This window comes from Rhinichthys klamathensis, unplaced genomic scaffold, assembly GCF_029890125.1.
Source record: "Rhinichthys klamathensis goyatoka isolate OS25496 unplaced genomic scaffold, OSU_Roscu_1.1 h1tg000868l_1, whole genome shotgun sequence".
NCBI classification, from domain to species: Eukaryota; Metazoa; Chordata; class Actinopteri; order Cypriniformes; family Leuciscidae; genus Rhinichthys; species Rhinichthys klamathensis.
Window position 1 is genome coordinate 41,621 of NW_026607234.1, and position 72,089 is coordinate 113,709.

Here is a 72,089-nt window from a genome sequence, read left to right on the forward strand (position 1 = left end):
GAACAGATGCTATTGATTCAAACTCCTCCTAAACCTCTTGGCTGCAGCGAGATCTAGAAGCCAAACATCGCATGTTACTTAATTGGACTAATTATAGAGTTTTGTTCTTGTTCATTTTGAGCTAGATAAACTCTTTATGGATGGATGGATGGATATATTTAATTATGCATTTATTTTTGCACTTATTTTTTGCATCGATGCATTTAAGTTTGCACTTGTTTATGCATTTATTTTGCACGTATGCATTAATTTTTCCACTAATTTTTGCACTTATGCATTTATTTTTGCTCAAATTTTTTATATTTATTTATTTATTTATTTATTTACTTATAACACTTATGCATTTTTTTACACTTATTTTTTTAGGCATTCATTTTTTACACTTTTTACATTTATTTTGCATACTTTTCTTGCAATTATGCATTTATTGCTTACATTTATGCATGTTTTTGCTCTTATTTATGCATTAATTTTTGCAATCATTTTTTGCACTTACACATTTATTTTCGTACTTACGCATTTATATATGCATTTATACATGTATGTATTTATTTTCTGCATTTTTGCATTTATTTAAACATATAAATGCTTATGTATGCATGTATGTATTTTCTTCTTAAAATTATCAGATCATAGTCGCATAAAAATTCTCCAGGACAAAATGTTGTCCATTAATTTTCACTATACTTTTCCTGTAGGTCAATTATTGATTATTTAGTGTATTTTTAAATTATAACTCCTTAAGGAGAAGCATCAGAGACAAAGCTAGTACTTCAATAATTCATGAAAGATTAATAGTTTCCTCTTAGACCAGCTTTCATACTCTCTGGTCATTGTTTTTCACAGAGAAAGGCCATTTTAAACATGCTCTCATCAAACTGTGATGTTCTGGATAATAATGCATGCCTATTTTATTTTTAAAGGTTTGTCAGAATAGAGATCCCACACTAAATAAAGCTGACCTAAATAAAGCATACAGTGTGTTCCCATAATGCATCTGTCTCATTGAATATCTCCAAGCACGAATGTCCACTAACAAAACCTTCCATAAAAAAAGTCCTTGCAACGGTCAAGCTGTGATAAAAATAGACATTCCAACTGATCATTATGGGAATGTTACTTTTTGAATGTTTTCTGAACATTCTTAAGCAAAAAATAAAAACATAAGATGAAATTCCAAGCGTGCCGCACAAGCCCTCAAAAGTGAAGCCAAAACGTCTCGATCGCCCCCCGGTGACCGGTCCTAGTATAGCTCATAAGCCCCGCCTCCCCATGTTATTCAACGGGACGTGAGACCAACTAAATAATTAAATTACACTTCACATATCTTTTTTCTAAAGATAGTTTCTGTCATTTACTGTAGTTTCTATCACGTTGATGTAATTTCAAGTGTTTGTTTTTAAAATAAGTTAGTTTTTAGTTAGTTATTTGATGCTATAAAAACGGTGCTGTGACATCATGATTGACAGCTGTGATTGACAGGTTCTCCGTGTGAAGTAGTCACTGAAGCACCAACGGACTTTTTTTCATAATGTTGACTATGTGGTTAGTAGTTGTATTTACCTTATTTTAACGAGGTTCTGCAATCAGCAGACATCATTGGAGAGGAACGGAGCAGACAAGGCCAATTAAGAAAAGTGCAGGGCGTGTGCTTGCGATTGATTCAACGAGCGTGAGGGCGGGGCCTTGATTTCGCGGCTTTACTTCCTGCTCACGACTGCGCATGACTGGTCCCGAAAACGCTACTGCGTTCCAAGACTCAAGTTCCAATATGTCAGCGCCATATCGGGACTCTGGCGGCTTCAGTTCTCTCCAATGGAAAAGAGCGAAGGGGCGTCGTCCATCTTTTTTTACAGTCTATGTGAAATTCCAACTAAAATGTTTCAGGAAAAAGTTCCATGAACAATGTATCCACCTTATTCCTGACGACCTTACTGCGTTTTGAATTATGGGTGGCACTTCCGGTTTGGGGAACTTCCATTCAAATGGCTAAAACGAATCATTTCAAATCATAAGGTTGCCCTACAAATAAAGCTGGGGTGCGTTTCCCGAAAGCATCGTTAGCCAACTATGGTCGCAAGTTGGTCGCAAATCCCATTGAACTCTATTGGTAACGACGGAACTTGCGACCATAGTTGGCTAACGATGCTTTCGGGAAACGCACCCCTGATCCGTCAGTTTGACTGAATGAGCCATCAATTTCCTTCATGATTTATTTTCAGACATCATGAGAATAACGTTATACTTGGTATTTTAACGTGACATGTTTTAACAAGAATATCTATGGCAAGAGCTCTTTTCAGTCGTTGCTTTCTTTTCCTCATGATGATTTTTATTTTTTCCTTTGCAATCCGCTGTAAAAGTATGAAAAAGGACAACATATACGGCACATTTGTGGTCTGTTCTCCCGAATTTAATTTATGATATTCCATTAATAATTCACTGGAATGCACGAAGAATCTCTCGTCATTCTCCTCAAATCCTCGCGTCTCTTTCCAGGTTTGTTTTCACAGGTAAATGCCATTTATAATCTGTCAAAATGACGGAAATCACTTTGATATAGTGTCACGTAATGCCGAAGTTAATGAACATTTTTTATTAAGGCTTGTTATACAATACAGATATATATTTGCCTACTACAGTGATATTTAACCAAAGTCTCGCGCTTTTGGGGCTATTTTTGGTTTGTCGAAAGTACCTTGTTGAGTTTTTAAACTTTTAAATTTCATTTTAATGTTCGATGGTTGAAGGGTGAGTCGATTAATGTCATCTCACTGTGACACTTTAACGTATTGCGTTCATAGAGCGAGCCTTTCACTGAATGTTTACAGCTTAACGGAAGTTACACCCATAATTCGCGCAAAGCGTCATGGGGCGTAGGAATAAGGTGGATAAATAACATTTTTGTTTTCAGAACATTATTAAAGACCAGATAACTTTGAACGCACATTCTTTTAAAGTTACAGGAAGACCGTTTGTTCATAACTTTGAGAGAAGCTTGCCATAACGTTCCTGTTAGTGTTTTCCTCATTGACTTTCCAAGGCAGCTTTGAAAGGAACCGGGGCCGAGGATGTCATGGTCAGGACTTGTGCTCTTCTGGAGACAGAGTGTCTCATGCTAACAGCCCAACGGCACAGCCATGGCATCGTGTTGTCCTTCAGAGAGCAAGTCTTGAGTTTGCCTCAGCACTTCTGCTTGCCTAGTGACACGGATCATGTTTTCACCATGTCAGGTTGTGTTTAATGCTTCCCACAGTTAACAATATCAGAAAGAAAAACAAGGTCATTCTAAAGCGTACAGTTAATCTGTGCATGGGCAAGTAAATCCTGAACAGCAAAATGTTTGACGTGTCCTAAACAGCAAAATGTGTTATTTTTATAAAATTTTACAGCTTTGGGGTTGGTAGGATGTTTTAACATTTTTTTAAGTCTCTAATGCTCACCGAGGATGCATTTGTTTGACCAGAAATATAGTAAAAACAGTCAAATTTAAAATAACTGTTTACTTGTGAATATATTGTAAAATGTAATTTATTCCTGTGATCAAAGCTGAATTTTCAGCATCATTACTCCAGTCTTCAGTGTCACACGATCCTTCAGAAATCGTTCTGATATGATGATTTGCTGCTCAAGATTTTACTATAAAATGTACGTATGTGAATGTATAAGGAAAATAAGCTGCCGCTCCACTGTCCCGGCTATCAAAAATGTGTTCTAAGTTTTGCTAACGTTGCTATTAAGTTATGAAAATTGTATTTCTGAGAATATACAAAATGTAATTGTGTTTTTTAAGGGAATGTTTTATCATTATGCAAGTATTATGGGAACATTACTTTGAATGTTCTCTGCACCATCTGAAAGAAGCAGAAAGTAGTAACGTTTAAAAAACATACGACTATATCCAACTAAAATGTTTCGGAAAAACGTTCAATGAATGATCCCATACACAAAAGAAATATATTTGAAATATTCAGAATATATTTTTGGTATATATGCAAATATTTGAAATTGGCCCAATAAATATGTTTTAGTTAAATATGTGAATATATTTGTATGTCAATATATTTACTAACAACATATATGTTCATATGTTTTAACTTTTGCAAATGGTTTCATTTGAAATATATTTTCAGAATTGAATACAGTTATTTAATAGTGTGTGTACAGTGTTAGACACTGAGGTCTATCTATTGTTTAAGTGTACTTCACTGTTGGAGTGTCACTGTTATACTTGCATCATAAATATTGTGCATATTTTCAATATTTAAATGACTTCAGGAAAGATGTCAATAAAACAACAATAAATCTAATAATTGCACGTGTTAGGTACGTGCCACCTAATATGGCCTAATAGTCCTAGGAAAGCAACTATCTGTCATTTTACATTGCAGTCATTTAAATGTAAGTACAGTATTTGTTATAGCTGTGTGTCATAATACAGTAGTGAAATTTGGTAGCCTACTGTTGTGTATAGGGGAAAAGGTAGGAATTACTATGATCAAAATATATTTTCGACCCTTCTTTAACAAGCTATACATTTTATGACCATATATTTTGTCATATATTTTACATTACGTTATAAATGTAAATATATTGCACACTTAACATCATATATTTTTGATTTGAGAATATATTTCAAAATGATAAATATAAGTGAACAACAATGCAAATAAATTTCAATGTATTTCTTTTGTGTATGGGATGTATCATGCTAATGTTTGATAACGCTATTAAAGACCAGATAACTTTGAACGAACGTTCTATTAACGTTACTGGAAGAACGTCTCTGGTTACTTGCGTAACCTATGTTCTCTGAATAGGGAACGAGACGCTGCGGAAAGCGCAGTGGGATATTCTCTGAATGTGCCGATTGTCTGAAGCCTTATGGAATCACGCCAATTCATTGGCTGATGGCGTCCGCGCGATATGGCTCCGCCCCGACGCTCTTACGTCGCATCATTACATATTCGCGCGCGCGCCATCTGCTCCTCAGATTTCTCTGCCGAAAAGAAACTGTCAGCAGCGCGAGGAGCTTGGCCGCTAACGCAGCGTCTCGTTCCCTATTCAGAGAACATAGGTTACGCAAGTAACCAGAGACGTTCTCTTTCATAGGTTCACTCAACGCTGCGGAAAGCGCAGTGGGAACGGACTACCAAACTCGCCAAGCTAGAGCGCTTTTATAACTGGTAGATAAAAGAGACAACGACCGAAATGAGTTCAAACAGAAAGAACCTGGGAACCCGGGGTCATGTCAAGATCCAAGCTATAGAACCTTACAAAAGTGTGCGGAGAGGACCAGCCTCCCGCAGCACAAATATCCTCCAAAAGTGCTCCTCTGAAAAGAGCTTAAGAAGATGCTACACTTCTGGTGGAATGTGCTCTAATGCTAAGAGGTGAAGGCAAGCCACGCACCCCGTAAGCCAACGAGATATCCTCTGTGACCCAGCGAGAAATCCTCTGCTTTGATGCAGCAAGCCCACGGCGGCTAGCACCGAAGCAAACCAGAAGCTGGTTAGATTTCCTCCAACCGCCTGAGCGGTCTACATATATCTTAAGAGAACCAACTGGGCAGAGCAAGTGAAGCTTCCTATCTTCCTCAGACGAAAATGGAGGAGGGTGGAAAGCGTTAAGGTTAACTACCTGTGAGCGGAAAGTTGAGGAAAGAACCTTGGGGACATACCCTGGTCTCGGCCTCAAGGAAACTTTGCCCAGGCCAGGGGCAAAGTCCAAGCAAGACTCGCTAACAGAAAGAGCTTGTAAGTCTCCCACCCGCTTTAATGAGGACAAAGCTAACAAAAGAGAAACCTTGAGAGTCAGAATCCTCTCCAGAGCTGACTCCAAGGGCTCAAAGGGGGCTTTCGTCAAACCCTCTAAGACAACAGAAAGATCCCATGGGGGAACTCTAGGGGAGCGAGCCAGTTTCAGGCGCTTCACCCCACGCATGAAGGCAGAAACTAACCTTAATTTGCCCAGGGGAATCTCATCCGATTCCCTATGCGCTGCAATAGCCGCGACATAAACTCTGAGATAGAGGCCTGCATTTCAGCCCGAGCCCGACGGGCCCCGACTTATTTATGCTCCTAGGGCCGGGCTTCGGGCCAATTTTCACGTCATAGTTCACACGCGGGCCGGGCCTCGGGCCTGTTTTAGGCTTATCTTTTTTATAGCCTATTTTAGACATTAATTAAAATAAAACATGAGAAGATGACGATTGAAAAGCAAACATAGAAAGACGTTTTATAACCTATCACACTGACATATGACTGACACATGACAGTTTGCTCATGCTCACGCTCACGCACACACACACACACACACACAGGTTTCCCGGCAGCGCGATCTGAGATTCGCGCGACCGGCTCGTTCTAGTGTCCCGCTATGGTAGCGAGCGTGACTTCAGCGCAGCTGGAAAAAGTACGACTGGATTAAAACCTTCCACTGTGGATGCTGTGCTTTTTCTTCACGATGCTCTGAGACTGTTCTTAGCCATGTTAGGAGGAGGTTGTTTTTTGTTTGATTGGACTTTATTTTCATGAGTCTGTTGGAAACTATTGGAAATGGCCATGTTCTGTAGTGAAGACTTGATTTTTGAGGTAAGATAACCTGCATGTTTGTTTTAATGTAATTTATTTGATTTGTTTAGATTGCATTCTCTGTATTGTAGCCTATATTATAAATTCATTTAGTTTGCGAGCGCTGTTGCGACTGAGCAGCAGAGCAGTTTGCCTCAGCTTTTCAAAAATGACAATAAACGTTTAAACTAACGTTAACTGTCTGTGTGATATGCTTAAGTTGTTTTATATCTATGGATTTTATTGTAGCCAAGTAAAGTGTTGATTTGAGAGGCTATAAATCAATCAATGGATCAAACATGTTTAACTCGCTGTCGGCTGCTTGGTCGTCATAATTTTTTTTGTTGTTTTTTCTTAATTAACTTTATAAAGAAATGAAAATAAACTTGCCGGTAAATACTTTGCTATTGAAAACAAAATATATCTGGTTTACTGACTGCAACATAGGTCAGGCTGTTTATCTTTCTTTTTTTTTCTTTTTTTTTTTACGGGCTCGGGTCGGACTCGGGCTGATCATTCTGATGAGCTGTCGGACACGGGCCGGGCTAGGGCCTGAGCGTCTCGGGGCAGGGCCGGGCTAGGGCCTAGATTTGAGGCCCGTGCAGGGCTCTACTCTGAGAGTGGTAGTGGCTGCTCCAGCCGCAAACTTCTCCTGCAGGAATTCCAGTACTGAACCAGCAGGGCAGTTAACTGGGCTCCTATCATGTGCTAAGCACCAAGTCTCAAAAACCCTCCATTTGGAAGAATATAATCTCCTTGTAGAAGGGGCTCTAGCACTCGCAATGGTCTCCTGAACGTCGGTTGGGAGACCAGAGCTTAATGCTAACGGCCTCTGATTGGCCAAACATACAGCTTCCACATGTCTGGGCGAGGATGCCATATCCTGCCCTGTAGCTGGGACAGCAGATCTTCCCTGACCGGGATCCTCCAGGGGGAAGATTCCAGTAGAGGAATTAGCTCCGAAAACCATGGCTGAGATGGCCAGAACGGAGCTACCAGGAGGAGGCGGACTCCGCTCTCTCTCACTCTGGCCAAGACCGCCTGGATCAGTTTGATGGGCGGGAAGGCATAGGGTTTTGCGTTGGCCAAGGGTGAGCGAACGCATCTATCCCCAATGGGGCCGGGGGACTCAGGGAGAACCAAAGCGGGCATTGGGACGACTCTTGAAATGCAAAGAGGTCCACCTCCGCCTCTCCAAAAACCTCCCAGATCAGGGCCATCGTCTGGCGGTTCAACATCCATTCCCCCGATCTGAGTTTCTGTCTCGACAGAAAATCTGCTGCGAGGTTCAGAACCCCTGGGACATGAACCGCTCTTAGAGATAGGAATCTGCTCTGAGACCACAGGAGAAGGTGACGCGGATGCCTGTCTAGGGTGCGCGACCGAGAACCACCCTGCCGGTTCACATGAGACACCACTGCCATGTTGTCTGTTCTGACAATGACATGGTGACCCTCCAGAAGAGGGAGGAAATGATGCAGAGCCAGAAAAATGGCTCTTAACTCCAGGCAGTTTATGTGCCAAGAGAGAGCCTCTCCGGTCCAGACCACACGCTGGTCTGCCCTCGAAAACCGCTCCCCAGCCGGTGAGAGAGGCATCCGTCTTAATCATCTGGCGACGAGATACCGCACCCATGCTGACCCCTTTCCGAAGAAAAAGAGCTCGAAAGCAACTGCGCGATACCTTCAGTAGGCGAAGGGTTGACCCGGAGGGTCGAACCCCTGAGAGTTTCACCCACCACATGAAGTGTCTCATGTGGAGTAGGCCCAGCGGTAACACGGAGGAGGCCGCGGCCATAAGGCCTTGCATCCTGCGGCAGGTGCCCACAGACACATGATGGCCTAGCAAAAAACGAGCCAAGCATGTCATCAAGCTGGAAGTCCGTGCAGGGGCCAAGCGGGCCTGCATGAGAACGGAATCCATGTTCACCCCCAAGAAAACGGTGCTTTGAGCCGGAGCAAGAACACTCTTCTCCGAGTTCAACCTCAAACCGAGAGACTGGATATGACTCTGAACGATGTCTCTGTGGTGGGCCACTAGCTTCCTGGACTGGGCTAAAATGAGCCAATCGTCCAGGTAATTTAGAACATGGATGCCCTGGAGCCGCAATGGGGCCAGAGCTGCATCCATGCACTTTGTGAATGTCCTCGGGGCCAGAGATAGGCCGAAGGGAAGGAGCCTGTACTGGAACGCCCTTTCTCCAACGGCGAACCTGAGGAACTGCCTGTGTCGCTGTACAACCTGGATGTGAAAATAAGCATCCTTTAGGTCTATCGTCACGAACCAATCCCCTGGCCGAATCTGAGATATGATAGCTTTCAGTGTCAACATCTTGAATTTCCCTTTGTAAAGGGCGAAGTTCAGTCGGCGGAGGTCCAGTATGGGACGCAAACCGCCGCCCTTCTTCAGGACCAGGAAGTAACGGCTGTAAAAGCCCCGCTCGGTTTCTCCTGGAGTAATCTTCTCTATTTGCTCTTTTTAGAAGGAGGGAAGAGATTTCCTGCTGAAGTACAGAAGCCTGAGTGGCGCTGTCTACTACAGTAGGAAACACCCCGTTGAAACAGGGGGGATTGCGGCAAAACTGAAGAGTGTAGCCGAACCGAATTGTGCGAAGAACCCAAGACGATACCCCTGGTAAGCGCTCCCACTCTGGAAGGAAATGTGATAGAGGAGGAGGGATGTTGTAATGCAGACGACATACCTGAGTGAGGGTGCCGTGTTGACGCTCCTGGAGTAAAGAGGTTGACTGTGCAGGAGGGCCATCGGCGTCCTGGCACGTGATGGGAGGCATCGATGCTGGGGTCATGGTGACCAGATCCGCCTGCTCCGGAGGAAAAACGGAAAGTGCCTCCGAGGATGTGGCTGGCAGTTATAGAGACTGTGGGGGGTGAGGGGAGAAAGCAGAAAGCGTCTCCTTCCTCCCGCACTGGACTGAGTAGAGAAGGTGAAATATGGCCTGCACTTCGAGACACTCTGAGTGGCGAAGGTGACAGGGCAAGGAAAGGAGAGCTGGGAGGTGGGCAGAAACGCTTGTGCGGTCTGACCCAACCTTGAGGAAGCAGAGGAGCTCTCCTTTTTCTGACCGGAAGGTCAGGAACGGCTCTGGACCGCCGGAGCAGTCGGTTTGTCGGACCGCTTCAACTGGAGGCGCTTGTGAGGCCGTTGACGGGGAAATGGGCGACCGCGGGCTCCCCAAACCGTGGTAGGTGGGGGATGCCCCGGTTCGCTTCTTCTGGAAGAGAACTCCGGTCTATGAGAGGGACGTTCTCTGGGTTGCACTGGGGGGGGGGAGCAGAAGGTTCCCTAGCCCTCCTGGGCATGAACTGTCTGAACGCGGCCGATTGGGATTTGGAGGAGCGGAATTTCTCAACCACTGTGTTGACCGCCTCACCAAACAACCCCGTTTGAGAAATGGGGGCGTCCAAGAGGAAAACCTTCTCTTTGTCACGGATCTCCGTGAGATTAAGCCACAAGTGGCGCTCCACCGCAACAGAACCAGCCATAGAGCGACCTATAGCGTGTGCGGTATGCTTGGTGGCTCTTAAGGCTAAATCCGTAGCCTTACGAAGCTCCTTGACCGCTTCATGGGTCACACCGTCGCCCTCGTCCATTTCCTTCAGGACGTCCGCCTGGTAGGCCTGAAGAATGGCCATAGTGTGCAGGGTCATGCCTGCCTGCCCAGCCGCCATGTAGGATTTCCCAATGAGAGAGGAAGTAGTCCTACATGCTTTAGAAGGGAGGAGGGGGCGCGACTTCCAGGACGGCGCAGACGACGGAGCAAGATGGTCGGCTAAAGTTTCCTCAATCGCCGGAATGGCGGAATAGCCCTGTTCCACAGAGCCTACCAGGTTGGTGAAACCACCAGTAGCCGCATTAGTGAGGCGCGAAGAGAAAGGCTGCTTCCAGGATCTGGAGATCTCATGATGCAGATCACTGAAAAATGGCAGCTTCCTCCGTTGAGGCCTAGAATTAGGGCCACTGAGAAGCCTTTCGTCGAGTTTCGACGACTGAGACTCACGTGGCTCGTCGGGCCAATCAATAGTGAGCTTTTCCGTAGTGCGCGAAAGCACGTCAACGAGCTCCGCGTAGGCCGCAGTAGGCCGCGCTTCCTGGTCGCTCGGCGGGATAACCTCGTCGGCGAGAGTAGGCCCGAAATCCTCGGAGTCGGAAGCCTCGTTAAAAAGTATATCCTCCAGCCCGAAAGAAACCGCGTCGCGTGCTCCCGGGCTGGGGCGCAAATAATCGTGTGAAAATTCGACTGGCATGCCTCGCGCGTGCCGAGGGGAGGGAGGGAGAGAAAGAGCGGGGCTCGTCAGCTCGAACTCCACATCCTCAAGCTCTACATCCGAACCCCAAGTCGCAGATCCTCGAGAGGCCTCGGGAGCGCGACAGGGGGAGACGAATGATTCCCTCTCAAAGACCGCGAGCCGCGATTTGAGGGTTTTGAGCAACAAATTTTCACAGAATTTGCATTTAGACGATCCTATAACTGCCTCACGTGCATGTGAAAAACCCAAACACTTAACGCACTTACTGTGTGGGTCGTCGTTAGCGATGTAACGAGCACATGGCGGAGTACAGCGTCTGTAATCCATGGCAACTTCACCGTAAGGAGAAACAGAGTTCCGCTTGAACAGTCGCAGAAGCGCCGAGAATAATCCTTAGATATAGCTCAGAAAAATCACGAGCGAAGGGCAACGTGAACGCTTCGTTCTAAAGGTAGAGAAATCTGAGGAGCAGATGGCGCGCGCGCGAATATGTAATGATGCGACGTATGAGCGTCGGGGCGGAGCCATATCGTGCGGACGCCATCAGCCAATGAATTGGCGTGATTCTATAAGGCTTCAGACAATCGGCACATTCAGAGAATATCCCACTGCGCTTTCCGCAGCGTTGAGTGAACATATGAAAGAGAACTATTGTTTGTAACTTTGAGAGAACCTTGCCATGTTTCATGTTTCTCTCAAACTTTCGTTTTCAACATTATCTCACTCAAGTATGAACGTGAAAAAACATTTTTTTGAGTGGTGAAACTAATATGTTTCTTATTCACCATATACAGCGTGTTGTTGAGCATCTGAGAGAAGTTCCACCGTTCATGAAGAACTGTTGTGTAAATCAGTAAAGCTCTCTCCTAACTCAGTCCTTCACATGGAATCACACTCATGCTGTCAGAGTATGAGCCCCGTCCCGCTGAGAGGATCGGACACGTTCGGACGTCTGTTGACAGGCTGTCAGGTCTCTTTCTTAGACCGCTATTTCACTGTTTTTGAAAAGTGTAAAAACCAAAAACTCAGGTCAGACCGAATCATTTCACCAGGTCTCACACACGCAGGGAAGAAAAAACACCAATGAGATCTTTTAAATATAATAATTGTTCTCTGCACTGAAATAAAAGGCTTAGGATTTACTTTGAAACAACGTTCACTCAGAAATTGCAATTGCAACACAAATAATTCCAAAGAATCGCCAAGTATGAAATTAAATGTGCACATTTTAAGTAGGAAGACTAAAATAGTATTTCCGGTAACGCTTTTTTAAAAGCCTTTATGCGTAAAGCTTTTATAATGCATTAATTAGGCCTTGTAATAATGCGTTGTATGATATCATGAATAATTGTAATCACATACCTTATAATACTTAATTGTCACACCTTTAGAAAGTATAATTCATTAAAACACGTGACAAACAATCGATTTCAGATGTTACAAGGAATCTGCAAATATTATAATGCATTTTAAGTTTGGTTACAATTATTTATGAAAAGATGTACATTATGAATACATCCAGGGCCGTCACTAGAGGGGCAAAAGGTGGTGTTGATTCAATTGGCTCCCGGCTTACGTGGGCCCAAATCAGCCAATAATCTTGTTTTATTTATAGCTTCAAAAAATAATAATCATTTTTACAGTGTGAGAAAAAGATTCCAGTAATCTCAAATGTGTCTTATCTGGAGTTTCAGAAGTTGTGCTCAGATTTGCCAAGATACTAAAGTGTGCAGTTAAAATGTTTCTAATCAAATGATCTGAGCTTCTCCACATTCATTTTACAGCTCTATACTCGTACTGTATTCAACTATTGACACATGTGTGCCTCCAAAGGACTTTCAGGAGAAACCTCTGAGACAGCGCTGGTGTTAAAGCAGTCGGAGTGTGTTTAATTCGAGCTGGAGTTTGATTGATTTCCACAGAGGACCTGACTCATTGATCTCTGTGTCTTTGCAGCTGCGTGGCTCTTCTCAGGTTAAGTGACTTTCTCCAAGTCATCAAACACTGAGGCTTCTGCAACACGACACTTCTCCTCTTCCTCCTCATCCTCCCCTTCAGTCCATCTGACTCGCTGGAGTCAAACCTTTGGGGATTTTGTTCAGGAAGAAGGCGATCAATTGTTTTACATCAGATGGAGATGCCATAAGGTTCTCCCAAAAGTGATCCTTCTTACTTTGTTAATTCAGTCAAAATTTTGGAATATTTAAGATTTTTTAATGTTTTTGCTGACGAAGGCCCCAGCAGGAAACATTCTCAGAACGTTCTGCCAAGGTTCTCTCAAAGTTATGAACAAACGCTCTTGCAGTAACGTTAATAGAACGTTTAATAATGGTGCGTTCACGTGCTATGGAAAATATGATGTTTTCCACTTGTGAACTGGTATTTACCAGTGTGTTGCGTTCAAGTGCTTTTGTTGTCGTAATGTGGTAAAAATTCTGGAGATCCAGACCTGTTATTTAGCTAAAACTATTTTAGATTGCTTAAGTCATCTGCTACAGCAAGAAAATGATTTATCAAAACTCAAACGGTAAATAATATGCTGTATATTATCTAGATCATGAATAGTACATATTTTTACCATTCACGACTCTCGCGTTGCTCTCCGCCATTTTGAAAAGGTCAAACGTTATCTCATCTCAGCAACTCGTGCATCGAAATATTCTACGAGCTACCCAGTGGAAAATACCACATGTGGGGGTGTTCATGTGCATTTTCCACGTCGGCTTTTGGTATTTACCATAATAGAGCTGGTAAGTCCCGCCCCTTCCGCTTACCCCGCTGGACCTCTAGGTTGAAAAATCGTCAATGCAAGTGAATGAAAGACAATAATTATTTTCTAATCCCGTTTGAATTTTGCAATGAATGTGAACATATGTTGTCTGTGAATTTTTTATATAATTTTTCGTGTAAAGAATGCTACAATTTAGCGGGTAGAATTTTCCTACGGTTAGACTTGGTGTGAGAGCACTTTGTGGACTACAACTCTTCGCTGCTTTCGACGCGTTTGATATACATCACCAACACTAGCACACGGATCCCGCTAAACATGCCTGTGTTTGAATGGTGACATTTGGGTACAAAACACACGGCATCTCGATCTAATTCCTTAGATTATCGCACCGTGATTTGTGGAGGGAAAATGTGTTATGCGGTGACGTCACATATGCGACGTGTAGTCTTTCTCGTTATGTCTATTCCACAACTGCTAGCCAAAGAATCATACAATATACTGTCAAACTCGTTACATGAGAAATTATATAAAAAATTCACAGACAACATATGTTCACATTCATGGCACAATTCAAACGGGATCAGAAAATAATTATTTTCTCTCATTCACTTGCATTGACGCTTTTTCAACCTAGAGGTCCACTTGGAGTTTTACGGATGGGCGGGACTTACCAGCTCTATTACCATAGCACGTGAACGCACCATAAACTCTCAAAATGTTAGCACAAACACATTTTTTTTATACATCATTCCTGAAATGCATTTTCCTGAAACATTTGAAGCTGGATGTTCATCTAACGTTTTTTAAATGTTACTGCTTGTCTCAGAATATTCAGAGAACATTCAAAAGTAATATTCTCAAGTCATAAGTTTCCTTAACCCTTTATAGGGCACTCATTGAAATACTTGGAAATTCTAAATTTCAACCATAGAGTGTTATTGGAGGATATTATAAGACTTCTAAACATTTGTGAGTTTTTTAAAAAATATATTTTTTTAGGTTGGAAATCAAGGGCAATGAAGTTACCATATATGGTTCCTCGCCAGTCTAGGGTAATTTTTTTTCCCTTAAAAAGTGTATATATAAAAATATAATAAAAACACATAAACTTGTTAAAAACATAAAAATATTTATTTAGTAACATTTTAAATTATTATTAGGAACATTTTAAATTAAATTACACCTCTTGGCAGAGGGGCCTATATCACTCTGGCCTGGAGTGTCTAGGTTGTGGGTGGGTGGGAGGAAGTCAGGGTCTGCCACATCATCATCTTCCTCCTCAGAGCCCTCATCATCACTAATGCTGGGGTGGGCTGGCACAACTGTCTCCCTCTTGCCGTAAAAGATTCGCGTAGATAGCTGCAAAGAACAGAGAGTACATTTTTGAGTCAATATCAAGCCCAGTTTGAGTTATTTGTTGAGTAACAGTGAAGTGCAGATCTACTGAAATATAAATAATAAGAAAAATAAGTGAGTAACATTGGACTGGTCTGTCATAATATATGTAAATATATAATAAGAAGCGCAAAATATCATTATAAGTATTAAAAACTGTTATAAAGGTCATAAAACTGACCAAAACCACACATATTTCAATATCTAATATGGCTTGAAAATGTCTATAAATGTGTTACGTTTCCCACTGGATCACTTTATAATGTTATTCAAACCTGTGATAACATCCAATGCACTAGTAAATACTATTGTCCTACATTATAATCATAGACTGTGGTTATTATGCATTATTTGTAGAAAAATACCCTAGTACGGCTTTTCTATACGCATGGGCGTATGTCCAAATATGGTCTTCCTATCACTTGCGCTAATCTTATGTGAATAGGGCGTATGATCAAATATGGTCTCACCATTTTTCATGCCACAAATGTCACTACTTTCAAGAAATCTATGCAAACAACACCTATCTCAACATGTTGCACAACTATTCAACCATAGAATGTGTGAGTTTCATCAACTTACCATTTTTTGTTTTGAAGTTATTAGCGCTGATGTGGGAGTAGGTATTAGCGCATAACCTCACTTTCCAATATCCGGAACGACACTGAAGTTTGAAATGCTCCGCGCAACTTCTGATTGGTCAGATGCCAAGGTGTGACTATCAGTGACGTAGCCTGATCTTCGCTGATTGGCTAGGAGAAATATATGCACTCATACGATAACGCAAACAGGCAGGGGAGAGTCAGTTTGAATGCGCGATTAAGTTACCAAATATGGTTCCTCGCCCGATAAAGGCATTGTCACGGGTGGTGGCTGGCAGACAGATGAGGAAGACGTCAAGTCAAGTCATCTTCATTTATATAGCGCTTTTAACAATGTAGATTAAGACGTAGGCTATACGATTCAATTCCAAGGTTTATTCTCCAAAGATACAACAGAAAGGCGAACAGAGAGCAACACACACTTAACATAGACAATACCGGGCACTATTGCCCCGTTTACACGAAGGGAAGACGCAGATATTTCCCTGCGGTTTGGCCTCTCATTTATACCGAAAACCCCGTTTTTATCACAGAAAACGATTCTTTCTAAAAACTGGCCAAAGTGGAGATTTCTGATAGCGCTGGTTATGTGTTGCCGTGTCAACCGGGAGAAACGGGGTTTTAGGGTCTCAAACGTCACATTATGCGCCAGAAAATGCTTAACGTCATGTAAGCGCCCAATGTTTACAGTTTGTTTGGCTACTGTTCATGGATGCTGTCATTTTTACTTTTGTGCAAACGCTTTTGGCCTGTTTGCATTTGCAAATACAACTGCTCTACTATATCGAGGAGCAGAGGCGAATATTTGTTGTTTTGAAAGGAACAGGAAGTCGCTCGTGTTATTCGTTGTTGTCGATTCTGAGGATTCTGATTGGCTTGCATGAATCACTCATGAATCTGATTGGCTTTATCCTTCTCCCTACACTGCCGCCCACAGGTTTGGCAGAGTTATGATGGCGCTCAACGGCGTATTTATGCGGGTTGATGTAAATGACAACTTTTTTGAAAACGATGTTGTGTGCATGATGTTATTATTGAAAACGGAGGGGGGGAATATTCGTTTCTCTAAATACCCGGCTATGTGTAAATGTGGCCTGAACTGAATATATACAGGTGTTAATGATGGTGACTGATGAGTGCACAGCAGAATGTAATTAGTGTCCATGACAACACATGAGTGATGATGGCATGTGAATACACAACATAATGAGTCCAAACTAATGTGATTGTGTGACACACATTGGGTGCTGCCTTCAATTTAAGCACAATCAACTTGGCTGTAAGTCATTTCAAATGAAATGATATTAAACTGACTTAAGAATGAGTTGAATCTTGTATAAAACAAATAAAAAAGTTGTTTCGATGAGTTAAAGTAATGTTAAAACACATTATTGATCATATCATTTTATACAGTCAAGACATTTTTTTTATTTTTTTTGTTAAAACTTTTTAAAAAACGGACGGTTTGATTGTTCAGAAAACCTTCAGCAATAACATTTCCAGAACTTGGATAAAAGCATCTATGTTTCTAAAACATATATTTATTTTCAGCATCATTAGCCTCTAGTCGTCAGTGTCACATGATCCTTCAGAGATCAATCTAATGAAAGAATGATGTAGTTATTTGAACAGGAAAACTCTACTTGATTCTGTCAGCGTGCATGTGTGTTTTCACACTTTCACTACTGTGTGCAACATCTTTTGCAGTATTTCGTCTGTGTGCATTAATTTCCTGCATGAAACCTACAACATCAGCATATCGAAGTGCCCAATGCCGGCTAGTGTGAAGAAAAATGGTGCTTTCAAACAATTAGCATACAATGCACCGATCTCCCCGCAGATAAAACACTGCTCTCTCCAGCAGAGTCGCCACTGGCTGTTTTTCTCTTTATCTTCTTCAGGGATACGAGAACGACCCCCGAGTCCTTGTTTCCTGACCAGTGCAGGACTTCCTTTAAAACATCCTAGGGCATTATAACGGTGAGGATTTCTTACAACTAAAAGTTCTTCAAAAAGTGAAAGTTGTGAATTTCCAGGTTGAGATACCAGCAAAAAACATGTTTTGGTGAATTTACACACACACACAAAATATATGTGTAAATATGCACAATTTTTCATTGCCATTATATTAGACCTATATGCAAACTGATTAATTTGTATAATATATTTTACAATATAATATTGTCACCTAAAGGATTATTAGGAACACCTGTTCAATCTAATTAACCAATCACATGGCAGTTGCTTCAATGCATTTAGGGGTGTGGTCCTGGTCAAGACAATTTCCTGAACTCCAAACTGAATGTCAGAATGGGAAAGAAAGGTGATTTAAGCAATTTTGAGCGTGGCATGGTTGTTGGTGCCAGACGGGCCGGTCTGAGTATTTCACAATCTGCTCAGTTACTGGGATTTTCACGCACAACCATTTCTAGGGTTTACAAAGAATGGTGTGAAAAGAGAAAAACATCCAGGATGCGGCAGTTCTGTGGGCGAAAATGCCTTGTTGATGCCAGAGGTCAGAGGAGAATGGGCCGACTGATTCAAGCTGATAGAAGAGCAACTTTGACTGAAATAACCACTCGTTACAACCGAGGTATGCAGCAAAGCATTTGTGAAGCCACAACACGCACAACCTTGAGGCGGATGGGCTACAACAGCAGAAGACCCCACCGGGTACCACTAATCTCCACTACAAATAGGAAAAAGAGGCTACAATTTGCAAGAGCTCACCAAAATTGAACAGTTGAAGACTGGAAAAATGTTGCCTGGTGTGATGAGTCTCGATTTCTGTTCAGACATTCAGATGGTAGAGTCAGAATTTGGCGTAAACAGAATGAGAACATGGATCCATCATGCCTTGGTACCACTGTGCAGGCTGGTGGTGGTGGTGTAATGGTGTGGGGGATGTTTTCTTGGCACACTTTAGGCCCCTTAGTGCCAATTGGGCATCGTTTAAATGCCACGGCCTTCCCTGAGCATTGTTTCTGACCATGTCCATCCCTTTATGGCCACCATGTACCCATCCTCTGATGGCTACTACCAGCAGGATAATGCACCATGTCACAAAGCTTGAATCATTTCAAATTGGTTTCTTGAACATGACAATGAGTTCACTGTACTAAAATGGCCCCCACAGTCACCAGATCTCAACCCAATAGAGCATCTTTGGGATGTGGTGGAACGGGAGCTTCGTGCCCTGGATGTGCATCCCACAAATCTCCATCAACTGCAAGATGCTATCCTATCAATATGGGCCAACATTTCTAAAGAATGCTTTCAGCACCTTGTTGAATCAATGCCATGTAGAATTAAGGCAGTTCTGAAGGCGAAAGGGGGTCAAACACAGTATTAGTACGGTGTTCCTAATAATCTTTTAGGTGGGTGTATATATACTGCATAATACTTTTCATACTTTCATGCTTTTCTACTTTTTCATGATGGCTGTGTGTTGAAGAGTTACATTCTCCCCCCCCCCCCCCCCCCATTTTTCCCAGGACCGTTGCTGCATTAAATGTGAGAACTGTCAATGGCCAACAGGGATTTTCTGTCAGATTCTGCAAATGTAAGAAGTTTTAGCTTATTTTGCTAATGCTGACAAGAAAGTTGAGCCAAACCTGAACTAACCATGCACAGCTCACACAAAGATTAATAGCTGCACTCAATATCTTCATTATAAAAACACTGCTCTCCCAAGCTTGTTTGCATCATTGTTGCACTATACAAATATGCTCAGAATGGTTTTTCCAAACATTCGCATTATCTGGTTTAATCTGTGCATTGTGTCCACATTTTCTGAGTGCATGAAGTGCATTTAAAGGCAATTTTCTCATTTCTTTCTAGCAGCAGAAAGAAGGGAAGCAGACATTTTAAATATATTACTGGAGTAATATATCAAAAGTGTATCTGTACTTTAACTCGAGTACGGGGTTGGTCACTGACATAGCAAATAGCATCACATAATAACAAGGCTCTGACAATTATGGATTACAAGAGGAACACACAACAACACTGAAACTCTAAAGTTAACTGAGCCTGGTTGTTAGCAGCGGCCGTATCATTATAACCGGGTCCCACGCGTTCACAGGCGGTGATCTTCTCACTATGTGCCAATAAACCAGCATGTTGGCAGGACCCCTTCAGATTCAAGCACTCCCCTGTGGACCATTAAACAAGGCTCCAGGGCGATCCGTGACATGGGCACATTTACAGTGTGACAAAACTGACATAGTTATCGCAGGGAAAATGAGCTCTTGTATAATGATGCAAAGAGTCAAAACATCAAGTCGAATAATGTGACGGGGGCTCCGCAAAAGTATTTCGACACTTAAACCACATTAAAATATATATTGGATGTCATTGCACTACTAGATGATAAAACATAAAATCAATGTGACACCTGCAAACAAATTATTGATGATTAATTGAGGGGCTGTTTACATGACACCGTTTTCAACTAAAAACGTACAACTTTTTATGAGTTTTGGCCGTTCATTTACACGACAAGGCTGTTTTGGGTGCCTGAAAACGTACATTTTTGAAAACGGGTTTTTATGGTATGTTTACACGACAACGATATGCTTAAAACGGAGAAGTTTTTCCTTTGATTTTTCCGCGTACAGACGACGCCATTGTCAAAACGATCCACATTCACGCGTAAACGACTAAAAACGCTGTATTCTGCTGCCAGGCCAGTAGATGGCGATGAAACACTATTGATCGGACACGTAATGCGCATGTGAATGACGTCATCGTCTTCAGAGATTCACGATTTTGTTGTTTATATGGAGACCGTTTTCAAAAACGTGCACTTTGAAACACGCTTTCAAACGTTTGCGGTTTCAGGCATCATGTAACAAAGGCCAAAAAGCATAAAAAGTTTTATTTGAAAACGGTGTCGTGTAAACAACACGAATCTTTCGTGGATCCGCGTTCAGTGCCGCTGCTGACGTAAGACGCTGCTGACGTGTGTCTGGTGTGTGTGTGTGTGTGTGTGTGTGTGTGTGTGTGTGTATTCTGGTTCTGTTGTGGATCCGCGTTCAGTGCCGCTGCTGACGTAAGACGCTGCTGACGTGTGTCTGGTGTGTGTGTGTGTGTGTGTGTGTGTGTGTGTGTGTGTATTCTGGTTCTGTTGTGGATCCGTGTTCAGTGCCGCTGCTGACGTAAGACGCTGCTGACGTGTGTCTGGTGTGTGTGTGTGTGTGTGTGTGTGTGTGTGTGTATTCTGGTTCTGTTGTGGATCCGCGTTCAGTGCCGCTGCTGACGTGTGTCTGGTGTGTGTGTGTGTGTGTGTGTGTGTGTGTGTGTGTGTATTCCGGTTCTGTTGTGGATCCGCGTTCAGTGCCGCCGCTGACGTAAGACGCTGCTGACGTGTGTCTGGTGTGTGTGTGTGTGTGTGTATTCTGGTTCTGTTGTGGATCCGCGTTCAGTGCCGCTGCTGACGTGTGTCTGGTGTGTGTGTGTGTGTGTGTGTATTCTGGTTCTGTTGTGGATCCGCGTTCAGTGCCGCTGCTGACGTGTGTCTGGTGTCTTCACAAACATGTCTAAGGATTTCCACACAGAGGAAGACTCGCATTTTTTTGCCCAGCCATATTTATTTGAACCCGAAATACACGGGCGCACCAGACACACGTCAGCAGCGTCTTACGTCAGCGGCGGCACTGAACGCGGATCCACAACAGAACCAGAATACACACACACACACACACACACCAGACACACGTCAGCAGCGTCTTACGTCAGCGGCGGCACTGAACGCGGATCCACAACAGAACCAGAATACACACACACACACACCAGACACACGTCAGCAGCGTCTTACGTCAGCAGCGGCACTGAACGTGGATCCACAACAGAACCAGAATACACACACACACACACACACACCAGACACACGTCAGCAGCGTCTTACGTCAGCGGCGGCACTGAACGCGGATCCACAACAGAACCAGAATACACACACACACACACACACACCAGACACACGTCAGCAGCGGCACTGAACGCGGATCCACAACAGAACCGGAAGACAATACAATGCTGAATAAAGTCCTAGTTTTTGTTATTTTGGAGCAAAATGTATTTTCGATGCTTCAACACACTCTAACTAACCCACTGATGTCACATGGACTACTTTGATGATGACTTTATTTCCTTTCTGGACAAGGACAGTATACCGTACATACATTTACAATGGAGGGACAGAAAGCTCTCGGACTAAATCTAAAATATCTTAAACTGTGTTCTGAAGATGAACGGAGGTCTTACGGGCTTGGAACGACATGAGGGAGAGTCATTAATGACATAATTTTCATTTTTGGGTGAACTAACCCTTTAATGCTTCAGAATACCAAGACTTTGGACAAGGCTATGCTTCTAACTTTGTGGGAACAGTTTGGGGCCATTTTCTATTCCAGCATGAGTGTCCAAATGTCTGGTATGGGTTAAAAATGTCAAGCATCCTAGTAGCCTATGTAGGCAGTAAACAGCAAGGCAGCTCACCTTTTAGGAACAGGGCCGAGATTACAAGTGGACAGGAACATGGTGATTTACATGGAGAAAGAGGAAGAGAAAGGAGGAGGACGAACAGACACAAACAGACTGCGGTGGTTATAAATAGACGGAGGATGTGAGAGCGCGTGTATAAGCAGCTCTTCTGTCCTACTGCAGTGATGCTAATGGAAGTTAATACTGAGACACAGGAGGACAAACGACAGGACAGAACCGCCACGGGAGGGGAAATTACTCGCTCTCGTGAAATATTCTGATCTTCAGCATTTTAAGGGAATTGTCAGTTCTTTTCGAAGATCAATCATGCTGGAATGATCATATTTATGAGATTGCATGTGAACACCACCACAATGCTGTTTCTAACTTTCAGTCCAGCCTTTAAATCAGGTGGCATATCCATTACATAATAATTAGTTGACTGTAAAGTTTACTTTGTACACATTTTGTGTATTTTGAATGAGAAAAATAGTAATTAAACTTTCCAGAAAACTAGTCCGTTAATGAGGCAAGAGGCTTGCATTGCTAAACTACATTTCCCATCATTCATAGCCCACAATACAAGCAATAATGCCTTTATGTTCAGAAGTAAGAAGTATCCAATATCTCACACCTGACTGTGGACTTTAAGGATTAATGTGCATCCTTATTTAGGTGAAGCTGTCTTTTTCAGAAAGTAAAAAAGATATATGAATGAATTTGTCTGGTGAGCTGGTTGATGTTGTAACTACATCATTTTGTGGTTAAAAAGGGGCTAACAAGTGATAAACTGTTGGCCCTCACAGGAATATGCAGCACAAACAATCTTTCAGAAATGTGATATTACAGCAGAACCTGAAGAGCAAACAATACACTCTGCTTTCCTTATTCTTTACACATTGGTCGCAGTTTCTAAAAATATCTCCACCCTTTCCACCCTGCTATTTCTAGATCACCGGTCACAACTGGGTCTGGAAACTGACAATCATTCCAGCACTTTCACAATCCCACAAACCCTGCAGGAGAGGGAGAGAGCACGGACACACTGGTGAAGGTGGAGAAGCGCTGGTTTGATGACTCAGCAGACGGGGGTGTCTTGTTATCCAATTTTAATTTATAGGTTCAAGAACATTATTTAGTTAGTAAAGAAAACCCCCAATTAATAAACACTATTTTCAAAAATGATGGATGCTTAAAAAAAAGCTTTTTTTTTTTTTTTGCTGACTTGGTTTGCTTTGTTGAAATACTGGTGAAGAACGTCAAATGCAAATATAATGTAAATCGGAAAAAAAATATAGGCTACCTAAAATATGACTGCCGAGCACTGTTTGTTTTAGAGCTGCTGTTGTTACGGTAACGCGAACAGAAAGTTGCAGTTTTAGGTTTGGGATGAACCCTTCACACACTGCAGTAGATGAGGACAGGCTTCTACATTTGTGTTGTTATGATGTTATTTTAATGAGCGGATGCTACAGTCTGTTACAGACATTCACAGAGCAACTGTTTGCAGTATTTTGCTTAATTCTCTATGTGAAACCTGGTTATTAATTATTTAGAGAGGCCATTTATTTGGATAAATTAAATTATTTTGTTTCAAGACAGCAATTTTCCCTTCTGGCCAACCAGTGAGTGAGGGATAATGCAAAAATGATCAAACATTTATTGTGAGTGTGGCCTGAGATAACAAAATGCTTGTGGTAATGCACAGTAATGCTCAGCAGATAACTCTATAATGCTTTGCACAATGAGCATAAATCTGCTTTATATGACTGCCTGCCTGGCCAATAAGCAACAATTTCAAAGTAATTTTAAGACATTAATGTCCATTTTGCTTTTTTTGCTTTTCTCTGTAAAGTCCCTAGAAATGTTTTAGGCATCAATTGCGCGTTTGGTAATGTGTGGGAACTTCCACAAATATAATCACAGAGCATCAAAAGGTTACAAAAGTGCCCATAAAGAGCACGCTTATTGTTTTAGTCTCCTATATAAAGCTCTCCAAGAGGACTATATGGATTCGCTCCACTCAAAACCTCTCTAATGAAATGTAATCGAATGTCTTAATATGCTGTGCTGACATGTGCCGTTAGGTGTTCAAATCGGGTGTTTTATGCATTTACCACAATCAGCGCTTTTACGCATACCATTGCGCAACCGTGTGTTTGTGCGCGCGCACGCCAGGACACCTGCTTCGCTGTTTGACAGTGTTGCGCTCTTCGAAACTTCTCCCGCCAGAATCGATTTAGAACGTTAGTAACAATTAGCCTATTCTTCTAACGAATTACGTTACATATGAAATTAAATAGCGATTATAAAACTATTTTAGAAGCGCTCCACTGTAGCACTGTAAAATAATTTCGGGGGTGATTGTGGGCGGAGCATTTACTCTGTCTAAACTGAGGGAAATCACATGGGGCCGGACCAGAAGCATGGTAAACAGAGTGAGGAGGAGGGTAAAGTTAAACTGGTGGCGTTCACGCACCATGGAGAGCGCCTTTGCGCACTGATCTGTTTGGGAGAAATCACTTAAGTTGATGTCATCTGCAGACTTTTCTGGATTTAATGTGTGTTTATCTGTGAAGACATGGAGTGAAGCGTTTTGCGCACCGGCCAGGAAGGATGCCCGAGCGAAGATGTGCAGCAGCCGGAAGATCATCTGGAGTTTGTTGGTTCTGTCGACGCTGGAGATAGGGCTCGGGGTGTCCAGCATCGCCCTGGGCGCGGTGGGCATCATCCGGGCGAAAGCCGAGCACAAGACCCAGCAGGGCGACGCTTCTCCGGTATGGAGCGGAGTGTGTGTACGTCTCACTTTTTTTAGTCTTATTCAGCTTCAATAAATGAGCTGTTCTAGCAAAACTCTCAGCCACTGAATGCTTGTGCAGTATCTGATTAAAAATGATTTGTTGTCAGTCAAAAGGTAACATGTTTTGGGCATCCATAGTACCATGGTATTTTTGTAAGAAGAACCATTTATAGGCAATATCATGTGTATAGTGTACAGTGGTGTAACTGATACCAGTATTGTACCATGGTACAGTATGGTAATCTGACCTATAGAGTAGAATGGAAAAATTTCTAATGTCATAACTTAATGATTCATCAAAAAGTTGTCTTAGGTTGTTGTTTTCTTCACAGATAAATACTGTTTCGGTTTGCTCTAGAAATGTCAGATAAGACTCGTTGTCTGGTGTTTTGTGAGGTTGTGATATATGTGAGATCTTTCCATCATTAACTCCTATAACTTCATTTGTGTCCGGTTCAGTTCTTAGCCTATATACACTGACTCTACTGTCATCTGAATCCAGTAATATCATTTTGTCACAATTCCATTCATGTTATTTCGGACTTTCATTTGGTTCATTTAAGTTGATCAAATATGACCGATCCTGCTTTGTCTCTCATAGTTTCTTATCTGCGGGCTGTGTGGCATGCTGTGTGCACGGAAAAGGACAGGACTGATTGTGAGTACGCACTTTATTCTCCTGCACACATTCAACTGTACTAGATCTCTACTGTACACTAGCCTACTGTTACACACACACACAAGCCAGTTCACATTTTCTAGTCTCCCAGATCATGCTTTTCGAAGATTATTGGAGAATATTTTACATGCAAAATATTTTCATGGTAAATTCAATGTGTTGCTTACCATTTCTGAAAATAGTTTGAAAGTAAATCCTACACCATTCCTTTCCAGCATATACAAGAACACATACACTTTTTTTTATTCTTGAATGTTAAACACATTTATTGCACTGTTGGTTGAGTTTTATGATAGGTTCTTCAGATCAGTGTTTAGGTTTCTGGATTCTTTAAAGCACCAGTATATATTGTTGCTGTAGAGAATAAAAGGTTCTAAATTTAAACTTTAAATGGTTTTGGGTTCTAATTGGAACCATTGTAAGCGTGTAGAACACAAATAAACGGTAGAATTCTACGGTTTAAAGTGCCTCTTATATTCTTTTTTAAAGGTTCCTAATTTTGTTTTGAGGTCTCTTACAATAGGTTTACATGCATCCATGTAAAAAAAAAACATTATTTTCTCATAATATACATCATTATAGCATCAGCTCTTTTCTCACAGTGTCTGAAACAGCTCAATCAGGGATTCAGTCTCTCTAAGCCCCGCCTTTCTGAGAGCCTGCTCTGCTCTGATTGGTCAGATGGCCCAGTCTGCTGTGATTGGTCAACAGCTTACAGTGCATGTCAGAAACCAAACGCCCATTACTATATTTGAATTTCAGCTCTTCCTCAGCACTTTATACACAGAGATACGAACAATGGCGTCGGTTTTTCTTTTCATCGATCTCATCCTTTGGAAGTGGGTTTGCTTTGGCAACAGAAAACAGCGTCTTCTTAAACCAAACTCTTCCCGTCTCAGATACAAGTGTTTGAGGGCGGAGCAAAGTAGACGTTGTTCTCCAGCAGCCAATGAAAACTATAGATGGCCATTATGCAAATTAGCTACAAACCTACATAGGTTTGTGCAAGACGTGAGACTGGAATTACTTATGACCTTTAAAACTTTGCAGACCTTTTACATTCACAAACATGAAAGGTTACAGACCGTGTCTCACCACAAAATCTGTGTGTTCTTAATTTAGAAATGCTAACTAAATCTAGAATAGAAATAGTTTGTTGTGGACGTCAATATAAACATGCACATCAGAGACCAGCTCCAACTCACAGTGAGTGTGTGTGTGTGTGTGTGTGTGTGTGTGTGTGTGTAAATATCCCAGGATACTTCACTGAGAGACGAGATTCAGTTAGCCACCGTGGAGTGGAGTGAGCCGCCCCAGAGGAGAGTGTTAATCACTAATCAATACTGAAGTGAACCCTCAGTCTGAGAGCTTCCATGTATCTCTGATCCTTCTCTCCACGTCTCTTTTCATAGCATTACTTGTTTTCCTCTGACTTCTTGTGTACACGCTTTCAGGTTTGTCCTCAAACACGCTTCTTTCTCCGTTTTCTTTTTTCTTTTTCATTTTATCTCTCTCCTCGTCTGTGGATTGATTTTGTTTCCCTGGGCCCTGACTGTAATGTTACTGTAAGGCTGAACGCAAACCCTCGCCGTCTGCCTGTAATGATTCAGGAGCTACTCAAGAACACTTAAGCATTGTGTCTCTAAATCACATAGTCTTTTAGTCTCATCTCAGCAGGGTTTAGACACTTAAAGGGATAGTTCACTTTGAAATTAATTTTTGGTATGTTTTAGCTTACCTCAAGCGCATCCAAGATGTAGATGTCTTTGTTTCCGCAGTAGTTTCAATTTTGATATTTTTAGGTCAAAGCGTTCTTGTCTGTCAGTCATATAATGCAGGTCTATGGTCAACACCTCAAAGAGCATGCACAGAGAAGTCCAAATTAAACATGATTTAACCCTCTGGGGTTCTTCGGGTCAAAAATGTCCCGAAGCGTTTAAATAAAAAAATGTTAAAAATCGTAGCTTCATCGGAATGGTCCAAAACTTGGTGACTTTTTTGGTACTTGGTATATGAACACCCAAAAAAATTGGGGAAAGGATTTGAAAAGTCTAAGTGGTCTTAAAACAAAATAGTCACATTCAGGACCTTCGGGTCAAAAATGACCCCCATAGGAAATGAATGGGAAATTGGTAAAAATTTTAATTTTTTGTGCATACAATCTACAAAACAGCCAGGATTCAGAAAAAAAGCACACAACAGTGAAGGGGTGAATCTCTTAAAACAATGGGTGACAAAATGCTTTCCATTTGTTCTCTTTATAATGCAGTGTTCAGGTTTGACTGTATTATAAAGTAAAACTGCCACTTCAAATTACCATTTAAACCAACCAAAAAAAAAAAAATGTAAAAAAATGACAAAAATAGTCTTTGAGAATCTGTTATTATATATTCAAATCAACAACCTAAAAAAAATTAAACAATATGTGAAAAAATCACTAGAGTGTTTCTACCATAGGTTTCTACAGAGAGCTGTAAATCCACTAGTGGTAAAAATGTGCTATTGCGTGATAAAAATGCTCAGTGTGTCCACCAGAGGCTCCGATCTCATTTCAAAAATTGCTTTCATGAGGCCTAGACTTGACTCCAAAATGAAATACAGCTTTAATAAAAAAATATTTTTAAATTATATATATATATAAATTTTCTATTATATTCAATGGGAAAAAATGGGTCTTAATTATTGCATAAATATTAATTATAAATCATAAAATTATCTCAAAACACCAAAAAAGAAAAGAAAAAATATTATTGAACAAAAATATATTTCATTGATTTTACTCAAATAAAATGTATCTTAATGCCGCCCTCCGGGTCATTTTTGACCTGAAGGTCCTGAGTGTGAGTCTAAAATGAAGAACTCCAGAGGGTTGACTCGTAAATGTAAGTACACATTGATGGCCTAAGACACGAAACGAGCGGTTTGTGTGAGAAAACGAACAGTATTTATATCGTTTTTACCTCTTGTAAACACAGCCACGTCCAAGTGATCTGAGGGCGCGGGCGCTTCGGTCTTTTCCGGAAAGCGCCGGAAGTGATCTCTCGCGCGTGTACGTCACTCATTGTTTACACAGAGATTTCGGAAGTGTTACCTTTCACTGTGAAGATCTAAACATATTTAAATATAAAGGCCATCAATGTGTACTTACATTTACGAGTCATTAAATCATGTTTAATTTGGACTTCTCTGTGCATGCTCTTTGAGGTGGTGACCATAGACCTGCATTATATGACTGACAGACAAGAACGCTTTGACCTAAAAATATCAAAATTGAAACTACTGCGGAAACAAAGACACCCACATCTTGGATGCCCTTGAGGTAAGCTAAAACATACCAAAAATTAATTTCAAAGTGAACTATCCCTTTAAACAGAACATACTGTGAAAAACAAAATGTTTTGTCTGTTTCTCTTCCGTGTGTAATGTGATATAGGCTGCGCTACAGTATGAATGGAATACTAGTATAGTATGCTGATGAGTATGTTTTGCGTACTAGTTTTGAATAATAATAGAGACGGTTCGCAGAATCAATAATGCAATAATTTAGGGAAATGACAGAATGGCTGCTTTTGAAATCAGATGCTTATTCACTTCTATAATTTAAAATTGTATGCGTGATACAAATGTTTCAAATAGTAGTATGCTACATTTGCTGTCACATGACCTCAAAACATTGCATGTTTAAATCAGTGAGAGTTAGAAATATAGTACAGTGCATTTTTCAATTTAAAAATAAGCCATTGACTTATGAGCAAAGATAGCAGTATGCAGGTTGCAAACTTCCAAGGTGGCATGAATGTGCTGAGCAACCTTTTAAATGAATGGAAATGCTGATAAACAGCTTTTTTTAGACATACTCAGTGCATCTATACTGCATACGTACTACAAAAACAAATAGTTCAGGTATACGCAGTTTAATCATGTTGTCTACCAACAAAACCATCATTTTCAAAGCCTTTTATTGTTAGCAATTTATGATAGGAGTATGCAATACCAATATATAAGAGATTTCTAGAACACTAAAAGGGAGTGTGTTGTCCAACGTGTTCATGTGCTGTAGTCAGAAGTTTCTTATGTAATTTGAGGTCAAATCTGTCCTGAAGTGTTGAGCTGGCAGATAATGTCACTGTCTGAACGTGGTCTGAGCGATTACAAAAACACCGAGCAGCACAATCCATTCTCCCTGTACACAAGGGTTTCGTCTTCACCCTCCGTTTACAGTATTTCTGCTGTGCTGTACTCTTCAGGTTAATGTACTGTCTTTGACCTTTATGAGCTTTGAAATCCCTCTAAACAACACCTTAGCGACTGCATAGCAACACCCCGGAAACCTAGCATTATGGTTGTTACTTTTGCACGGGCAAACACCACAAAAGTACTTAAACAAAAGTATACTTAAATTAAGTACTACAAAAGTAATTAAATGGAATAGATATTTTAATTTGTGTCATTTATAATGATGTATAATTTTTTTTATAATGTATGTATGCAATATGCATTATTATTTTAATGATGTATGCATGTAATATGCAATATTATTTTAATAATGAATTCATGCAATTTATATTATTATTTAAATATTGTATGGATGCAAAATGTGTTATTGTTTATTTTACTATTGAATGCATGCAATATACATTGCTATTTTAATTATGTGTGCATGCAATATGTGATATTATTATATTGTGAGTTTGCAATATTCATTATTATTTTAATATTGTGAGTATGCTATATGTGTTATTATTTTACTAAGCATGCAATATTCATAATGATGTATGCATGCAATATCTGTATTTATTTTCATATTGTGAGCATGCAATATGCGTTATTATTTGAATGATGTATGCATAAAAAATGCCATTTATTTTAATATTTTATGCCTGAAATATGCGTTTTTATTTTAATATTTTATGCATGCAATATGCATTATTATTCTACTATTGTGAGCATGCAATGTGCCTATTATTTTAATATTGTGAGCATGAAATGTGATATGTGTTATTATTTTAATTTATATGAATGCAATATGTGTTATTATTTTACTATTGAATGCATGCAATATGCGTTGTTATTTTAATTATGTGTGCATGCAATATGTGTTATTCTTACATTGTGAGCATGCAATATGCATTATTATTTAAATATTGTGAGCATGCGTTTTAATGATGTATGCATGAAATATGTTTTTATTTTAATATTGTATGCATGCATGCAATATGCGTTACTCTAATAGTGTGAATTATTATTTTAATATTGTGAGCATGAAATATGTTATTATTTGAATAATGTATAGATGCAATATGTGTTATTTGAATGATGCATGAATGCAATAGACACAAACAGCTAACATTATGCATGTTTCTGTTTCTCTCTCAGATGATCCTATTTTCCTCCTGCTGCATTTGCGGGTTAATTGGTGGAATCCTGAACTTCCAGTTTGTCCGCGCACTGGTCAAGCGTCCGGACACCATGCGCTCTCTTCATCTGGCCGTCATGTCTCTAGCGTGTCTGGGCATCAGCAGCTGCACGCTGTCCACGTGGTTGACCTGCAGACTGGCCAGCAGCGAACAGCAGCGCATGTTTCTGGAGAGAGAACATTCACTGCATCACTCGCACGAAATGGCAGAGAAGGTACGACAGGAGCTGGTATGTTTGTGCAGTCTGTGTGTACCGGCTCACAGGCAACATTCAATTCAAATTGCTTTCTAAATACAAGTTCCTGTTCTTATTGCGAATGATTCCAAAGAAATTAAAAATGTCAGTGAAATTTAATCATTTGTTCCACCTATGAAACTATTTTTCTTTTCAGTTGATGTCTTGTAGGCCACATGGACTACTTTTTTATCGTGGTTTTGAGTTCCTATATGACCTTTTATAGACTAAAAGGGCCTTGATGTGTCAAGATGCTTCAGATCAGGTGAAAAGGGTACAAATTGAATTAATAGACATCACCATATGTACCCAGGTTGATTAATCAGAGTACATTACAAGGTTTCTGAAATGTTATGTTTAAAGAAGCAGACAACATATATTTAATCTAATTAAATATGCACTAATTTGCAGAAAATTTCCGGAACAGAAATCTCAACATTGGATAAAATCCGGTACAAAAAGGTCTGTAAAAAACGTACAAAATTACAAAGTACGAAGTCATTCCAGCGGGAGTACTTCTCTATATCAGTGTCAGTGTTTCTGAACTCCCTGAAACGCCTCCATTGTGGTCTTGAGTTTTCTTCCAGGAATGAACACGTCACAATATTCCTCATTTAAATAATTCCCGTCCCAGGCATAAGCAAAATAGCGGGTGCCTGGTTAGTAGTGTGTTGAAACTGGCGGTTATGGAAGGGGCGTTGACCAATGGTTGACCAATCACAACACACTGCTCCAGCCGACCAATCAGAGCACACTGTGCTTTTCAGAAGGAGGGGCTTCATAGAGACAGGAACTAAACAGAGCGATACTGACAGACTGGGAAGAGAGGAGCTGCAACAATGGAGAATATGGGGAAAATAATGTGTTTTTGAAGATTCAAGCATGAAAATATATTCTCGTACAGCCCAAAAACAAAAACAAGACTGCAAAAGGACATAAAATGGCCGCTACAGACAACGTAAAAATAAATAAACAAACAAACTTAAATGTGTATTTTGGGAGTAAGAAAGAAGACATATTATGGAAGCAAAATCTCAAAATTGACCAGTGCTTGAAAAAAACAGCGGTTTGCCTTAAAGCGCCAGTACATAATTTATCATTTATTTATTTTATAGTAGTACTTTATGGAACTTAAAAAGGTTCTTCTATGACAATAGGCTTCTTATTTTTGTGTGAGTTAAAACATTTATTTTAAGTCTTAAATGTGTCAAGTTTGTACTGTCTTATGATTCTCTGTGTCACACTTGCATCAAATTATTATTGCTCGTATTTAGAGTTAGTTATCTGAACAAACCCTAAGCATTAAACTTCAGAGTGTTTCTTGTCCCCAGGCACACAGGACTGGTAAAAACATACAGAAGCTAAAAATGTAAGTTGTCTGTTTGAGTGCGCGTCTCGGACTGAAACCCGGCCGTGTGTTTGTCTGTTCGCAGGAGGTTTTGGATAACACCAGCAATGCCATCTCTCAAATCTCCTCCAACGGGCGGAGCGCTTCTCCATGACGGCTCGCTGCCCACACACTCTCGACTGCACAGTTCTTCACTCTGATTGGCTGAGTCAGGCTGACAGCTCTTCACTCTGATTGGCTGAGTCGATCTGACAGGAGAAGCAGAGACTGTAGACGCAGCGTCAGATGTATTGAACAGACAGACAGCCAATCAGTGTCCAGTTACCTGATGACCTCAGGAGACCTTGACAACCAGCGTACAGAAAAGATATTTGAGTACGAAACAAGCATGCAAACGATCTTCTCTCTCTTTCTGTGACTCTTTCTCTCTTCCTGTATCTAGATAAAGGGAATGTTGAATCTGAAATTGTAATCCTGATATTGTATGGTATACCGAATGCTTTTATCCTGACCGTATCAAATGCACACTGTAAAATGCCTGTAAAGATATTTATTAATTTACAGTATTTTTATATAGGGGCTTCATATGAAAATGAAATAAAGATGTCAAATGTAATTTGTGGTACAATGACTGGTGATTAAACCATTAACACACAAAAACACTTTTACTTTACACACCACAATATCTGTTGTTTTAAAGAAATATTTAATATATACAGTAGTCAACATTTGAAGTGGATCAAAACCTTTCATCAAAGTTATTTTTTTGAACAATACCCGTTCTTGTCTTAGGACAACTTTGATTAACTTTTTTGATCCACTTCAAATGTTGACTACCTACTATATATATATATATATATATATGTGTGTGTGTGTGTGTGTGTGTGTGTATGTGTTTATATACTGCAGACTGAACCTACAGCATTTTTCATAAGTGCTGTAATATTCCTCATTAGTTTTTCATTTGAATCCAGTTTTACATTTTTCTTTTTCAATTTATAAATTAATTTTTAATAATTTAATTTATAATTTAATTCTAATTATATTTTATTTTTACTTTTAAATAGTTACTATTAGCGACAGAAAAAACCCCAGATTTTTTTTAAAGTCACAAGAGTTTATTTATTTATTTTTGTGTGTAGTTCTCCTCCTCTCCGCTGGAGGTCACACGTCACTCGCCGCTAAACAGTAAACACACGAGCGAACGCACCACGTGCTCCTCCACATGTGTTCAGCATGGCGAACTGGACTCAGGAGGACGGTGCTGCGAAACCCGTCACAAACCCCTCGGATGTGTCCACAATAGCGCAGATATCTAGCGGAGATGTCACGGCCAGACCCGGGGGGAATTCTGCGGTGGTTCCGTGTCTCATTCCGTCGTTCGCGGGCGCGGTGAAGCTGCTGAACGCGCATTACTCGTGCCTGGTGCTCGACACGCACCGCAGACACGTCGCGCTGCCGCCCGTATACCTGCGAAAGAAGAGGCTCGGCATTCAGGAGGAGCTCAACGCAGAACTGCTCAAATACTCCTGCAGGTAAAACAAAAGGCTTGAAAGAAAATGTCATAGAAAATGATGGTAATGCCGCAGTATTTTGATACATCATGGCACAGTGACAGCATTATTTATACATTGTAGCGTTAGTGCTTTCACTGCGATGGTTGAGTCAGTAAAACCATAGTATTGTCTAGAAACCTTTAAAAAATACTCTAGTACTGTTTTGTAAGTGTGTCATTGCTGCTGCTTGATGGAGGTCAATCACATTCATATGCTACTCCAATACCGAGTATTGCCACTTTGATAGATTTCATAATAATATGGTATTGTTTTTTTGTTTTGTTGTAAAATTGTCAATTAAAGGTAGGGTAGGCAATTTCTGAGCGGCTAGCAATAGCAAGTTAGCTATACATTTATTTACTTTACATTAAATGTTTTATTTATTTTAATTATTTATTTATTTATTTAGCGTAATCTTAGTAGCACTCCCTTGTCCCCGAACCTTTCGCTTAAATCATGGTAAAAACTCTTGCACCCAGCCAAAATGTCTATATGAACAACATTTATTAATATAGGATCAGACTAAGGAATTTACCAGGCATTATTTTTCTGGTTTTGCAGTTTGAATGGGGTTCCTATGGCGTATGACAACATTAAAATCGTAGGACAGCATGGAGACATTTATGATGATCAAGGATTCATTCACTTCAACATCGAGGCGTCGTTCGTGATCTTCAAACCGCAGATTGGGTCGAAGCTCGTGGTATGTTTAACAAGATCTTCATGAGCTAGAGATCGTGTTCTGTGCATGAATGCATTCTTGTATTTGCTCTGGCTGAAGATGTTTAATGGTGTGTGTTGGATGTCCCTCAGGGTGTGATTAATAAAATGGGAGTGGGTCATGTGGGCTGTCTGGTCCACGGCTGCTTTAACGCATCAGTGATGAAGCCCAATCTGCTGAGCCCGGAGCAGTGGAGGGACTCTGGCCTGAGTGTTGGACAATGCCTGGAGTTCGAGGTCTTCAAGCTGGACGCTGAAGCTGCTGGTGTTCTTCTCATCAGAGGACGGCTGGACAAATCCAGGTACGCTGATCAACACTGTTAAAGGCGGCTGCAGTGATACAATGACTTTAGTGATAGGCTCTTATTTAGAAGGCAGGACTAAGTCTGCCATATTTGCCAGTGGCGTAACACACAGGTGTGTGTGTGTGTTGTGTGTGTGTTAGGGGGGGGAATCGCTAGGCACCTCTCGATTCGATTACGATTCAGAGGGCTGCGATTTGATGCTAAAGCGATTATCGATTATCTGAATCTTTTCTTTTGTGTGGTTGTGTGACTATAAATACTTTGCTTTAAAAGTACCAAGTAATGACCCATAAAGAATTAGTGTACAATATATTTTCGTAACATTGCAAAGAACCAACAGGAAAATAAATGTGTGCCTGAACTAGCAGCATACTTGTAGTAAATTAATAATATAACAACGACCGGTACAGCCGAGTGTTTTTCCTCCTCTGGGTGGAAACATGTCATTTGGCTTCTCATATTTGTCGTGTTTCCGAAATATTTTAGTTTTATTCTACAAAGCTTACAAACTTGTGTGGCTCTTGTCCAGCTCCTTTCCCCCTTCAACTTCATAGAAGCCAAAATATTTCCACACATCAGCTTCTAACACGGAGGGTGTTTGGATTTCGCGCTCCGCCATCGCGTCTCTGTTATGTGCACGCCACAGACGGACCGTCTACACTTCCGCGCTTCAGAGTTCCGTCTTTTGCGTACCGCCAATATTACGTTATTATTTATATATATTAGGGCTGTCAGTTAAACGCGCTATTAACGGCGTTAACGCAAACCTATTTTAACGGCGTTATTTTTTTTATCGCGCGATTAACGGTCTTTTTGGCCTAGCAAACTTTGTAGTTTTTTTTCACATGCTTTTGCAACAGGAGCATGCGCGGCGCTGCGCTATGAAACCCATTCATTTCAATGGCTTGCGCTGCGCGAGGACGTTTTGAAAGCGCAAGCTGATCTAGCTAGACCGCTTGCGCTTTCAAACAAAACAACAGGATGCCGCACGCACTTGTTTGGGCTTGCGAGCCGGATGCGCGAGCGCAAATCTCTGCTCGCGCGCGGAATATAATGTGCTGAGCGCGAATCTCTCTGCTCGCGCGCGGAATATAATGTGCTGAGCACGAATCTCTCTGCTCTCTGCACTTAAAACGTGTTCAGTCAGTGCAATCGCGAATCTCTCCTCTTCCCCAGCTAACAATTTTAGGTTATAAGAACGTTTTCATAACGTTCCCATTAAGTTATAAAAACGTTATTTCTGAATGTTATAGGAACGTTCAAAACGTCCAGTTTTGAGTGGATGGCGAGCGCGAGACGCCGAAATGGATGCCAATAAGATTCTGAATGGAAAGTTTACTTTTAAAAAGTTGCCAAATGGTTCCATTGACGAGACCAAAGCGATCTGTGTGTTTTGTCGTTGTGAACTGAGCTATCATCATCGCAGCACGTCCAGTCTGAAACACCACTTGATGATGGCCAGCACACACACACACACACACACACACACACACAGCTGATGCGAATTCTCCGCCCCCTCGTCAATATCAGGACCTCGTCAGTATTTCTTTCACCCTTTTATTGATGGACAGTGTTACATTGTGTGAGAGATTATTTGCTCCAAGTGAGAATGTTAGTGTGAAATTGAACACAGTATATGCCAATGTTGTTTTCAATAAAAAACATTTGCACAAAGCAAGCCGATCCACTTTTCCATGTTGATAAGAGCATTAAAATGAGAAAAAATAATGGGACAAAAAGAAATCAAGAGACATTTAGAATAGATAAAAATGTGCGATTAAATGCAATTAATCTCGAATTTAACTATGACATTAATGCGATTAATCGCGATTAAATATTTTAATCGTTTGACAGCACTAATATATATATATGTTTTTTTTTTTTTTTTGATTTTTTATATTTGTGAATCGATTCAGAATCGTCCACGTCCGCATCGCGATGCATCTAAGAATCGGCTTTTTCCCCCACCCCTAGTGTGTGTGTGTGTGTGTGTTGCTAATGGCGATAATAAATACATAGATTCGACTTTTTAAAGCGTGTATTCTAATGGTCTAGTGGCAGAACTTTTGCCTAGCGTGTCAGAGGTCCCGGGTCCTAATCCGCACTCGTATAGGGTTTTTTCTTTTCATCAAACCCGATTATGTTTATCAGTTATTGCATATCAGGCAGGGACACGTTTGTGTATATTTTGTTTTGTAATTTCACCGGAACGAATAGAGTCTCCACAATGGATTGAAGCGCGCGTCCGAGTGAAACTGTGCGCGAGCCACAAGAGAACACAGTATCCGCGCCACTGATCGCAACGAGCGCGTTGATCACTTGATAAAAAAACACATTTCAGCGCTAGATCGCCTCTTATTTAACAAATGAACACGCTCTGCTAGTTAACTGGAGATGTTTTATTTCTGTTCCCTTATATTTTTATTTATGTTCCCTTTAAGCTGCGCGCGGCCGCGCACTTCTGATGCCTCGGCCGCGCACTTCTGAAGCGGCGGCGCGCAGAAAAGAATAAAATGCCACGCAGAGGACTGACGCGAAATGTGTGGGGAAATCCATTTGATTGTAGTTTAAGTGAGAAATAATTTTAGTGCTCTGGTCAACCGCTATAGAGTGAAAACTGGTGAATGCAGTTTACAGGTTTCATAGAAAGAGAACGATGTGAGCGCGTGTGATTGGCAGTGAGTCGTGTGTGCGGACCAAATAGCTCAATACGAGAGGCAACGAGAAACGCAAAGACATGTGAAATAAAATCACATCATCATATTTTAAAGAAGAGTGGTTTGATTAAAGTGGTGGAAATAACGGTTGATGAACACAGAACGGTAACACACCCACCCGCGTGCAAACTCAAAATACATCATTAGTTTAAATAGATGTTTTTGTGTGGGGGGAGTTTCAGGGATGGTTAGATTATAAAAAAGTTCACATATTCACTTTTCTTGAAAATATTTAGCTATTAGATCTATTTAAATGCTTCAGTTTGTTTTCATATTATAATAATATAATATGTAAACAAATTGAAGCATTTAAACTGATATATTATATCACTTCAAATACTTCAATTCGTTTTTTTATATTATATTAGGCCTATATTTTATTATATTATAATCCTAAATAAAGAATCTCACAAGGGTATTGTTTAGGGCTCCTTGCCATTAAAAGGTTTGAAACCCCCTGCTAAAGAAAATATTGGAAATTCATAAGCAATAAACAATCATTTAACTTTGATGGTTTAATGCTGCCTGTACAATTAATTGACTGTACAAAAACACTTTATGGTTTTCCCAAACCATCTCAGTGTAACAGCTTAATTTTCTTCCATACTATATTCTATTATTGTAAAGAATTGAACTGTCCTGCAGAAGATTTTGTAAATTATTTTTCATAGGATTTCTTGCTAAAGACTGTAGGCTACAGTTAACAGCACTGTAAAAAAAAAAAAAAAAAAAAAATCAGGTAACCTAAAATGTGCTTCATTTAGTGACTTCTTCATTTGTTAAGAAGCTTGTTTTTCGAAAATATGATTTAATACCAATAAGTTACATCAAGGGTCAAATAACATAGAAATGGCACATTCAAGTTAAAAGTTACAACTGAATGTTGAAACCATTGTGTTTCTACATGCTGTACAGGTCAGGTATAAAGAATATTTTTGCTCAGGTGGCGAAAAATGTCCGCCCAATAGAAAAAAGTTTTGCTCACAAGAAAAAAAATTAGAGGGAACATTGAATATGAGTGCACCGTCTTTTTATATCTAAAGTCTTTGCTAGTTGTAAAGAAGAGAATGATGAGAAATTGGTATTGTCAACACAGCAGTTTAACCTTTGTAGTTTAGACACTGATACAAAGGAAAACTGAAAAAAAAAAAAAATAATTCAGTGTATCACTACATTAAATGTCAGTCAGATGATATTAACCTTTTCAAATGTCCAGTTCTTTCTTGAAATATGTGACATTTTGACCAGACTTTATGCTAATAGATGAATTCTGCTTGTTTCATTTACTAACAACAATTTGTTGTTGACTTTTAGAGTGCAAGAGCTCATGACCCAAACCGAACAAAAGGAATCAACTGTAGAATCCTCTACAGAACCAGAACCCACGGAAGACACGACCGTCAGTCCAAAGCCCAAGAAGAAGAAGAAGAAAGACAAGCATGAGAAGGAGTCTGTGAACGACAGCAGCCTGCAGCAAACGTCAGAAAACAACCGAACCACTGTGGACACAATGGAGGTGGACTCCAATGCAAACGGACATCACAAAGAGAAAAAGAAGAAGAAAAAAGACAAACGACAGGAGTCGGATGAGATCTCGCCCGCTGAGCTCCCGGCGAGCGACTCCAGCGGGTATTTGAGCGATAAAACCAGCAGAAAGAGAGCGGCGGAGAGAGAAGACGCCACTGAAATAATGCCTGCTGCTAAAATGAAGAAGAACAACAAGTGATATCTGTCACAGGGCATTTAATGAACTCAAAAACTTTGTGAGATTTATATTTACAGAATATAATAAAAGATTTTTCCTCTGGAGTATTTGCAGTTTTATATTTCCACCTAAAGAGGGCAGCATCACTCTTGGAGAAAGAAAGGTTCAATTGAAAGAAAGGATCAATTGGGTTCTGTAGAGAACTTTAGGGTTTTTGACTCAATTTTAAAGAACCCTTTATAGGCCATGAGACGGGACCCCAAATTTGGGCTACAGGTACCATTTTGAGGGATTAAATTTATTTTTGATTTTCATGAAGGTACACATCTCTAGTGTTGGAAAATGTGTGATAGCATCCGATCCATGGTAGCTTTCATTAGAAATCAAATCAACACTTATATCATCCTACCTCAAAGTAAGGTGTTCAGTGACTACAAGAGAGAAAAATGTATCCTTTTATAATTTTAAAATTTTATTTTTAATTTTTTTATTATAAAAATTCAATTTTTATAAAATTAAAAATGTATTTAAAGATAAATTCATTTATCCTTTTTCTTGACATATGTTTGAAAATCGTCCTCCGTAACCAAAAACTACCTTGAATCTAATGCTATCACACATTTTTCAAATACAGGGTCATATACCTACACAAAAATCACCATGCGGTTTAATCCCTCAAAATGGTACCAATCAACCCTCTGTCTCACGGCCTATAATGCCAAAAAAGGTTTTATTAGGAGAAATGTCTTAAATTATTGCATAATACTTTCATGTTAAATGGGCTATTTCATTTTTTTCTAGTGATAAAGTATGTGTACGAGCTGCTTAATTCATAACATTTAATTAATATTAAAAATGAATTAACTAAATCCATAAAATGCTTCCATTATGGGAACTCCTATATAAAACCTTTTCTTCTAAAACTGATCTGATTCAAAACTCAGGAACTTATCAAATTTGGTGTCAGAAATAAGACCACCTTTCTGACTTCCGTTTTATTTTTGTTTTAATAAAAGTTTTTTTTTTGTGTGTGTGTCAATGACATGCAAATTTTCTGAATTAAACATGAATTTCACACATGTATTGACATGAATACACCTCTTCCACATGGCTTAAACATTAGAATTCAAATTAATTTTTATATATTTTGAGGATCCTAAAGTCAAAACTTTCTAAAATTGTATAGCACCTGTGATCATAACATACCGGTAATTGAAAGCTTGAAAAGTGGTTTGGCTTCTATGATTCTTAAATTTAGTTTAGAAGTTGCTTCGTTCTGTGACATTTATAAATGATTTGGATTTGATATTAAGCCTTGAGCAACTGGAAAATAGAGTGCCATAAAATACTCTAAATTATTTGCAATAATCAGCTAATAACCCCCTTTGATTAAAAATATATATTTTTTTTTTAAAGTATTTGATAATTGTGTTTTTTCCTTCTTTCAATGTACAGTATTCTGTTTGAAATTATTCTGGGTGTGTTTAATAGTTATATTACCTGTTTAATAAAGTAAAAGAAAAAGAAGAAAAAAAACATGCAGGAAGAAATTTTGCTGTCATGTGACGAATCATGAAACAAAACAAAAACAAAAAAATAATCAGTCAATACATGATCGACCCTTCTTCCAAAACGTGTTTATGTCTTACCCTGATTCACTTTGGTCCATCTATTATAAGTGTTTCTATTTTAGATCTGTCAGGACGGTTTTCGCGGGAAATTGCGTACAGTCACCACTGATCTATAAAATGTCATTCTATATAGATCAGTGACAGTCACTCCTTTCTCGTCATATCCGTCAATAGAAAAACGTCTGTGTAGGAGTGGCAGAGGTTAGTTTCACAACAAGCGAGAAAGGTTGATATGGAGCAGCTAAATCTCCAAACTTCGGGGAATCGCCCGTTTTAAACAAACACCGAACAGAGGAGAGTCTGCTGGCAAAAGAGAACCAGACAGAGCTCGTTATAAAACAAGGATCGACATTGACTTGGCTTTTGGAGATGGTGAGAACTGACGGGATTTGAAATGTTGTAAAAGCGATGCAAAGATGGCGTTTTTTTTGCTCAACAGGTGATTAAGGTGTTTTATTGAACAGATAAATTCTCATTTGTAGCTCTTTAACAGAGTTCATTGCAAAGCATGATTGTGATTGTGAAGGCACATATTCATCCGCACAGTCACGCAGAGCCAAAGCACAACCAAAACAATGTCCTTCCGCAAAATGAATGAGGTTTTGTTTTTTAAACACTAGAGGGCCATAGTTTACAATTAAAAATATCACATACTTTCATATTTTACGAAATGGAAACACTAATTTAGGTTGTCAAATATCAAAACAACTTCATATTTGTCAAAATATAACTGTACAAAGTTTTGCTTTTGAAACTGTATTGAAAATAATGATCAAGATGTGTAAACTGGCTTATTCATGATGCAAAGAAAATAGATGACTGTTTTTCCTGATTACACCACTTGATATTTCCATGACTGAATCAAAACATTTCCTGAAAATGATGCAAAGGTTGTTTTTTCCAAACCATGGCCATTTTTTAGATGTTTTGATGATCTCTCAGACATGCTTATTTGTCACTGACCCTTTGACCTATTTTTTCTCAGGTATTGCTGAATAGTTGATGAATGTCTGGTTCAGACGCCTGATTCCCGCTTGATTCGTGTAATGTTTTGGACTGCTCGATCCTGCAATCCCAATCCGTGAAGGTGTTTGTGGGAAACTTCTCCTCCTCTGTGAGTAAGTGTGTGTCATGGGAAAAACGCATGAGCATCGGTACAGTAAATCAGAGACCTTTGCTGAAGGTTTCTGAGATCTTCAGCCAGAGCGGCCCTTCTTTTATCACGCCAGAGTCCGGCGGCACGTCTGGGTGTGAGGGAAAGATCTGAACCTGGAAACGTTTCAGTTTCAAGTCAGTTGGGATTATGTCCAGACTGATACATTTAGCTTTTCTTTTGCCCCTTTTGTTTGACTAGACAAAGTGAGTCTATTTCACGGCTTCAGGGGAGTTAGGATCCCTCATCCTGAAGGATCCAGGGAGCTCTGTGGGAGGTGTCGGCTCAGATCAGGGCCAGACTGGCTCATAGTTCGAATTGTTCTCACTTAGTTTTTCCATGGCTGGGAGTGCTGTGATTCGGTGTGTGGGGGTGAGAACGTGACATTTTGTCGGTTTTATTAGGCCTTCACTTCTGATAAGTGGCCCTCGCGCTCATGCGGTGAATTATATCTTTTTGAGGTTATATGGGGTGTGAGACAAACCAAAGCTCATTCGGAGTCTTCTATTCAGTGTTTCTGAAAGCAAGAAAAGAACATGCTTCACTCTTTACTCTTGCAAATTATACCGTGTTTGTCCTACCAATGGAAAACAGAGGGTGTCATTATTTGTTCAAATTGAAAAAGTGTCATTATTCAGCTTAAAGTCCCCCTGTAGTCAATTATTTTATCCCTTAAAACTCATCTCTCATCACCCAAATGATATATTTAAGCGTTTTTTCTTTGGAAAAAAAATCTTCATGCCTTAAAATAGCTTAAATGTAACTCGACACCCTTGCCTCATTTAGTATACGCGGTTCTATGAATATGCAAATGAGCCCCGCCTCCACTCACTCGCTCAGCTCAGAGATCCACTCGTTGACGATCACTCGTTGATCTGATTGGTTACAAGGTAGTTTGTGACGTCAGAAACAGAGACTGTCTTTGGTTCGGAAAATACTATGGTGTTGTGCAATGGTAATGCAATGGTGTTGACATGAATTTACACATGGTTTGTCTTAAGGCATATTTAAAACACCACATAGACATATAAACGTAAATGTAAAAATTAAAATATGTTTTAATTCAGTTCAATAACTGTCGGTGTTGCAAAGTTAATCAATTATGATATGAGTTCAATTCAGTGATAAAGCAGCTCTATAGAAAACTATAGTCATTATTCAGCTCAATTAAGTCTGATGGTGCCAATGCAGTTAAACTGATGACATTACTGAATATTAATCGTTTCATGTGCACTTCATGTTGTGCTACTGTATTTGTGTGACGCATACGTTGTTTCCTATGGTGTTCCAGGCAAGTTGAACCCTAATAAGTGACTAACTATAGAAATAAGGCTCTATGTAGACAGGAGACAGCAAGGCAGCTCACTAGGTTTTGGAACCAAACCACACACTCCTTAAAATAAAGGTTCTTTATTTGCATTGATGGTTCCATAAAGAACCTTTAACATAAATGGAACATTCCATTCCACAAAAGGTTCTTTACAGTTGAAAAATGTTCTTCACTCTAATAGTTCTTTTAAGAGTTCTTTGGGGAACCAAAATAGTTCTTCTATGGCGTAACTGTGGAAAACCCCCTTTATTTTTTAAGACTGTATTTTTAAGCTGTGTTTATTTTTACAGCGATTGCATTTGCACCATAAATAAACCCACAGACTCTTTCTGTAGTGCAGCCAAAACGGGCATGATATTCTTCTTTACTTTCTATCGTCTCCAGTTTTTAATTTCCTGGCAGATATCCTCGTTTCCCGCGTCTTCGCTTTCTTAATTAATTGATGCAACAAGGCCGAGCTGTCATAAATCTGTGCGCCCTCGTCACTGATTATGTCCCAGAATAACCCGTCCCGTTCCCGTCTGCCAGATCAGACTCCGTGTTCAGGCTCTCCAGGTCATTCTGTACCTGTCGGGAAGGCTTGACTCATCGCAGGGCGCTCAGACTAAACTAACCCACTGAGTACTCCCAAACGCCTGAGGTTTCAGCATTTAACTAGCCAAATTCCCCATGGATGACACTCATCCCTCTTGTGTCCTCATGGAGACGGCACTGTTTTGGATGGGCTCGTGTTTAATGCCACTTGAGTGTGGTTTTTAATTCAGAGACATGCTAACAAAAACAATCAGTGAATGGCTAGAGTTCTTGGTTTACTCGAGCAGCCTCACGGATGCCGTACGTTCGTCTGATGTTGGTTTATTGAGGCCGTCCTCAGAGAGAGAACAGGAAGTCAGTTACGTTAGAATCCGGTTGATTGTTGATTTGTGGCGCGAGCGGCTGATTGGTTGTTTGTTTCGACTGAAACACATTCATTAGAATCCCTCCCGCACCACCCAGTCTACTATGAGCATGTTTATCTGGTTTACTTTTGACATTTTAAAGTATTACTAACAGTTTGAGCTGTGTGTGAATGAGTCTGAGGGATTTTCCATATTCTAACATAATACACTCTGGTGCCAGATTTGGGTGTTTCAGCCATTTGTTGTCAGCTAGTAGATCTAAACTAAGATCTAAGCAGTGATATTGATTCCATCCATCCATCCATCCATATTCCATCTATCCATCCATATTCCATCTATCCATCCATCATCCATATTCCATCTATCCATCCATATTTCATCTATCCATCCATCCATCCATATTCCATCCATATTCCATCTATCCATCCATATTCCATCCATCCATATTCCATCCATCCATCCATATTCCATCCATCCATATTCCATCTATCCATATTCCATCTATCCATCCATATTCCATCTATCCATCCATATTCCATCTATCCATCCATATTCCATCTATCCATCCATATTCCATCCATCCATATTCCATCTATCCATCCATATTCCATCCATCCATCCATATTCCATCCATCCATATTCCATCCATCCATCCATATTCCATCCATCCATATTCCATCCATCCATATTCCATCCATCCATATTCCATCTATCCATCCATCCATATTCCATCCATCCATATTCCATCCATCCATCCATCCATATTCCATCCATATTCCATCCATCCATATTCCATCTATCCATCCATATTCCATCTATCCATCCATCCGTATTCCATCCATCCAAATTCCATCTATCCATCCATCCGTATTCCATCCATCCATATTCCATCCATCCATCCATCCATCCATCCATATTCCATCTTTCCATATTCCATCTATCCATCCATCCATATTCCATCCATCCATCCTATGGATTATTATCCCATTTTTATTATTATTTAATTGTAAATGATTATTTTAAACATTTATTGCACATTTTATATATCATGTTGTTGGCAAATCAAGCAATAAGGTGCTTGAGAGTGTGTGTTAAAGTGATTTCCCCCCTCTGTGGTTTACCACAGCACCTCTTAAGCAGGGTAAAATCACCGAAACGCTTGGCCTCACGTCATTTATCTGTAGAATTCTCCTCAGCGTTTCTTCAGTTTTATGGCCGGTGGATCTCAGAGACGGACTGCTGCCAACACCAGTGACATAAGACAGTGGCCTGAGATTTATGTGCATCTGCAGAGGACAGAGATGAGCTGAGATGGGTGGAGAGGATTTGTTGGTTTGGACCGCTGTGTTGTTGGCGTCCCGGATGGGTTCTAGAGGAGCGTCCCGCACCCATGCCGCGGGGATGAACGCGCTGATTGGCTCTGGCTCTCCCTGAGGTGCGGGTTCTGAGGTGCGGGTCCACACCCCTCACGGGCCCCCAGGACCCACACCTCATGCCTCCCGCGCTAATTACTGATTTGTAAGCAGTTCTGCTTCGGCTTTCCAAGCTTCCAGCACTGGAAAGTCGTAAAAGTAAAAGACAGAAGAAGAAAAAAAAAACAGTTAAGCGTTCTAACAGCCTGGCCCGCTCGCACAACACGGGCCCGTATCTTGGCTTAAATAGTGGGATTGAATCATATCAAAGGGTCACTGACATCCATGAAATCTTTTTACGGCTTTTTCAAAGGCATTTCTGGGAAATGAATTGGCCTGTTGGCACCTCTGTTTTTTTACTTGCATACTTTGACACTTAGAAATCCCCAGACGAGTCCAAAATGCTTTTGTTTACCAAACATCTGATTTATGTAGGCTATACTTTCAAAACTGCTGTTTGTAAGTGCATGTGATTTGCTGAGGTAACCGTCACTTACACTACCGCTCAAAATAATTACGATTTATAATGTTTTTGAAAGAATGCTCACCAAGGCTACATTTATTTGATCAAAAGTACAGTAACAGTAATATTGTGAAATATACAAATTTTGAATCTTGACTATTGTAAAATGTCATTTATTCCTGTGATCAAAGCTAAATTTTCAGCATCAGTCTTCAGTGTCACATGATCCTTCAGAAATCACTAATATGATGATTTGCTGCTCAAGAAACATTTCTGATTATTATCAGTGTTGAAAACAGCCGTGCTGCTTCATATTTTTGTTGAAACCGTCATGAATAATTTCCTCAATCAGTGTCTTGTTGAGGAGAAGTGTGCCGTTAAACTTGTGTTTTTTCCCTCACTTATTTTATTGAGTAAAGTTTGCTGTCAGCACTTGTAGCTGTAGATGTTCATGTAGTTAACAGTGACATTTAGCTCACTGTAAGTCATGGAGATCTTATCTGGTTCCTCACTGGGGCAGTTTCACTATTTTAACTCTGAAATCATTGCTAAAGGAAATGTGTGTGTGTTGATGGCAGTTCACAAGAGGGCGTAAATGTGCTGTAACACACATATGTGAACGGTCTAAGAGAGAAAGCTGCTCCTCAAACTAGATTCTTGAGTGTCTTTAGCACTTTCAGGTTAAATTTCCAGAGCACAAGATTATTCTATCATCTCTGTCCTAGTTACAAAAGCTTTATTTTAAGAAGCTTTATTTTAAGAAGCAAATTGAAATTTCATAAATATGACTGATTTAGGGGGGAAAGTTTCTGACATGGCTCTTCTCATGTTATTTACATTTCTGCATATTGAAACTGGCATGTCATGTTGTTTTCAAGAACACTTGGAAAATATGGCATGGATCAATCAGACACTTATTAGTGGACCATTTACAATATATATTTGATCTTATTTACACTTATGCATATTGAAACTGGCATGTCATGGTTTCCAAGAAGACTTGGAAAATATACTGCATGAGTCAATTGGAATATATTTTTATTTTATTTTATTTTATTTTATTTTATTCTATTCACACTTCTACATATTGAAACTGGTACTGCATGAATCAGTTGGACTATTTTTATTAGACTAACTATTTATTTATTTGGTTATTTATTTATTTCATACTTCTGCATATTGAAAATGGTGTTACTTTTATTTAATTAAAAAAAAAATTTTTTAGCAGACTTGGAATGTTCCATGCATTAGACTAATAATTTATATTTTATTTCATTTTATTTTTCTTGAGAAAAGAGTAGCATGAAGATTCTTTAAAATCTCTCCTTGTGTGGCCCAGAGCAGAAAGTCATGTGAGTTTGGGACAACATGAGAGTGAGAAAATGGTGAAAGAGTTTGCTGTGCTCATTTTATTTGCTTATCTTTTTTTATCTCGTCTTTTATGCTGCTCTTATATTCTCGCGTTTGCCAAGGTTGTGTTTGGTTTCCATGACACACTGCCCAGCTCTCGCCTCCTGGGGTTTCCGCCGCAGTGATGCGGGACAATACCTGCGTTTGACTCTTCTGCCATCAGCCCACCCCGGTGTGTGTGTCATCGTCTTCTCGCACACGTCCCACTGGTGTGAAAACCACTGTGTGTCATTTCAAAATAATCCTGCATATAACGTTACAGCAATATCATCCTGCGCTGTACCTACCACAGTCACTCTTGAGTGATGACACAAATAAACAGCCGAGAGAGCCGTGACTGGGATATGTTTTGTTTTAAAGTGGCTTTTTTTTTCCGTATTGCATTTGTTGACATTTCCCTCCTTTTCCAATGTAGTTTTAATGCATGTTTTTTTTTTTTTCCACGAAAGAGCCCGACCACAGTTTTAGCGGCCTGTCTCGGTCTCCTGTACCTCTGCCAACTCTACTAGATTAATTGGACCTTCTAATCTGCAGGAATTCAATGGTTTTAAAGACGTCTAGACAAAGCTTAATTGTGTCAAGAGCTCTATATAGCGCTGGTGCACAGTGCGGTAGCTAGATTTTTACATATTTATAAAGAAAATGTGAGTTGTTTGCCCTTGAAAAACTTGTTGTTATGATGCTAGTGTGGTCACCGTGGTGTTGCTATGCAGTTGCTAACGTGATTCCAAGAAATCTTGAGGTGTTTCAGTGTTTCCAAGTCTCTATAATATGGTGCGATGATTCTAGAGTGGTTGCCAGGGTGTTGCTATGCAGCTGCTAAGGTGTTCTGAATGATTGCAATTTAATCTTGAGATGTTCCAGTTGTCCCAGGTGTCTGTGATATGGTAGCTATGATGCAAGGGTGGTTGCCAGGGTGTTGCTATGCAGTTGCTAAGGTGTCCTGAGTGATTCCAAGAAATTGTGAGGTGGTCCAGTGGTGTCAAGTCTCCGTGATATGGTTACTATAATGCTAGAGTAGTCGCCAGGGTGTTGCTATGTGGTTTCTAAGGTGTTTTGAGTGATTCCAAGAAATCTTGATATGTTCTAGTTGTCCCATGTATCTGTGATATGGTAGCTATAATGCAAGGGTGGTTGCCAGGGTGTTGCTATGCAGTTGCTAAGGTGTTCTGAGTGATTCCAAGAAATTGTAAGGTGTTCCAGTGTTTCCAAGTCTCTATAATATGGTTGCTATGATTCTAGAGTAGTCGCCAGGGTGTTGCTATGCAGCTGCTAAGGTGTTCTGAATGATTGCAGTTTAATCTTGAGATGTTCCAGTTGTCCCAGGTGTCTGTGATATGGTAGCTATGATGCAAGGGTGGTTGCCAGGGTGTTGCTATGCAGTTGCTAAGGTGTTCTGAGTGATTCCAAGAAATTGTGAGGTGTTCCAGTGGTGTCAAGTCTCTCTGATATGGTTACCATGATGCTAGAGTAGTCGCCAGGGTGTTGCTATGTGGTTGCTAAGGTGTTTTGAGTGATTCCAAGAAATCTTGATATGTTCTAGTTGTCCCATGTGTCTGTGATATGGTAGCTATAAGGCAAGGGTGGTTGCCAGGGTGTTGCTATGCAGTTGCTAAGGTGTTGTGAGTGATTCCAAGAAATTGTGAGGTGTTCCAGTGGTGCCAAGTCTCCATGATATGGTTACCATGATGATAGAGTGATTGCCAGGGTGTTGCTATGTGGTTGCTAAGGTGTTCTGAGTGATTCCAAGAAATTGTGAGGTGTTCCAGTGGTGCCAAGTCTCCATGATATGGTTGCCAGGGTGTTGCTATGTGAAGCTATTAAGGTGTTCTGAGTGATTCCAGTCAATCTTGAGATGTTCAAGTTGTCTCAGGTGTCTGTGATATGGTAGCTATGATGCAGGGGTGGTTGCCAGGGTGTTGCTATGCAGATATATATATATATATACATATTATTTATTTAATTATTTATTTATTTATTTATTTTTTGCAACTAACCAACCACTTATCAAACAAACAGTATAAAAGTGATGCTTGCCTTTAGCATTAAAAATGCAGTAAAATTGCTCCTATTTAAATATACAAGGGCAGCATTAGTCTATTTAGAGAATGTACAGCATTTCCCTCATTCCTTCCACTCTTGTCCGCTTCTGTGGGTGTTTTTCTCTGGAGGTGAACAGAAAACGCGAGCAGATCTGGAAGTGTATGATTTATCCGTTCTGCTCGGGAAGGCTGTCTGCTATCTCAGGAGGAGAACATATGAATTCCTCAGCTTTCTGGGGCTCTGGGATCTACGGCACTCCTCTCGTGAAGATATATACGCCGTTTCATATACAACCTCTCATTCATTAGAGATGATTTACTGTGGCAGTGCAAATCACTTGAGACGTTTCCTTCTGTGTTACCCGGCGTGTAGGAGCAGCGCACTGGGCTTCATGTGTAGCATATAACATGCTATTCATATGCAAATGTGATTTTGAAGATTCTTGTTAAGATTTTAAACATTGATTCACAGTTAATCCACCTAACTCGCTCATTTTATAGCTTTATACTCTTACTGTATGACTCTTTTTTTATTTGACCTTAGAAGAAGCAACATCTGAAAAAAGGTTGATACTTGCATGATGCAAAACTTTAACATTATTGAGTCATTTGAGAGTTAAATGACATAAACACAATGTGTATGTGTGTGACAGTTGTTTGGTTGACCGGCTTTGCAAACGCACCTCTGTTTTCTTCATTTCTCTCTCAGCCCTGCACCACGGCCCCTAGACGGAGACGTCACACTGAGAACGAGGCCCCTGGGAGCACCGGCCCCGCGCTGGTGCCCAATAAACCAAACGTTCAGCCTCAGCTAATGATTTAGAGCGCCAGCCATTAGACTATTACCAACACCAACCTTCAGGTTTGAAATAGAACTCAATTCAAGTTTATTGAAAAGAGAGATTTGAATCTCCTAACCTGAAATATTAGGCTTATCCTGCAAAATAAAGAGAAAGAAAGAAAAATAAAGGCTGGTATGTTGGCTGGATTTAAAAGGGTTTTGGCTACTTTTCAGACGGTCAGGCTGGAAGATCCAGACCAGCAAACAATCCTAGACCAGTTTTTGTTTGATATTTGGTTTTATCTATTTCTTTTTTATATATATATATAAATATATATATATATATATATATATATATATAGACCAGCAAACTTTTTAAAGGGGTCATGAACTGGCTTTTTAAATTGTTTTATATTGTTGTCTGAGGTTTTTACATTCAAAAACATCAAAATGAATAAGTAATAGGCTATTTTCTACCCTAGTTTTGAGCCTAGCTCAAAAACGCTCTGTTTTTATGGGCGTCTCGCATTGAAGACTTGGAAGTAAACGCCCACTGCTGTGAGTGGATAACAGTTTTGAATATTATAATGAGTTTCGTGTAATGCGCGAATCGATGGGCGGGGCTAAACCGGCCGTGTTGAAGTAGGCGTTGATCTTCTTCTGCGGGGGTGGTGTTTTATCCTCTTTGTCGTCATAGTTCCCCACTTTGAAAAACGAGTCGTTTGCTGAGCCTGGTGTCAATAAAAGCTTTTATTGGACTAACAAGGACGTTTTCAGTTCTGAAACTTACAGGATATTCTTATAATTTGATGACCTCTTAGATGTCAAAAGCTCAAGGAAAATTTGATTTCTCAGTTCATCACCCCTTTAATGAACTATTTAAAGCTGCTGTAGGTAACTTTTGTAGAAAATATTTTTTACATATTTGTTAAAACTGTCATTATGTCCTGACAGTAGAATATGAGACAGATAATCTGTGAAAAAAATCAAGCTCTTCTGGCTCCTCCCAGTGGTCCTATTACCATTTGCAGAAATACACGCTCCCGGTCAGAAACAACCAATCAGAGCCAGAAGGAATGTCTTAGCAGTGTCAATCACGCTTGTGTACGCGCTGATCACACCCCTCTCTTGCACAGCGCGAGCCGTCGTTCAAACTCAAGATTGCCGGCGTGCTGCAGCTGTGCTTATGACGGAGAGAAACAACCTAAACTGCCAATTCTCGAGTGACACCTGCTCATAAAACAAAGAGGTAAAAGGAAAAAGACCAATGACGATAAACAAGCGAAAAAGAAAGAATTACACAGAGCCCATTGACTCGGTGTCAAAACTCCAGCCGCATAACATGTAGATAAAATGTCACGCACTCTGCTAAGCAACAATTGAAACCTGCTAATTCACTTGCTTGTCATGTTGCTGAAATAATGTACTAGCACACCTTATCTAGCATTATATATCGCTTGAATAATTACTTACATACTGTAACGTTAGTTACCGTTATATTAACGTTATCTTACTAGCTATTTATAACTTATAGAAAGAGTGCAACGTTATAAAGTTACATGTAGGCTATTGCAAAATACATAATGATTTGAGGACCAAGTTTGTAGTCAAAGTATGGGCAGGCCATAGTCAATGTAAAGCATATTATTGACGTTTATTCCCTATTAGTGAATGTGCCATATAACTTTTTATCCGCTGTTATCGGTGGCCCTGTTTACTAGCCTGCGCGTTCACGGCAGGCTCCGCTGTGGAGGACGAGCTGTGGAGGGAGGGCTGTAGCGCAGCAGAGAGCAAGGGGGAGGGACCTGTAAGTTGTGCTTGTTCAAATTTTCAGTCTAAGTCAACGTTTTCTCAAAACTCCCTACTGGAGCTTTAATAATAGACCAGCAAACCATCTTACACTCTCAGAAAAAAAGGTACAAAGGCTGTCACTGGAAAGCTTACCTTTAAATAGGTTCTAATATGTAACATTTAGCTGATTTAGGTACTAATATATACACCTTTGGTATCTTGAGGTACTTAGGCACTCTTTTGGCACAAAGGTGTACCTTTTAAAAGGATACTGACCCAGACAACTGTTGTACCTTTACTTCTAAGAGTGTAGGCAAGTGTTTGTTTTTTTGGGGGGGGGGGTTATTATTAGTTTTTTTTATACACCAGCAAATCATCTTTGGCTCATTTTGTCTTTTATTACTTTACTTTACTTTACTTTAAATAGACCAGCAAACCATCTTTGGCTTGTTTTGTCTTTACTTTACTTTATTTTATTTGTTGTTTTGTGTGTGTTTTTGCCCTTCACTGTTTGTGCTACCAACATAAATGAATTAAGGTAGGACTGGATGTATGTTTACAAGACCAGAATATCAGACACTTGAGGGTGGACTCCTTTGACTTGGGCCAGTAAGTAACCACCTAGCAACATGCAAAAAAAAAAAAAAAACTCTGAATACCTTAGCAACCATATAGCAACCTTAAAATAAATGTAGTTGTGAAGTGAGATTCAAATTCAACGATTCCTCTGCTGCCCTGTGCAGGGTCGTGACCTCATGCTGAAACTGTAGTTCCACGTCTCTCGGGCGGTTAGTTCGAGAGAAAGTCGTGTTCAGTGCCAGTGGTTCGACATTCGCCCAGCTGGCCTGAGGAACGCATGTTCTAGCTGTCAGAATATGTCATTGTTCTGCAATGCATTTAAAAAGAAACAAAGATGTAATGTTATGATGTATTTCTTGAGAAGTGTGTGATTTGTTAGTGTGGCGATCAGTATGGGGTGTATCTTGTGTTCGTAAGTGTTGAATATTTGTGTTTCTCTAGCTGTGGTTGCGTGTGGCATTGCACAGGATTTTCTGGATTCTTGTGGTGCCTTCAGATTTTGCAGGTTTTTCTTGTTTATACTGCTGCGGTTGTTTTTCTATGAATAATTATATCACATGACGAGTGAAACGGAGCACATGGACACAGGCTGTGATTATTTGACGGTTGGCACGCTGGCAGCGAGACACTCCCTGACCTCACAGGACCCATAATGACAGAAGCAGACGCTCAGAGACGGGTCAGAGCCGCAGGTGCAGATGTCTGCCGTCCTGTGTGTGTGTGTGTGTGTGTGTGTGTGTGGTAATAGCCTCTCCAGACTTTGCCCTGTGCCTCTGTTAAATGAGTCCCTCCACCCTGATTCTCATCTTGTCTCTCGCCCTGTAACCCCAAACGCATCCATCTACCGCATTATCACACACACACACACACACCAGCAATCACAGTGTCTGTTAGTGCTGTGATGCTGCCTTTCCAATCTGAATGTTCTCTTGCCAAAGTAAACTGAATTCACAACCCATTTTACTTCAGTAATGTGACACATTTCAGAGTCATAGGGCAGGATGTGGTTTTTATCAATCATAACTGGGATTATTTTTTTAATGCAATATTGTTTTATTTTTATTTTGACATGCATGAATGAATCATGCAAAATAAGACCAGGAACATTCTTACAGCATTACCATTTTTAAATTATTTTGTTTTGTTTTATTTTATTTATATTATTTTATTTTACATGGGACAGATGAATCATCCTAAATAATGCCAGGAACATTCTAGGCTACTTTTAGGGTGTGTGTTCACACTTGGCAGGTTTGGTTTTATTAAAAGAAACTCTGGTCCGGTTTCTCTGTTATTGCGGCTCATTGGAATAAGTGTGAACGCTGCCATCTGAACCAAAACAAGCAGACTGAGACGCTAAAAAGATGGGTGTTGGTCTGCTTTCAAACGAACTCTGGTGGGGTTTGACCGAAATATGAACGCAACACGGACCAAAGACATGTAAACGAACCAAAAACAGGATGTGATGTCACAAGATGCCACCCTAAAAAGAACAGAATGCTGAAGCACACCTGTTCCACCTCCTCATAGTCGTGATGTTGCCCATCACAGTACAGGCATCAGAACCTGCAGCAGATCTTCATTTGTGTGAGTTTTGCAGCTGTTTTGACTCTTTTACACATTTTCTAAGGTCTTCACAAGCTCTCAGCTGGTCAGAATACCATCACATGTAGGCTACGCACATACAACGAGCGGATTTAGCCCAGAACACAGCCTTGTTTTGGATGTTCGAGAAGTTCCGTCTTGAAATATACGCAATAAAAGCCGACTAATCAGGCTGTGAACGTGACCCTATGCCTTTAGGTTTGGTGTTAAAAATGCAATGTGGACAGTGAGCGGATCAGGACTAATCGTTTTTGTTTTGTTTTGTTTTTTTTCGGTCCAGACAAACCATACTACAAGTGTGAACACGCCTTTAAAAGTCTTTATATCTTTATTCCAAAAGTTATATTTGAAAAAGCAGCATTACCATTGGCTACGTTGAGATGTTCGCACACTCACATTCTGACTTCATTTTGGTATGAAACGCCCATTTTTCACAATCAAATCAATTCACAATGTATAAAATTAGGTCCCAACCTACATTTTTTTTAATTAATGAAAATCCTGATTCACTTGAAAAATGTTGCATTATGAAAGTGTTTCATAATAACTGATTTCCTGTCATTAATACACCTCACACAAGTTCCACACATCCCAATCCATCCCTAACGAGTATAGTACTCCCATCTCTGTTTAACACATTTATCTATGTTTAAAGCCATTCTGCAGCATAAAAACTTCACAGAGAAGCTGAAGAAAATAAAGTCCTGTTCTTTATTTCATGTTTTTGGGGGATTTATTCACTAGTAGAGCTAGCTATCAGCAGAAATATTTAGCATTGTGCCCAACACTAAAGCTACAGACAGCAACAAATCCCTTTCATAGGTTTCGGAGTCCTGAATTGTCTTTCATCTTTTAACGGTTGTCTCTGTCGGCCTCTGAGGTTCCTGAGCCAAACACAGCTGAAGTCTTTCTCCACCGCTCTCATAGTCGTCAAACGCTCTGGCCTGAGCCGTACCTCAGCCCCCCTTCAAATTTACAATGGAAAAACTTTCCTCGGCAGTTCTAATACCTTTTTTTTTTGGACCTTTTTCCAAAGGCTGTTTCTGGCGGCGTTGAAACGCCCGACATTTTATGTGTTTTCAAAGCAGAAGAAATGAGGGTCACGGGCAGGTTTCGTACACCTGTGTAGGAAGTCGTGGCGGTTAAAATCCAGTCGTCCAGTTTTCCATTTTCAGCACAGGAAGTGGACGCTTAGACAAAAGGGACGGAGACCGCGGCGAGAGCTTCACTTCAAACACGTCTACAAGCAAATAAACGGGCCAGAAACACACCTCAGGTGCCAGACAGAGAGACAGCGTGGCGTTTTTCTGCTTTTATTTATATGCGCTAGTGAAAAAAAAAGTTTTAATGAGAGCATTTGCTTGTATCTTATAAAAACACGAGAATGTAAGGTGATAAAGTTTTTAATGAGGTGACACCCAAACTTCCACACGGAGAGCCAAAAGGTAAACAAGTCACTCCTATCGGTGCTATTATGGCAGAGAATGAGTTTTGCCTCTACAAAATAAATGCCTATAAATATCCAAGCATTTAATACAGCCCACAATTGATTTAATGAGGCCCATTTTTTTAAAGCTTGGAAAAGGGCCAGTTTCTGAGCCACCTGAGTTTACTGGAGGAAATGTTGGTGCTTGAGTTGGTCTAGGCCCGTTTGGCTGTACAGATCTCTGGGCTCAGTCTGCGGTCGGCTGCCGTTCGCTCACACTAGCTTACCTCAAACCACAACATTTTATTTTAATATTTCAATAAGTTGTGGTGGGTGAGTGGGAGAGCCGAGCCGGTTTCCTGGCGGACGTGTGGTGTGAGACTAACTGTGTACAGTTTCTATACTGTAGGTATCAACAGGATCAACATGCTTTTGTGTTATTCTGTTGTAGCTGACCGAATCACGTCGTGGCCGTTACGCTTTGGGTGTGCATTATTTTTCAATAATTCAAGGCCTGGAGTCAATTACTCTGCTTATACTGTGGTTTCCGCGCCTCAAAACATTGTTCAGATGATGTATTTCAAGACATTTGTCAGGTTTTTGTCCTTACGCTCTTGTGTGTTGGACTAATTTCTTACGCATTTAATCTCAAGCCTCTGTTTCTAATTCCAAAACATAATTTTAGAGTTAGTAACGGAGGCTTGAGCCACTGATAGCAGACTAATGCAGTTATGAGAGAGAGAGATTAAGCGTGTGTGAATTATCTGAGTCTGCGTCTCTCAACAGAGTTCGGCAGCAGCGTCTCTGCTAATAGCGAAACTGTAAGTTTATCTGCTTCAAGAACAGCGCCGTTGTTACCGCACTGGTGAGAAATGTCATTGTTGTCAAAGTTGAAAGAGTATTTTACTGATAAAATCATCAGAGCAACGCTGACAACACGTTTCTGTGCGAGTGTGTGTCCGTACTGTATGTGTGTGCGTTTGAGTGGGAGAAAAAAAATATGTACTCTCCGTACATAATAAAACATAATTCTGTGTCAATAAACATGGAAAGAATTTGCAGTTTTTTTTATCCTATTGTTTACTATATTTATTTGCTTGGTCAGTGTGGTTGTGGGTTTTGGTTCTTTTGCTGTTGTAGTCTGAAATGACTGAAATCATTTGGCGAAGTGATATAGAACTGTAATGCGGTCAAGAAAGTCCTGTCTGGAACTACTTTAGCCGTGCGTCACCCTGAAAATAACTGACGCCTCAGAACGTTCGTAAACCAATCAGATTCAAGCATTCAGCAGCCCTGTAGTATAAATATAAATGCTGTTTTACAATTAAACATCAAGTTTTGAAGGGAAAAAAATTATTAATCTTTTTTTACAAACAATATTTATAATATATATATATAATTAAAAATATATAATTATTTATAATAAAAAAAACATATGTAAATGTGAATACATCAAGTTAAACTAAATAAAAATATTGCTTTTTCAACTAGCTGAAATTAAATATTTTATTTTATTTCACTTAACGATTATTTTATTTCAAATAACAAAAGTTTTTTTTATTGTTTTAGTTTTGTTTAACTATAAAAACCCTGGTGAGAGCGTCAGAAGGGCGGAGTCACATTTGAGTGGGCGGAGTTGCTCCGCCTCCTGAGAGTCTTTCTGCTTTAGCATTTCATGACAGTGTTTTGGGGTTTTTGTGTGCGTTCAGTCCGCAGGGACGTAGTGTTTCGTATTCTTGAGAACCTTGTTTGTTTACTGATCTTTGTAAGCGATTATTCTTTGGGACATTGCTCCGGGCAGCAGTTTACATGGCCAGTGAGATCACTTACTGGTATTTATGAGTTTGTAAGACCGATCTTTTGTAGCGTTTCCCATGCCTCGCATATAAGTGTGTTTTTACCCAGAACCAAAGCTAATTACTCTCTCTCTCTCTCTCTCATGCTCTAACACACTTTTCCCAGTGGCACGGCTCCCATGATGCACCCTGCCTTCCTCGCCACAGCCCACGCTTTAGAGCGGCCATTGATAAATAGCCCCATGTACGGCCTTCACGATTAATTTCTGCCCGTCAGCAGTGTGAGGGCTGTGGCTTTGGGGGTTTATGTTGGCAGACATGTGGCGTAGGTTGAGTATTCGAAGGGCGAGGCATCAATCCAAAGACAACAGTTCTTGTCGGCCACCAGTGCCTGACAAAACTGGCATGAATCCGGCCAACAAGGACTCTGATGTGAAGTTAAAAAGCTGGGAAACGTGGAAATACAGCATTGTTGTCTTTCTTAGCTCTTAGCTCTCCCTCGTTTCCCTCGTCATGTTCTGCTGCTCTTTCTCTGCTGCTCTTCACAAAACAAAGACTGGCTCAGCCATCTCTCATTCAGAAGGAACTGGGCTCTCTGCCTCTAAATAAAGTCCCGGAGGTTTTCCAGAGATGATGGAGAGCGCTTTGACGTCTCAGTTCGAGCGGCATGCCAAACTCTCAGGGCCTCCAACCAACAGCACGATATCTGGGGAGAGATTCAACAAACTGTGTGTCAATTTGCCAAAAGACTTAAAACGACACATAAAACGAAGAGCGCTTTGATTTGTTATGAACTCCTTGTAAATATCTCAGCATTGAGCTCCAGGTCCTCCAGAGGCGGTGTTGATTTCCTGCACTTGTTTGCGTGGGTTTTTTTTCCCTTTTACATTATGGTTGTGTATTGGAAGCCAAAGACGTTTGAGTGTTAATTGGAGAAAAAAGTTGTCCAGGTGCATTTTTGGAAGTCTTTCCCATAAGAGTCTTTACGATTTATGTTTCACTAACATTTGTAGTAAATAAACAGTTTTTTTTTCTCCTTTATAAATTTTTTTTTTTTTTTAAAGAAAATGAGTCATGCTTGGCGGTGAGTTTTGTATTGCCTGGGTGCTGCTATGCAGTTGTTAGGGTGTTTATGAAATATAGTTATTTCATCAGCATGCACAACTACTTTTGAGTTGCTGCCATTAATGAATATAAAAATTTTGAAAAAGCTACTTTAATCTCCAAATTGAACTAAGCCCTGTCTGTGAACAGGCCTCAATGTTTGGAGGGACGTTAAAATGAATTTTTACGGTTGGTTTTCACAGCTTTCATGCATTTCATTCCAGCTCTATTTCAGTTTAAAGAAATGTTTTTAATATTTTTAGTTAACGATAATAATAACCCTGCTTGCTTGTCACCTCTGAATTAGATTACATTTAATGTGAGGTATTTTGTTTGTGATATTGGGTATTTCCCGCTGTTTTTCCGGCCAACAGGAAGGGAACCGGAGTGGACATTAGTCAATCTGGGAATTCTGAGAGGATTTTGGAGCCTTAAGTTTGTTAACTGGTCACAAAAATATATTTACACCCACCAGTTTAGTTTTCAGTGATGTAATATTTCCTGAGCATTAGCAGGGCCGTGTTGGGTTGCGTTCAGAGCCGTGTGCATGCGGCGCGCTCCAAAGGGGGGCGAGTAATTGAAAATGCATGTTTTATGAACGACATCTGTTTGGGATTTTTCCTTCAGCTCCTTGCCGAACGGATCCAGAGAGCTGCAGAGGTGCTAAAAGCCCCAAGATGACCTCAACCTGCCCACCGCCACCACTACAGCCAGGTACTTTCATGCACTTCCATGATATCCAGGGAAAAGGGGGAACTGTGCAAAGGTGTGTTGCTTACATGCTGTAATGTTGCGGACTGTTTAGTTTGTATGCATTTTGTGTATTGTTGATAAAAATTTTTTTTTTTAAATATACTCATTTAGCCGGTCTATAAGGCGACAGACTTGCACTATAAAAAATATATGATCTAAAAGTTATGACAACATATGTTTTTACATTGCTTTAAAGGTGAACTATGCAGGTTTTTTTACCTCAACCGAACAGCTTCGGAGTCATTGGAATGGTTATATTACTCTTTTCGGGTTGAATGGTGGTCGTTTCACACTTCCCTATCGCATGTGAGCGGAAAAAACACACTTGCAACTTTGAGCCGGCGGGCCGCCGGCCGCAGCATCAGGAAGTGTCGTGTGATATCAGGTCTCGCGAGGAAACGAATTGCTTTACGGCAAAAAAGATCTGATAAAATTCTGATAAAATAAGCATCAAACAGAAATAACCCGGCGCCGTATACATGTGGTGTTCGAGGCGCACATACAATACAGACTGCCGACAGTTAAACAGGGCGCGCGCAGCTCTTAAAGGGGCCATACCTTATTTCCACTCGTTACAGCGTCCATCCTACTGAACAGGTACCGGTGTACAGGGGGAGGGGATCCGGCCGTGAGTGCAGAGCCATCTCTGCGTGAGTGCTATTCACGACAGTACAAGTACTCCACAGCGACTCTAGGGGTCGCTGTTTGACAAAAACGGAATTCCTACTTAGTGCTGCTTTAACTGTCTAACTTCTTTGTTTCCGTCATCTTGTTCCGGGTCTGACTCCGGTTCAAACTGATACGTTTGCACAGATGTTTCCTCAGAGACTCCCGCTGCCATTTTCTCTCCAAAATATACCCTCAACTGTTGTCAAGGCAACACTCCACGTGCGCTGTGTCGAAACGCCCGCAGAACAGAGGGGCGGAGTCATTATCATTTAAAGTCATATGTACTGAAACGGCGTGCTGAAAACAGAGCTGTTTTTGACCAGGTAAAATTTGTTTTTTCTTACAATACTAATGAGAATTTTTAATTAAAGTATATTACAAACTTTTCATTTAGACCCTAAATAATCAAATTAACTTGTATGAAACGCTGTTTGACAAAAACGGAATTCCTGCATAGTGCTGCTTTAACTCATCAAAATAAGTAAAGCAATTTATACGTTTTTTTTATAGGTTATACAAGATTCAACTCATTTTTTAAGCCACTTTAATGTAATTTAAGTTGAAATGACTTAACCGTCCAAGTTGATTGAACTGAAAAATGTAAGGCAGCAACTTTCTTTTTACAGTGTTAAAACGAGCATAATATCACTCTTAAAAATAATGGGGTTTTTCACAGCAATGACATAGAAGAACCATTTTTTGTTTCCTAAAGAACCTTTCAGTGATCAGTTCTTAAAATAACCCTCTTTTCTTAGTGTGAAGAACTTTTTAAAAATCTAAAGAATCTTTACACTATAAAGAACATTTTGTGAAATGGAAAGATTGTGGATGTTAAAAGTTTTCATGCCAATAAAAAAAAATTATTTTTAAGAGTGTAGTGCAAAAAAATGTGCTCATTGGCATCGCAAAAGAAAAAGACAGAAATCAATATGAAATTGTCTTGAAAGGCGGAGCTTAACATAATGATGTAACAACATCTGCGTTCCTTGTTTGTCCAGTCAAAACTTAGTTTACAGACTCGATGTGTTTTTGTCAGCAAGTTTTGAATTTCAGACGGGAAAGATCTCAGAGTCATTGTAATAGGTTATTGGTCATTATGAAATGGTTTCAGTGCTTAAATGATATGATCATGATGATCTCGTTCTTTTTAAACGAAGCCAAAACAACAACATTCCCTCGGCATTTGCTCAAATTTCCGAACTATACAGAGAATCACGCCATCATCTATCAAGACTTTCAAAGACGCTGATTCCATTCTGGCGAGACAAAAAAAAACGGCAATTCAAATAAAAGAAACACAATAAAGTAAGTAATAAAAACAAAAATAGCAGACAGTTTTATCTTCATGACGAACAAAGCAGGTTCTCTGAAAAATCCTGAACTCTATGTCACAGTTGGGTCGTCATCTTGAGCAAATAAATACTGATGCAGATCTGCACCTTTCACACTGACACTGAAAAAACACAGCAAGTGCTGAACGGGGAATTGGAAGGTTTGATATTTTTGGGGTAGTTGAAGCCTCTCTCTCTCTCTCTCTCTCTCTCTCTCTCTCTCTCTCTCTCTCTCTCTCTCTCTCTCTCTCTCTCTCTCTCTCTCTCTCTCTCTCTCTCTCTCTCTCTCTCTCTCTCTCTCTCTCTCTCTCTCTCTCTCTCTCTCTCTCTCTCTCTCTCTCTCTCTCTCTCTCTCCCTCTGGTCACCCAGCTGTGCAAACATCCTTCAGGCTTTGTTGGGGAACAGCAGCAGTAATCCAGGAAACAGCAGGAAGGTGGCAAAGCACTTTGTGATGCAGCCACCCAAACACAGCAACACAAAAGGTGTATTTGTGTATATATACATGGATGTAGGCTATATATGATTCTGAATTTATTAAAGTTGTAACTCTCCACTGGCAAAATGGGCTTCTAATAAAACTTGGCAGTAGAAACACGAAGAAAAAATAGAAATCATTGCTACATGACTAGAGAAGACGAGAGAAAAGGGAACTGCGGTGTTCCCTTTAACTTCAATACCCATAATGCACTTTGGATTTTGGCCATGGGTGAGATTGGCTGCGTCCGAAATCGCATACTCTCTTGGGTAGCTTCTTATTTTGAACAAGTAATTACTTCATGACCGATTACATTATATGATTACATTATATAGTATGAATGTAATCCGGATGTACTACATCCGCAGTGTTGTCATTATCATGTGATCTACCAGCGTCCGTTGCGTCGCTTCACTGTCATTCATAAATCCTCTCCTGTGGCCTCATGGGATAGCAAAGTGTCCATCGTATGCACACTTCAGAATCCCACTGGAAGAAGAAGGTCATCCGGAGACTCTTTTATGAGGAAGTCAGACATACTTCTTTTGTCACACAATCTGTAGTTTTAACAAAAAAAAACCTGGAGCTTCTAAACTGCACTTTTGCTAAATAATATCTGGGTGCAGGTGACATGGAGAAAGAAAATGCATCGTTCGTTTACATTATACTATAGATATTGTAACAATACAGAGCTGGATGAGAATCGGCAAACTTATCCTTAAAGGCTTGAATCATTCTATGCAAGTACTTCAGGAGTTTGTTGAAATCTCCGACCCTCTGAACACCACTAGTCATATATCAGTGATGTCTGACTGCTGTGGGTCTTTATCGGTTTCTGTTCTTGCTTTTGGTAAAGATTGGCCACAAATGCACTCGCACACATCTAAACTCCCCAAATCTCACTCTAAGACCCAATTTCTGTAATAAACAGCATGTTTTTTTCTTCGAGAGCTTTTTGTGCGCAGGCAGAGGAATCTGGCGGGGTGAAGAAGCGGGTGGGCGGAGCCGGTCTCCAGCGTCAGTGTTTATTGGTCTTTTGCACAGTCTGACAGTCATCTCACTCACACTGGGGGAAGATCTGTCCTCCTCACCCTCCACACAGCTGGACAACCTCAGAGAACCTGCTAAAACAACCTGAGCTCTATAATAAGAACTCTTTTTTTTTTTGTATAGAATTCTTGAGCTGTTATATGGTCATTAAATATTTTTCAGATCACACCAGTACATATATTTACACTAGCATTTAAAACTTTGGGGTCAGGAAGATTTCTTTTGTGTTTTTAAAAGAAGTCTCTGATGCTCAGCAAAGCTGCATTTATATGAACAAAAACACAGCGAACTTGTGAAAAATTATTACAATTCATAAATAACTGTTTTATGAGAATATATTGTAAACTTTAATGTATTCCTGTGATCAAAGCTGAATTTTCAGCATCATTACTCCAGTCTTCAGTGTCACATGATCCTTCAGAAATCACTCTAATATGATGATTTGAAGAAGAAACATTTCTGATTATTCAAATTCTGACTGTATTACTATTGCCCATAGTTAGGATTCAAGAATTAAACGAACCCCAGCAATAATTATTAAAAAATATCTTTAAAAAAAAATTGTGCTTTGCTTTTTGTGCAAAAAAAAAAATTGCAAAGATCTGAGAACAGCCACACATTCACAGGCTCCAGAACTCACACACGGACGGATCAGGAAATTCCTCAGTGTGTGTGTGAGTCCTCAGTGTGTGTGTGAGCACAGAGCCGCGGGCATCAGACACAGAAGACGGCATCCGCTCAGCACTTTATTCACAACACAACCTCTCACATTCTCACTTCAGAGAACCAAACTGCCTCGTTGGCTTCATCAGAATGTCATGGTGGATGCTTTTTAGGCCAGTATATCTAATAAAGGTGCAGCGTTGGCAACCTCAGGCTAAGTGAACCAGTAACTGTTCTGCAAATAATAGCTTGAACGTCTCTCCCTTCACACACAACTGCTATCTAGACCAGATTTACTGTCTGTCTTTCAGTGGAGTGTGTGTGTGTGTGTGTGTGTGTGTGTGTGTGTGTGTGTGTGTGTGTGTGTGTGTGTGTGTGTGTGTGTGTGTGTGTGTGTGTGTGTGTGTGTGTGTGTGTGTGTGTGCGTGTGTGCGTGGGGGGGTTTCAGGTAAACCCTACATCCCCACAAAGATGGCAATGTCCGAAATCCTTGTCTTTGTGGGGTAATTGTTTGGTCCGCATGAGGAAAAGCGCATATAAATCACACTAAGTGATGTTTTTTGAATGTGTAAAAATGCAGAAGGTTTTGTGTGATGGGGTTTAGGGGTCGGGTTAGTGTAAGAGGAGAGATATACAGTTTGTACAGTATAAAACCATTATGTCATTGTCTATGGAAAGTCCCCATAAAACAGGAAAAAACATGTGCGTGTTTGTGTGTGTTTGTTGTGTGCGTGAGTGTGTTTGTGTGTGTGTGTGTGTGTGTGTGTGTGTGTGTGTGTGTGTGTGTGTGTGTGTGTGTGTATGTGAGGTCCTGTCACTGCATTACTCTGGTTTTATTTGGCTCACACCTCTATGAGGATCATTAGCCATCCTGAAGCACACTGAATCTCTCTCTAGTCCTTTAAAACATCCAGTTTCATGTTTCTTTGGTGTTTTTAAGCTGTATCTCTCCCGATCTCATCGCTGGCCGTAGATCTGTATCCTCATTAAATCCATCACGATAAAGAGAAATGTCCAGATTAATCTCACCAGTAACATTTGATACTGTGTTAAAAGTTCAAGATGGATGATTTAATAATCTGAGAAGTGTTTTAAAAAGCATGTTAACTTCCTTGTTAACAGTAATGCTGCATAAAAGCATCAGACTTGCTTTAAAAGTTTATACTTTAAAAATAGTAAACTATTTCAGTCTTTCTACTTCAAAATGTCATGTTTAATTCAATGTGTTATTGCTGTTCCTTTGTAATTTAGCTCTTCCTGAGTGAAAATAGTTTTTGTTTTCAGTGTAATAACAGTACACTAGTTGTATGAACCACTTGAACGTTCTTATAAACTTCTCTTTTTGTGTTTCACAGGTGAAAGACACATATTTGGAGTAACATGAGGGTGAGTAAATGACAGAATTGTATTTTTTTAGCTGAAGCATCTCTAAGAAATGTGGCTTTGAGATGCACGCACAGAAGATAAAGAGGCTGAGCGAGAGATCTGGACGCAGACAGAGGGAGGACAGAGGGACACGGGAGGGAGGGATGGATGGAGAGATATTTAATTTCAGATTTATGGCTGCAGTGCGGTCCAAATGCAGCATGAACAAAGCCCAGAGGAAACACAGCAGTTCAGATGCTTTACACCAAACCTGTCAACATCAAGATCTGAAGGAACGCTGTCTTACTGATCTCATCGGGGAGCTGCCTATTTACTGTTTGCGATTTTGTGCGATAAAAGTGAGATTGTGAACAACCCCCTAATGGTAGGAATTAAACTTTGACATTTCATTGAGGAGAGGTGTGCTATTTCTTCTCTAAGTGAATTGATGTAAAACAGGTGAAAAAAAAGCCCAGATTTACACTGAAGACCCAAGTCATATCTAGAGACCAGATCACAGAGACTTAAGGTTTGCAGGACTCTTTTAAAGCAACATTTTGAAGGTTTACATATTCAAATGATATTATATTATATTAATAATCATTTAAATGTACAATAAAAACCCATATATTTCATTAAAATGAAATAATGTTAATATACCAATTTCTTTTTTTAGCTTAAAAAAAACTTGGGCTCTATTCACTCCCATTACAAAGCTGGGAAGAGCCATGGTTTTTGTTTAATATAACTCTGATTGTGTTCGGCTGAAAGAAGAAATTCATATACACCATGGCTTGAGTCATTGAATCATTCGCTCAAATGATTAGTTCAAAATGGCGGATTCATTCAGGGACAAAGCAAGTGTCTGTCTTTATGAGTCAGTCGTTAAAGCTGCAGTCCGTAGTTTTTTCCTCTTTGTCGCCATCTCTGTTCGAAATCTGCAATTGCAGTTATTCGCGCAATTATTAACTTTACATGAGTTGTGTCTCGGCACGGCACAGCGCGGATGAACACAATATTTGAGGAGAGTGTGCGTCTGTCAGTCGCCGCGCCAGTGTGCATACTGGCATTCAGAATCACAGATTATTCTTTTTGGAAATATGACCAACATAAAAAATTTCAGCGGAAAATGTCATCTGAACAAGTAAGTAACATCCACTTTTGTTCTGACCAACTAAGGGGAAAAAAGCATTGCAGTAAATCGCACTGATTAAATCTAACGATTGCTTAACATATCACGTCAAACCGTGCAAATTATACTTTGTTGTCAAATTGTTAATGTTAACGTCAGCATTGCGATTGCGTGACTATATTTAATGCCCTTCAGATATGTATCCTTGTTTTCGCACGGGTCCGGTTGCAGTCTCTTTTTTTCTGTAGCCACTCCGAAGTCCGAACGAAGTCTTCTGCATTTTACACCGGGTGAATCTGTTGTAACTGGTGATTGTCGTTTGAACCTTTCTGGATCCGCCATCAAATTGATAAGTTTAATTATATCAAGTGCTGTGAGAAAAGGCTATAAATCTCCACCTCCATCATCCTCACTCGCAATATAGCCTACTAGCCGAGACTCCTTCTTTATGTGTACAGATGTGTGTGTACAGATGTGACGTAATGACGCAAAGACATGCTTGAATCTCCCGTGGAAATCCACCAGTACCACTGGAGTTAAAAACATTATTACAAGCTTACCGCTTTGAATCGAGCTACGGCAAGCAGAGAGTGTTGCACACTGGCTGGTTATGTACTTGCTCAAAAATGTATTTTCGATAATTTTTAACCCAAAAAAACTTACGGACTGCAGCTTTAAGTCATTCATTACATACTGAATTTAAATTTACAGTAAAACCCATATATTTCATTAAATTCAAATGTTAATGTACCAAATGACTAAAATCCATTTTTTCATACTGAGAACCCTCTCAAAAACACAGAAAAAAGAAAGACACATGATTGATTAAAGTTATACATTAAGTTAAGTACATCGTGCACAGTGTCATACACACCAAAACCATCACGGTAATACACGAGACAAAAATAATACAATAAATATTAATTTAACAACATAAGATGTAACATAAAACCCTGATGTACATAACTGATAAGGAAAAAAAATAAGAAGAAAGATTTTTTCTGTGAAAAACTTATCAAATGTGAAGTGTCACACAGAGAATTCTGGGAATTTCATATTTGTTTTAGATTTTCACTGTTAATTATATTATGACTTGTTATTTTTCACTTCCAAATACTGTACATTTAACAGTGTTTTACAGTAAAATACTCGATTATCTATTACATTTTTTCCACCGTATAGGGAAGTTGCTGGTCAAAACTTTGAGTCAGTGAATTATTTTTATCGAAGATTTGTATTTCAAATAAATGCTGTTCTTTTGAACTTTATATTCAGCAAAGAATACAGATTTATTTTTTTATCACAGTTTCCACAAAAATATGAAGCAGGACAACATGCTTTCAACATTGGTAATAATCAGAAATATAAAAATCTATAAAAACAGACATTATATTGAACTTTAGGATGGTGTATTTTCTTGTTCTGAATGCATGCCTGTTGTTTCTCTTCATGGGTTGTGTTTCTCGCTGTAGGTTCATGTGTGTCTTCACCTCTCAGTTTAATTCATCACCGCCGCAAGCTTTCTCCCCAGCCACAGCCTAGTTTCTTGTTTGTTTTGTATTCTGCTCAGTCAAGTAATAGCTGATTTTTTTTTTTTTTTAGGTTATCCGCAGATCTCCGACAGCAAAGTGAGAGTAAATGATCCTGGACTGGTGTTCTGGGAGGGCGAGAGGAGGCCGGTCTTAATCTGCGTTTCCAAAACCCCTGGGCTGAAGAACTGGATCTGGCAGGGCCTGGCTTTACTGCGCTCCCCGACCGCACACTACCTGAGGGCTCAAATAGCCTCTCTTGTGCTTTTATGATGCATGATTTGGACTGAACGTTTTTGTGAGAGCCTCTTCTGAGAAAACATACTTTCAGTCGGGTGGCAAACGCTCCGTCGGCGTAACTATTTCCTTGCCAAACTCAGCCTATACTGTAGATGAAACTAAACTGAAACTGAAATAAACTAAAAGCTAAATTTAAATATATTAAAAAAGCTAAATTTAAATATATTAAAAAAGCTAATTTAAAGGGATAGTTCACCCCAAAATGAAAACTTTGTCATTAAAGGATTAGTTCACTTTTAAAAAAACTTTTGCTGATAATTTACTCACCCCCGTGTCATCCAAGATGTCCATGTCTTTCTTTCTTCAGTCGAAAAGAAATTAATTTTTTTGATGAAAACATTCCAGGATTTTTCTCCATATAATGCACTTTGCTGGGCACCAAACGGTTCAAGGTCTAAATGACCGTTTCAGTGCAGCTTCAAAGGGCTTTAAACGACACCAGACGATGAATAAGGGTCTTATCTAGCGAAACGATCGGTCATTTCAAAAATAAATAAAAAAGTTAAAGTTTTATAGGCACAAATGCTCGCCTTGCGAACTCTCCTGTTTGAACTCGAAATGACTCAATGACTCGAAAAAAGATTCGTTCATTTTGATGAACGAGTCAATGACTCGAAAAAAGATTCGTTCATTTTGATGAACGAGTCAATGACTCGAAAAAAGATTCGTTCATTTTGATGAACGAGTCAATGACTCGAAAAAGATTCGTTCATTTTGATGAACGAGTTCGAACAGGAGAGTTCGCAAGGCGAACATTTGTGCCTATATAAAACTTTAACTTTTTTATTTATTTTTTAAATGACAGATCGTTTCTCTAGATAAGACCCTTATTCATCGTCTGGTGTCGTTTAAAGCCCTTTGAAGCTGAACTGAAACGGTCATTTAGACCTTAACCGTTTGGCTACCATTGAAGTCCATTATATGGAGAAAAATCCTGGAATGTTTTCATCAAAAACATGAATTTCTTTTCGACTGAAGAAAGAAAGACATGGACATCTTGGATGACATGGGGGTAAGTAAATTATCAGCAAAAGTTTTTTAAAAGGTGAACTACTCCTTTAATTACTCGCCCTCATGTTGTTCAACCCCGTAAGACTTTCTTTCATCTTCGGAACACAAATTAAGATATTTTTGATTAAATCTGAGAGTTGGATCACTCCTCCATAGGCTTCTTAAGGGATCGAAACTGGCCGGCCCAGAAAAGTTATTAAAGACATCGTTAAAATAGTCCGAGTGACTACAGTGGCTCAACCTTAAGTTTATCAAGCGACGAGAATACTTTTTGTGCGCAAAAAACACATAAAAATAACTACTTTTTTCAACTATTCATTTCCTTCTCTGTTTTCATGTAGTGAAACTGCGCAACGGTTCTGTGTTGTATGACACACACACACACACATGACCAGCGTCGGCCAATAGTGAGCCTACGTGTGACGTACAACACAGAAGCGCTGCGCTGTTACACTACGTGAAATCTCAAGGCCCACAGAGAAGGAAATGAATAGTTGAATAAAGTCGTTATTTTTGTTTGTTTTTTGCGCACAGAAAGTATTCTCGTCGCTTGATAAACTTAAGGTTGAGCCACTGTAGTCACTCGGACTATTTTAACGATGTCTTTCATAACTTTTGGGCCGGCCAGTTTCGATCCTTTAAGAAGCCCATGGAGGAGTGATCCAGCTCTCAGATTTAATCAAAAATATCTTAATTTGTGTCTCGAAGATGAACGAAAGTCTTACGGGGTTGAACAACATGAGGGCGAGTAATTACTGACAGAGTTTTCATTTTGGGGTGAACTATCCCTTTAAAATTTAAATTAATACTCTAATAGTGTATATATATATATATATATGACCTCTGACCCGACGCATGACATAGGCTCAGTTGAGAATTGACGAATGCGGAAGCGCAGAGGATCGAGCAAAACAAAACACCGGTCACGAATTAGAAGTCTAAAACGAGAAGTTTTAAAGAAAAATGTTAGAGGATTTTGATATAATAGAAGAGGAGTTACATCATACGTGGGGTCAAAGGTCACTCTTCCGCCGGAACTCGACTCTATCGTGAACGCGTGTACGGCCGTTGCTGGAAGCCATTATAGTTTATAAAGCTTTAAATATGGATGTTTTTCTCACAAAACCCATTACTTCGCTTCAGAAGACACTGAATGGATTACTTTTATGATGGATAGATGTGCTTTTTTGGAGGCTTTAAAAAATTATGGGATAATTTTTGGGTAAAATATTACTTTGACAAATGAGTCATTGAATCATTCACTCAAAAGATTCGTTCAAAACGGCTGATTCATTCACAAAAAGACAAAGCAAGTGTCTGTGTTTATGAGTGAGTCGTTAAGTCATTCATTTGAACAATTTGTTCAAAAATGCGGATTCATTCAGTAACGAAACATTACGCGTTGCTCTGAGACATGCACTGGCAACAAGAACTGACACAGGGACATTTTTTGCCCCATGTCTTGAATTTTGGGGAATTCATTTCCAACCCTGGGCTCTTTTTCGTTTCAAGTGAAAAGGGTTTTGTGAGAAAAACATCAGTCAGTTCAGTCAACAATCAGCCGTTTTGAACTAATCTTTTGAGTGAATGATTCAATGACTCATTTGTCAAAGTAATATTTTACCCAAAAATTATCCCATACTTTTTTAAAGCTCCAAAAAAGCACATCTATCCATCATAAAAGTAATCCATTCAGTGTCTTCTGAAGCGAAGTAATGGGTTTGTGAGAAAAACATCCATATTTAAAGCTTTATAAACTATAATGGCTTCCAGCAACGGCCGTACACGCGTTCACGATAGAGTCGAGTTCTGGCGGAAGAGTGACCTTTGACCCCACGTATGATGTAACTCCTCTTCTATTATATCAAAATCCTCTGACATTTTTCTTTAAAACTTCTCGTTTTAGACTTCTAATTCGTGACCGGTGTTTTGTTTTGCTCGATCCTCTGCGCTTCCGCATTCGTCAATTCTCAACTGAGCCTATGTCATGCGTCGGGTCAGAGGTCATATATATATATATATATACACTATTAGAGTATTAATTTCAATTTTAAAGGGATAGTTCACCCCAAAATGAAAACTCTGTCAGTAATTACTCGCCCTCATGTTGTTCAACCCGTAAGACTTTCACAGCACAGCAACGCCGCTACTGGTCACATGGACTACTTTTATGGTACTTTTTAAGCATTTTTGTAGCTTGACACTGTCTGTCCCCATCCTAAACACTCTATTTGTGTTTGTTTTGGGGTGAACTATTACTTGAAATGGATTTATGGTGATCTCTGTGCAGGTGTTTGTTTGAGTGCCGCGGAGGGGGGTTCGCTTCACAGCTCAAGACATTTTTGAAAATCATCTTTGCTGTAAACGGCGTCCTGCGCTTTCGCCTACTGTTCACGCGAGGAAACATTAACTGCTCTGCACGGACACCGTCATTGTCTCCTTACTGTATTTCTTCTCATTTTATTTCTTATTCAAGATCAATATTTACCCAGCAGCCCCTGGGGCTCAGGATTACCTCATATTCTCCAGCTCCAGCTGTGCTTTCTCAGCGTCTCCATAGCAACCTCAGGAATGTGCACATCATGTTTATCCTACTGCCAGGAAAACAGAGAGAGAGAGAGAGAGAGAGAGAGAGAGAGAGAGAGAGAGAGAGAGAGAGAGAGAGAGAGAGAGAGAGAGAGAGAGAGAGAGAGAGAGAGAGAGAGAGAGAGAGAGAGAGAGAGAGAGAGAGAGAGAGAGAGAGAGAGAGAGAGAGAGAGGGAGAGAGAGAGATTAAGAAAAGGTTTCTCTCAGGTCCTTCTTTTGAGTTACAGATACCTGTCTTACGCTGGTTCTTTGTATTAAAATTCATGTCA

The 72,089-nt window shown here is 40.0% G+C and overlaps 2 protein-coding genes across 4 annotated transcripts; both read left to right on the plus strand.

The window, feature by feature from the left end:
• Positions 1-24,472: 24,472 nt before the first annotated feature.
• LOC130078425 (transmembrane protein 196) lies at positions 24,473-33,087 on the plus strand. 3 transcript variants are annotated; one of them, XM_056243937.1, is made up of 4 exons: positions 24,473-24,828; positions 25,453-25,509; positions 30,907-31,176; positions 32,616-33,087. In XM_056243937.1, exons 1-4 carry the CDS (start codon positions 24,583-24,585, stop codon positions 32,682-32,684), a joined length of 642 nt encoding a protein of 213 aa, XP_056099912.1. In that variant the 5' UTR covers positions 24,473-24,582; the 3' UTR covers positions 32,685-33,087. The 3 variants fall into 3 exon arrangements, with proteins under 3 accessions (XP_056099912.1, XP_056099910.1, XP_056099911.1); XM_056243935.1 differs by having other exon boundaries at positions 24,473-24,846; positions 32,616-33,085; XM_056243936.1 differs by having other exon boundaries at positions 24,473-24,846; positions 30,907-31,161; positions 32,616-33,083.
• Positions 33,088-33,721: 634 nt separating this feature from the next.
• polr1f (RNA polymerase I subunit F) lies at positions 33,722-39,637 on the plus strand. Its single transcript, XM_056243922.1, has 4 exons — positions 33,722-34,065; positions 34,648-34,789; positions 34,900-35,108; positions 39,143-39,637. Exons 1-4 carry the CDS (start codon positions 33,767-33,769, stop codon positions 39,552-39,554), a joined length of 1,062 nt encoding a protein of 353 aa, XP_056099897.1. The 5' UTR covers positions 33,722-33,766; the 3' UTR covers positions 39,555-39,637.
• The last annotated feature ends 32,452 nt before the right edge of the window (positions 39,638-72,089 follow it).

Bases quoted from the DNA above. Each gene is read 5' to 3' on its own strand.
- polr1f (XM_056243922.1), top strand. From the start codon at position 33,767: ATGGCGAACTGGACTCAGGAGGACGGTGCTGCGAAACCCGTCACAAAC. The intron at 34,066-34,647 runs GTAAAACAAAAG...CTGGTTTTGCAG, and splicing joins CTGCTCAAATACTCCTGCAG to TTTGAATGGGGTTCCTATGG. The intron at 34,790-34,899 runs GTATGTTTAACA...GATGTCCCTCAG, and splicing joins AGATTGGGTCGAAGCTCGTG to GGTGTGATTAATAAAATGGG.
- LOC130078425 (XM_056243935.1), top strand. From the start codon at position 24,583: ATGTCATCTGCAGACTTTTCTGGATTTAATGTGTGTTTATCTGTGAAG. The intron at 25,510-30,906 runs GTGAGTACGCAC...TTTCTCTCTCAG, and splicing joins GGAAAAGGACAGGACTGATT to ATGATCCTATTTTCCTCCTG. The intron at 31,177-32,615 runs GTATGTTTGTGC...GTCTGTTCGCAG, and splicing joins AGAAGGTACGACAGGAGCTG to GAGGTTTTGGATAACACCAG.